The 72,089-nt window shown below is 39.5% G+C and overlaps 1 protein-coding gene across 1 annotated transcript; it reads left to right on the top strand.

The window, feature by feature from the left end:
• Positions 1 to 5,853: 5,853 nt before the first annotated feature.
• Positions 5,854 to 50,337, top strand: LOC139446427 (sacsin-like). Its single transcript, XM_071227750.1, has 8 exons — positions 5,854 to 5,863; positions 12,126 to 12,232; positions 12,365 to 12,418; positions 13,800 to 13,919; positions 16,435 to 16,582; positions 17,382 to 18,896; positions 22,385 to 30,120; positions 43,266 to 50,337. The coding sequence occupies exons 1-8, from the start codon at positions 5,854 to 5,856 to the stop codon at positions 43,581 to 43,583; spliced, it is 10,008 nt and encodes a 3,335-aa protein (XP_071083851.1). The 3' UTR covers positions 43,584 to 50,337.
• The last annotated feature ends 21,752 nt before the right edge of the window (positions 50,338 to 72,089 follow it).

Below are 72,089 nucleotides of genomic sequence, written 5' to 3' on the forward strand. Positions count from 1 at the left end.
GCGCTTCGAGTGCAGCGTCAAACGCGGGCCTGTAATCTAACACGCGGGGACTGACCAATGAAAACTGAGAAGTAGAAATACCGGTAGACGCTGTTGCTTGATTGACAGTGTCAATCAAGAAAGGGAGGAGCTTAACGCTATCGTTCTCTCCCAGTAAATTCCGATGTCAAATAACGACGTTATTTGGACGGAAAAACGATGGTTTGAAAACGTCCAAATAACGTCGTTTTTCCGTCCAATGACCATATACGGAAAAAAACGACGTTTTCGTGTTTGCAGTGTGGGTCGATTTGATATGGCACTTCGCTTGATTGACACTCATTTCTGTACCGTCCAGCACCATCAACAAAATAAACATTAACATTGATATTCAGTACTGCATCAATGGGTCGTTTATGAAAATCCAATGAATGACTTGTTTTCAGTCTTGACATTCTTCACAAGAGGATTTTCAGATAAATAAATATGTGCAATAGTGCACGATTAAATTCAATCATGAAAGGCCTCCTTGTTAATCACACCATAGACGTTAAAATATGGTGATGATCCTCATCATAAACAACTATCATCATCATTATCATTATAATGTTTATGTTCCCGTCACAGTACATCGTATTTAAAGAAAACAAGGTATAGATATAAACACATTTGAAGATACATCTGTGTGTTTAAAGTTGATTTTGACGGCCCGGGCCAAGTCGGACCCAACACAAGCAAAATACTTCTGATAGAGACTATGTTGAGAATGTAGAGGGAAAAGGGCTTCACTTTGAGCCCCTTGTTTTCTTTAAATACAGCGAACTGAGACACTATAAAGTGGTATTTAGGTAGATATAATACTAATCGAAAGATGTGGATCCATTTGATGATACATCTGTGAGGTTTAAGTTGATTGTGACAGCCCGGGCCAAGTCGGACCGAACACTTCTGACTTGGATTTTCTTAAGAAAATACAGTAAAAATGCTTCACTTTGAGCCCCTTGTTTTCTATAAATACGATGTACCGTGACATTATAAAGTGGTATATAGGTAGATATAACACTAATCTATAAATGTAAACACATTTGAAGAAACATGTGTATGTTTAAAGTTGATTTTGACGGCCCGGGCCAAGTCGGACCCAACACAAGTAAAACACTTCTGATAGAGACTATGTTGAGAATGTAGAGGGAAAAGGGCTTCACTTGGAGCCCCTTGTTTTCTTTAAATACAGCGAACTGAGACACTATACAGTGGTATATAGGTAGATATAATGCTAGTCTATAGATTTAAAGACGTTTGATGATACATTTGTTTGTTTAAAGTTGATTTTGACGGCCCGGGCCAAGTCGGACCCAACACAAGTAAAACACTTCTGATAGAGACTATGTTGAGAATGTAGAGGGAAAAGGGCTTCACTTGGAGCCCCTTGTTTTCTTTAAATACAGCGAACTGAGACACTATAAGGTGGTATATAGGTAGATATAATGCTAGTCTATAGATTTAAAGACATTTGATGATACATTTGTTTGTTTAAAGTTGATTTTGACAGCCCGGGCCAAGTCGGACCCAACACAAGTAAAACATGTACACTTCTGATAAAGACTATGTTGAGAATGTGGAGTGAAAAAGGCTTCACTTTGATCTCTGTGTTTTCTTAAACTACTGAAATATGAAAGAAGAAAGTGGTATATAATTAAATGTAATACTAGTCTTTAGATATAAAGAATGTTAGGAACTTTAGAAGTGCTTGGACAGTTATTAACACGAGTCGTGTCAGTCCTTTAACATTCGCGAATATCCACTTCCAGGAAACATCCTGTTTTGGTTTTACACGAATTAGTAAAGGTTAATTACCGTAACACGTTAATTAATGAAAGAAGAGTAGTCAAAACACTGTCGTTTCCTGCCCAGGACATCATACCCCTACACGCTAAGGTCGGTGAGAAGCATTCTAATCAAAGAATACACACAACCAAAACACTGACTTTTCTACGAGACTCACGGTATGTAGTCATAATCATCAGTTTATTACATTGTTGAAGGTGCATTTTTATTCAAACTCAATTAAATGAGCAAAACTATACGTTTGTGGACATTTGAGATCTGCCTAGACATGCGCGTTTCGTTTTATTATTCTGCAATCCATTTTTACCATTTTTAGTATTACCCGCTGGCCCGGCCCGGCCCGACTTTTCTTGGCCCGACTTTTAGGCAACCCCTTCTTTAAGTCTATCTGCCAACTTGATTTGGGATAGGTTTTCTTGTTCTCGTAGTTTTGGGGAGTTCCACTGCACTATCGCATTGTTCGCACGAAACGTGAACGTCAAATAAGACATTGATTTTCTCTTTGTCTCTCTGACAACTGGGAACATAGAACAATGGACAGATTCGAAAATAGCGGCAGATTTTCGATGATCAATGTTGTGATTTCTGTGGATTAGTTTTGTCTTTCCTCTTTGGAACAGCATCGTCGGTGCAGGGATTGCATATCGGAACTTTCCTTAAAAACGTTTGTTGTGCCCTTATACCATTTTCCCCGAAGTTTCGTCATGGAAATAATGTATATACATATACATTGTCAGGGCGGCGTATCAATGTTAAACTGTGGCATGATAACCTCAGTGCGCCTGCACTATTTTATGTGTATATTTGCTTGTTTGCTGCACTGACGCATATGAGTGCGGCTCGACTTACTCAGTTACTCCGTCGCTAAATACCTACTGAATCAATACACCTCACCTTTACACATATACTCGGACCCCATGGTACCGCGGCATTCATCGTATCGCGGCATTTGTGATTTCCAATAGTTCACGCGGGACACGCCTCTTATTGGCTGTCTATTAATGCAAATCGGTAACCAGGAAGTGCTCACTTCGTAAACAGTTTCAATTTCCTCGGAATGTTCCGTCTGCTGTAAGTAAGGAGTTATTAATCCGTTGATACATATTTCTGGCATCTGTTGTAATATTGCCTTACCCCCATCTATCAATGGCCAACGATATAACCCGCAGTTCCCCAAGTAAACTTTCTCTATCGACCTGAACTAGATCATCTGCATATTCATGGCGACTAATGAGGTAAAGGAAGTTACGTAGTCCGCACATTTTTTCCCGCTCTGTGCCCAGAATCTATTGGGAGATCATAAGGGCCATCATGCCAAACTTAGAAATACGTTCTTCACTAGTAACCAAAAGATAAATACATACTTTGGGCATACTAGGAGTGCTTTTTATATATTTATTGTTGACTTTTAACATTTTTCCATTTTGTGACAAATTATTGTCATCCAATTTTTTTTAGACATCTTAAAATATCATTTCTGATATGTTGTTATTGACTTATACAAATATTTTTCTCTTACTTTTCGGTAAAAATGCATTGAATACCTATTGCTGATAACACATTTATAATTTTACTTGTGATGTCTTTGCACTTGTCTGTACAAATCACTGATGTCTGGCATGATCATACCAAGTGGTTGGTAGAATTATGTCCTCTTTTTGTCCAATTCGGACCTCCATACACAACTTTTCTCTGTACTCGAAATCTGCCCTTCGTGTGTGCATAACCTGATTCAACTTGGGATGCACGGGTGCATCTACACCTACCCTCTTTGCAACACACATTTATACAAGTGGCAGTTTTATATATTATATATACAATGTATTATCAGCGTGAAGTATAACAACACTAACACAACATCACTTGAATAGGTTTCAACAAAAGTAACACGACTTGAAATAAATAATAAAAATAATTTGTTGAAAGATAAACCCCTCCTTTGAACAAAGGTGTCAACGGCGCTTGGTGCGCATTGCAGCGCAAACAATTGTAGCACGCAAGTATTGTCCCCGACCAAAGAAATCTTTCTATGCCATTGAGTACATTGCACTGAAATAGATTTCCCAACAGCCTGCACATAAACTGATGTGTATTGCGCATGTATGGTTACTGTGAAGAACAGCCGTATGTGGACTTGCTGTTGTTTCGTGGAAGTGCCATTCGTTTTCCCGGAATTACGACTTTTGAGCTTGTCATGTGATATGTGGTGTTGATTCAGGATTGGTTGTGATTACGCTGTGAGTGCCAGCTGCGTAGAAGCACTTACCCATGTACGTGGCACCGAAGTGAATTACATTGATGCACCTTTGATGCGGTAGACAGGTAAGATATCATGTTGGGGGCACTTGGACATTGTAACGTTACCCTTTTGTTCATAAGGTGTTGTTTATGATAAGAAACAAATTGTCCCTTGGACTGGAATCTGTCCTTCAGACATGGCAAGGAACAGCATGTACCATTAACAATTCAAGGTTTTTAAAAATTCAAGATGGTTGAACTAGAATTATCCATAGGTAGAACAAACTGACATATGGGCTCTTGTACCGCGAAGAGCGATTTTCATGTTTTATTCAAGGATTCCAGTGTCAAGGAATGTGTTCCGATTGTCTTGTAATCAGATAAATAAATCCAAGATGGCATCCAGACTACTGCTGATAATTGGAGGTTATTATCATGAATATATGGCAGTTTTCATATCATACTTTAGACCCTTGAAGATCCGGGGTAGAATAGGTCTTTTGCAAACCATGCTTGCCGTAAGAGGAGACTAACGTGATTGGGTGGTCAGGCTCGCTGATACATGTCATCGTATCCCAATTGCGTGGATCGATGAGCATGATGGTAATCACTGGATTGTCTGGTCCAGATTTGATTATGTACAGACCACAGTCACATAGCTGGAATGTTGCTGAGTGCGTTAAACAAAAAACAAAACAAAAAAAGCAACAAAAAACAACAACAAAGATATGGAGTATGACATGATTTGTTTGTTTGTTTGTTGTTTAACGCCGCATTCGGCAATATTTCAGCTCTATGACGACAGTCTGAAAGTAATCGGGTCTGGAACAGACAATCCAGTGAGTGACATCATGAACATCGATCCACGCAATTGGGATTCGATGACATGCATCAACCAAGTCAGCGAGCCTGACCAACCAATCGACAAGCATAGTCGCCTTTTACTGCAAGCATGAGTTGCTGAAGACCTATTCTACTCTGGATCCCCATATCAACCCGAGACTCCCATATCAGCCTTGAGGGACGAAGCTCTAAATAAATATATTGCAAAGTTCAGTAACATCAACACAGATTTCTATCTGGTGGAACTCTATCACATATGGGCATATGTACCATGTCACACTGAGATATGTACCATGTCACACTGACATATCTACCATGTTACACTCAGATGTGTACCATGTCACACTGACATATCTACCATGTCACACTGACATATCTACCATGTCACAATGCCCAAATCATCAATGCCTCAGGAATTATAGTATGACTCTATATCATCGCAGGCTCTATATTATAGTGGTATCATAACACACACATCTACACACACTTTCGACCATCTTCCTGAGGCAAGGGAGTTAACTGCCTTTAAAAATCCAGTTTCCACCCTCGCCGTACTAGACAGCACTTATTGAGTTATGTTTTGGCTGGACTAACAAGTCCAATAAAAAATCTGTGAAGATCCGAGGTAGAATAGGCTTGCCATAAAAGGTGACTATGCTTGTTGTAAGAGGCGACTAACATGACTAACGGGATCGGGTAGTCAGACTCGCTGACAAGGTTGATGCTTATCATCGTATCCCAATTGCATGGATCGATGCTCATGATGTTAATCATTGGATTGTCTGGTCCAGACTCGATTTATTTACAGACTGCCGTCATATAGCTGGAATAGTGCTGAGTGTGGCGTTAAACAACAAACAAATCTTATTTACCTGCTTTAATTTCAGATACAAGGAGTGAAGTTTTTGATGTAGCACAGTGGTGAGCCATCCAGGGAGGCTAGCCATGAGTCAAGGTAGGTGGGAGTCTAGTCAAAATGACAGCAGTTTTAGACAGGTTATGTGCCAAACATTTATTGTGAAGTGTATATTTCAAAAAGCATCCTATGTATCAACAGTAAGATACATTGTTTAGCTGACTCATAGTAAGGGACCCGCTATTTGATATTCTGCTTCAAAACACGCAGTATTTTTCTGTGAAAGGCGGAGTTGATCTATATAATGTTTTTAGGATACAGTGCATGTCAGGTTCACAATATATTTTGTGTCTGAAATCTATAAAGAAAATTAACCTTTATCTGGACCATCATTTTTTTATAAATATTGTGTGTGCGTGCATTCGTGCATGTAAATACCAGTGAAAACTAAGCTAAATCTTTTGAGTACATTCAGGGCATTGTGCTGAATTTGGAGAAAAAAATTAAAATACTCATTCATACAATTTTATATTTTGTTGGATGTTGCTATGGCCACAGATGAAGTGATAGTCACATTATATTTAGGAAACTGTTCGTGAAAGTTTCACTTTTTCGATGACAGTTGCTAATTTCATAATTTCAATTCGACTTGTCCATTGTTGTAGATATGCATCATTTGAAAAAAGAAACATTCCATTTTTCACCAAACGTATTGCGATACGTTTTCTTTGGTATTTCATATCATGTTATAATATTGTGCACATCTGCAAGTGACAGACCTGGCAGAATCAGACATTCATGATTCCTTCTGCTATCTAAATGGTTTAGTCCAGTCAAGTGAATTCCTACGACAGTGAGCTTTCGATACAATGCCCCTCCATGTACGGCCACCTTGGATGCAGTACAGGGCATCCCTTGACGCTAGGTCTTCAGCAACCCATGCTTGCCGTAAAAGGCGACTAACCGTATCGGGTGGTCATGCTGGCTGACTTGGTTGGTGCTTGTCATCGATCCCAAATTGCGTGGATCGATGCTCATTATATCAATCACTGGAATTATTTAAAGACTGCCATCATATAGCTGTAATGTTGCTGAGTGTGGCATTAATTAACAAAAAAAAAAATCATATTTCATGATACTTCCCTGTGTTTGAGTTTGATGCAGTGTATGTTCTTTACAGTGCTACTGACTCTAATCTAGGAATGATAGAACTTTGCTGGTCAGATGTTTTATGTCCTCCAAATTTAACTCTCCTTCACATCGTGTGTCCGTCAGATTGAAAACTAACATCTCTTTGCATAAATTTACTACTGAACCTATCACAGTTCATGTTCTACATATCTTTGGCTACTTAATTAGAAGACATTTCATTTGGAAAAATACTAGTATAATATGGCTAACAGAGCAGCTATTTTTTTTAAAAATACAGCCTTCACACCAGCCCCTTGTGCTCAGAAGCCATGAGACATATTGTCAGCTAAACTGGTCCTCAGGACCAAAGTGAGCTTATGCCATAACATGACGTCAGTCGGCCGTCCGTATGTCAACATTTTTTTCAAACGACTTCTTCTTCTGAACCACTAATTGGAAATAAATGAAATTTGAGGTCAAATAGGGGTAATTTGGCTATATTGCTTTAAGCGTCTTCTCTGGAACAAAGAGAAAGATATGAACCATATTTGGTTGGGAGCATTCTCCGTTGGTGAGGATTCAAATTTGTATAAATAGAGGGACTGACCCCCCAAGGGACTGAGGGGCGGGTCCAAATAGTGGTAATTTGGCTATATTGCTTTGAGCGACTTCTCCTCTGGAACTAAGAGAAAGATTTCAACAATATTTGGTTGGGAGCATTCTCCGTTGGTGAGGATTCAAATTTGTATAAATAGAGGGACTGACCCCCCAAGGGACTGAGGGGCGGGTCCAAATAGTGGTAATTTGGCTATGTTGCTTTAAGCGACTTCTCCTCTGGAACTAAGAGATAGATATCAACCACATTTGGGTGGAAGCATTCTCCAGTGGTGAGGATTCAAATTGGAGAAATGGAGGGTCTGAACCCATAGTATGCAAACATAGCAATAACATATTATCCCCACCCTATAATAAACAGATTCATTATATACATGTGTTTGTTATGAAGAGAATAATACATTTATGTCAATAGGATTCGCTTTAGGCTCCAGACTTGCCTCTGGAAACTTAGATCCTGGATCATAATATGCAAACGGTTCAGATCTTTATAAATATTATAAGAAGTACGTTTTCATGCTGTCTGATTTGCCATCCACTCCTTTTAAAAGCTGACAGAGTCAACATTACGAAATATTTGCAGTATTGTATACATGTACAATGTACATGTATATTTTGTCATGATTGCGTAAATATCCAGGTGAGCTATGGGCCTCGTGTTTTCAAGTGTTTACGATGTTCCATTATATAAATCACAGGTTAAAGTTGAGAACATGACCGCAAAAAATATAGAGAGATTATGGTATTTCCATACCATAAATACCCTATATTAGCAATCACAATGGTATTATACTAGCCTTTGGGGAGCAAAATACATATTTTTTTATGATTATGATATTTATGGTATGGAGGCACATTGGGGTATTATTAATCTCTTTAGCAGTTAATGTGATTCTTAAAATACAATGTAATTTTGTTTAAGATGTAATTTTGCTCAGTGAATTAACCTTAGAAATCACATATGAATAGAGCGGTGCCAAATGGTTTGCATCCATGTTTGTCTGCAGGAACACCCACACAAGGGGAAACTCCTATCAACACTTACTGGGAATGAACTTAGCCAATAGTTTATTGAGCAAGCAGACATTGCATCTCTGTGTGGAGTTTAAAAGTTGTTACATGCAAGGTGACCTCAGTTGCATGTCTATCGAATCGTGCTACCAAGTATATATGCATCACTTTCCATTACATGCTAAAAGCAATTATTGTTTGGCAAGTGTTGCACAATGGTTGGTAATATTGATTGTCAATTACTGTGGCTGTGAAATAATCACGAGTTGTGAATAAATAGCGATAAATTGCATAATCAACTGCAACCTGTCAGCTTTATGACGATCACTAGCATTGTTCATGAGAGGTTATTTTTACCTTTGCATCGATAAGCCTGACTTGTATGTTCGGTGCTGTACAGTTTTGTTGGCCTTAGCAGTAGTTCCAATGACAACAAGCATAATGGCTGGCATGAAAACAAGGGACAACATGTCAACAAAAGACAAATCTGATGAAAATGAAAAGATGAAGATGAAATCTGCCCAGCAATGAAACTAATGTGCAAAGATGTGCATACCTTTGGAGATATGTGGCTGACAGATTTTAACTGGCTGTGCTGTGATTAGTGCAGACATTTCATGACAGATTGAGGGTCAATTGTGCACTATGTGATAAAGGAAGAAACTTGGCACAGTTGTAAGTAATGACATTAGTGCAGCCGTTTCATGAAAGATTGAGGGTCAATTGTGCACTTTGTGATAAAAGAATGAAACTTGGCAAAGTTGTAAGTAATGACATTCCAAATATTTTTAGTTATTGGGCCACCCCCAAAAATCCAATATGGCTACCATGATGGAATGAAATTCTAGTATAGGTTACGCACAACCAAATGTTTTCCCATAGGCTTCTATAGTAACGTTATATACTCAAGAACAAAAGTTCCTGTGACACCAATATTTTAGTGTATTTTTCAAACAAGTAAAGTTTGGTTTTCATTATTGTAGTACATGTATGGAATCTAGTCACAAAAACGCAACTGCTACAGAAAAGCATGCATTCCATGCAAAAGTTGACTTTTATGCAAGCCCCATGCATTTCACTACCCAAGAATGGGTATAAAAACATGTGCGTTAACGGGTTTCCATATGCATTGTTTAGCATTGTGCTGACAACAACCACTCAGAAAAACAACAAAGTAACGCATTTATTCAACATTACGAAATGCCACGCCTGTCCGAAAATGAGCGTCTGCGAGCCATTGGTATGCTTGAAGCAGGATCGAGTCAACGAGATGTTGCAAGACAATTTAACGTCCACAGAAACACCATTTGGTGTTTATGGCAACGTTGGCAACAGACGAATGCAGTCAGAGACCATCCTCGAAGTGGCAGGCCGCGCGTAACCAATAATCGACAAGACAACTGGATTCGAACAACACACCTACGAAATCGATTCCAGCCAGCAACAGTGACTGCAAGAAGCATCCCTGGCCTTCGACGAATATCTTCACAAACCGTATGTCGTCGCCTCAGATGTGCAGGGATTGTCGCCAGAAGACCCGCCAGACGTCCCATTTTGACAGGAAACCACCGTCAAGCACGTCTACAGTGGTGCAGACAGCGTCTACGCTGAACGGCCATGCAATGGGGACAAGTTCTATACAATGACAAAACACGTTTTCACCTCAGCCACAGTGATGGACGGATTCGAGTGTACCAACGTCGAGGTGAACTTATATCAATCATTGTGTCATGGAAGAAGATCGGTTCGGGGGCGGCAGCGTTATGGTATGGGGTGGGACTACAGCAAGACAGAGGACCCGTTTGATAGTGGTAGTGGGAAATCTCAATGGACAGCGCTACCGCGACGAGATCATCGGCCTTGTTGTTTCAACATGACAACGCCTGGCCTCATATTGCTCGACTTGTTCAGGAATCTCTTCAACAAAATGACGTGAATGTCATCCCCTGGCCGGCTCGCTCCCGTGATCGCTCACCAATCGAGCACATGTGGGATGAGATGGACCGGCGCCTTCGACGTCAACCACGTGTTCCACAGACACTCCAGGAACTTCGAAACATGCTCCAGCAGATATAGACATACGCCTGGTCCATTCCATGAGACGAAGATGTGTTGCCTGCATCGCAACCAGAGCCGGACACACATACTATTGATTTATAAATTGACATTGTGGCATGTTCATGTTGTTTTTTATGAAATCACGCATTTGACTATATTGCTTTAAGCGACTTCTCGCTTTACACAAGCACTTTCAGAATTTAAAGAACAAAATTTTATATTTATTGAAATATGCTGTAAATGGCTAATTGTTTGTTTGGCAAGGGTCAACTAAATGTGATCACAGTCGCCACTACATTTGCAAAGTGGCATACTAATCAACACAGATCCTTCCACCTTGCTCTGCATCCCCTCTCAGATTTACAACTGCATCTCAGAAGCTAGCCTTGCTCCAACGCTGTACTGAAAGAAAAGTCGATGAATGCATAGTAATTCTATCCTCCACAAATAGGCAAGTCTAGATATGGGGACAGTACTCCAGTCTCCCATAGGAACAACTTATGATTTAAATTAATAATTATTGCCTTAAAGACTTGTGCAAGTGTACCCAGAAGCTCTTGGCATGGCTAATAAGCTTGTGGTAGTGTAGTCAATATTTGCTCGCAGCCATGTGTTATTGATATTCCCTTGCTCACGTGTATCGTCATGCACAGGACAATTAGCGACTTTCATGCATATTCATTGACCAAATTACCCTTTGAAACCGAAGGCCGAGAATGAATGAAACAGCAAGCGTGCAGGCTGGCTCGCCTGTTTTTTCCCCGCTCGCCTCGGTTCAACTTTCATGTCTTTAGGTTTCATTTCTAACTAGCATTTTTCAACTGTGCTTTACCATTATCAGGGAAGTAATGTTAGAATTTGGTGGTAACTGACCATGTTATTTGAAACAGCCGTCTTCTCCCTGACATATTTCTTCCGGTTCGTTACAGTCTGACTGTTGCAGTTCTTTTCGCCTCTTGCCGTAATTGACAGGTCCAATGAATATTGTTTTGATTCTACTCTCCGTTGATTGGCTACTTACTGTGTAGGCGTGTCAAGTTATGTACATAAATTAAACAATCACCTGATTCATGTCACACCAAGTATGTATTCCTACACCTGGAATGTTCTCGTCATTTTTGTCTGTTTGATATATGCAACTGTTTTTGGTTAAACTATATTGTAGATAAAACATGTTTTATGGTGTCGAATTTAATTATAAGCAATGACTGTGGGTTTTTTCCTATTCATTGAGGTATGAATCGAAAAGCCGATGTGCAAACTTTTGTAAGAATCCGCTACACGGATTCATACAGTTTGCACATCGGTTTTTCGATTCATACCTTAATGAACCGAAAAAAATACACAGTCAATCTTTAATTGGATGCAAAAGAGTTTAGGGGTTGGGATGATTAAAACTATTTAATTAAAAACATGATGATGCTTGATATTTCTAACATTTCTCTTGTGACAAATAGTGTTGGGAATATGTTGTAAAAACATGACTTATGACTGGAAATAAAGCACAACAGTGTCAATATGTTATTCTAACTTGTATATATTTCAGACTCCGAGTCTGATGATGATGGGTATATGTGCATTGAGCTGCCCACCCTCATCAAGCAGCTCAAGTCCGTGCTGGAGCAGTACCCTGATGATGGGCAGATACTCAAGGTGAGTCCGTGCTGGACCAGTACCCTGATGATGGACAGATACTCAAGGTGAGTCTGTGCTAGACCAGTACACTGATGATGGAGAGATACTCAAGGTGAGTCCTTGCTAGACCAGTTCCCTGATGACGGGCAGATACTCAAGGTGTCTGTGATAGACCAGTACCCTGATGATGGACAGATACTCAAGGTGAGTCTGTGCTGGACCAGTACCCTGATAATGGACAGATACTGAAGGTGAGTCTGTGCTGGACCAGTACCCTGATGGTGGACAGATACTGAAGGTGAGTCAGTGCTGGACCAGTACCCTGATGATGGGCAGAAACTCAAGGTGAGACCGTGCTCGACCAGTACACTGATGATGGGCAGAAACTCAAGGTGAGACCGTGCTGGACCAGTACCCTGATGACGGGCAGAAACTCAAGGTGAGACCGTGCTGAAACAGTACCCTGATGATGGGCAGAAACTCAAGGTGAGACCGTGCTGGACCAGTACCCTGATGATGGGCAGAAACACAAGGTGAGTCAGTGCTGGACCAGTACACTGATGATGGACAGATACTCAAGGTGAGACCGTGCTGGACCAGTACCCTGATGACGGGCAGATACTCAATGTGAGTCCTTGCTTGACCAGTACCCTGATGGTGGACAGATACTCTAGGTGAGACCGTGCTGGACCAGTACCCTGATGATGGACAGATACTGAAGGTGAGTCAGTGCTGGACCAGTACCCTGATGATGGACAGATACTCAAGGTGAGTCCGTGCTGGACCAGTACCCTGATGGTGGACAGATACTCTAGGTGAGACTGTGCTGGACCAGTACCCTGATGGTGGACAGATACTGTAGGTGAGACCGTGCTGGACCAGTACACTGATGATGGACAGATACTCAAGGTGAGACCGTGCTGGACCAGTACCCTGATGATGGACAGATACTCAAGGTGAGACCGTGCTGGACCAGTACCCTGATGATGGACAGATGCTCAAGGTGAGACTGTGCTGGACCAGTACCCTGATGATGGACAGATACTCAAGGTGAGACCGTGCTGGACCTGTACACTGATGATGGGCAGATACTCAAGGTGATTCTGTGCTGGACCAGTACACTGATGATGGGCAGATACTCAAGGTGATTCTGTGCTGGACCAGTACCCTGAAGACGGGCAGATACTCAAGGTGAGTCCTTGCTAGACCAGTACCCTGATGGTGGGCAGATACTCAAGGTGAGTCCTTGCTAGACTAGTCAGTGATGGACCAGTACCCAGATGATTGACAGATACTGAAGGTGAAGCGGTGTTGGACCAGTACCCTGATGATTGACAGATATTCAAGGTGAGTCAGTGATGGACCAGTACCCTGATGATGGACAGATACTGAAGGTGAGTCTGTGTTGGACCAGTACCCTCATGATGGACAGATATTCAAGGTGAGTTAACACTTTAAGATGACATGTCATCTTTATGTGACTAAAATCAAATCTTGTCACACCTGAAACTTTAAAACACATTTATCCTTAAAGATGTCTGTCTCTACAACATCAATATCGAGTGTGAACTTTTATTTTTACCAGGAGTTGATCCAGAATGCTGAAGATGCCGATGCCAGTGAGATGAGAATACTGTATGATGTCAGACATATTGACCCTGATCCCAGACTACTGAAGAAGAAGCGTTACCTAGCCTCATTACAGGTGAACTTACTTGACAGAATGTCAATGCAGTATCAGACTAAATCCATAAGGTAGCTCTTACCAGCTTTTGAGCATACGCCTATTGGCCATTAAAAACCAAATGGATGGAAATTTAACTACAGGATTAGAAGAATAAATGTTTTCAGTTTCAAAAGCAAACATCCCTATTAAATTATACGTAGATGTGAAATGAAAAGCTTTAAAATATGGCAGATACTAATAATTGCTCTGAAATAGATATTTAGTGCTCATGGTTGAATTGGACAAACTGGCGTCAATGCCTTGTTCACAAGTAATGTACTCAGCTATGTTTTGAATCCCAACCCTGTGTGTGTATAATGACTTGTTCACAAGTAATGTACTGAGTTATGTTTCAGGCCCCTCCCTGTGTGTGTACAATGATGCCTTGTTTACAAGTAATGTACTGAGTTATGTTTCAGGCCCCAGCCCTGTGTGTGTACAATGATGCCTTGTTCACAAGTAATGTACTGAGTTATGTTTCAGGCCCCAGCCCAGCGTGTGTACAATGATGCCTTGTTTACAAGTAATGTACTGAGTTATGTTTCAGGCCCCAGCCCTGTGTGTGTACAACAATGCCTTGTTCACTAGTAATGTACTGAGCTATGTTTCAGATCCCAGCCCTGTGTGTGTACAATGATGCCTTGTTCACAAGTAATGTACTGAGTTGTGTTTACAGCCCCAGCCCTGTGTGTGTACAATGATGCCTTGTTCACAAGTAATGTACTGAGCTATGTTTCAGGCCCCAGCCCTGTGTGTGTACAATGATGCCTTGTTCACTAGTAATGTACTGAGCTATGTTTCAGGCCCCAGCCCTGTGTGTGTACAATGATGCCTTGTTCACTAGTAATGTGCTGAGCTATGTTTCAGGCCCCAGCCCTGTGTGTGTACAATGATGCCTTGTTCACTTGTAATATACTGAGCTATGTTTCAGGCCCCAGCCCTGTGTGTGTACAATGATGCCTTGTTCACTAGTAATGTACTGAGCTATGTTTCAGGCCCCAGCCCTGTGTGTGTACAATGATGCCTTGTTCACAAATAATGTACTGAGCTATGTTTCAGGCCCCAGCCCTGTGTGTGTACAATGATGCCTTGTTCACTAGTTATGTACTGAGCTATGTTTCAGGCCCCAGCCCTGTGTGTGTACAATGATGCCTTGTTCACAAGTAATGTACTGAGTTATGTTTCAGGCCCCAGCCCCGTGTGTGTACAATGATGCCTTGTTCACAAGTAATGTACTGAGCTATGTTTCAGGCCCCAGCCCTGTGTGTGTACAATGATTCCTTGATCACAAGTAATGTACTGAGCTATGTTTCAGGCCCCTCCCTGTGTGTGTACAATGATGCCTTGTTTACAAGTAATGTACTGAGTTATGTTTCAGGCCCCAGCCCTGTGTGTGTACAATGATGCCTTGTTTACAAGTAATGTACAGAGCTATGTTTCAGGCCCCTCCCTGTGTGTGTACAATGATGCCTTGTTTACAAGTAATGTACTGAGTTATGTTTCAGGCCCCAGCCCTGTGTGTGTAAATGATGCCTTGTTCACAAGTAATGTACTGAGCTATGTTTCAGGCCCCTCCCTGTGTGTGTGCAATGATGCCTTGTTTACAAGTAATGTACTGAGTTATGTTTCAGGCCCCAGCCCTGTGTGTGTACAATGATGCCTTGTTTACAAGTAATGTACTGAGTTATGTTTCAGGCCCCAGCCCTGTGTGTGTACAATGATGCCTCGTTCACTAGTAATGTACTGAGTTATGTTTCAGGCCCCATCCCTGTGTGTGTACAATGATGCCTTGTTTACAAGTAATGTACTGAGTTATGTTTCAGGCCCCAGCCCTGTGTGTGCACAATGATGCCTTGTTCACTAGTAATGTACTGAGTTAATGTTTCAGGCCCCAGCCCTGTGTGTACAATGATGCCTTGTTCACTAGTAATGTACTGAGTTATGTTTCAGGCCCCAGCCCTGTGTGTGTACAATGATGCCTTGTTCACAAGTAATATACTGAGCTATGTTTCAGGCCCCAGCCCTGTGTGTGTACAATGATGCCTTGTTCACAAGTAATGTACTGAGCTATGTTTACAATCCCAACCCTGTGTACTGAGTTGTGTTTACAGCCCCAGCTCTGTGTGTGTACAATAACGCCTTGTTCACAAGTAATGTACTGACCTATGTTTCAGGCCCCAGCCCTGTGTGTGTACAATGATGCCTTGTTCACAAGTAATGTACTGAGTTATGTTTCAGGCCCCAGTCTTGTGTGTGTACAATGATGCCTTGTTCACAAGTAATGTACTGAGCTATGTTTCAGGCCCCAGCCCTGTGTGTGTACAATGATGCCTTGTTCACAAGTAATGTACTGAGCTATGTTTCAGGCCCCAGCCCTGTGTGTGTACAATGATGCCTTGTTCACAAGTAATGTACTGAGCTATGTTTCAGGCCCCAGTCCTCTGTGTGTACAATGCTGCCTTGTTCACTAGTAATGTACTGAGTTATGTTTCAGGCCCCAGCCCTGTGTGTGTACAATGATGCCTTGTTCACGGAGAAGGACTGGCGGGGAATCAAGATGCTACATGACAGCGTCAAAGAGGAGGAACCTCTCAAAGTTGGACGGTTTGGGCTCGGATTTAAATCTGTGTTCCATGTCACTGGTAAGACCTTGGTGATTGTTTTCTTTGATCAGATGTTGGAATCAGAAAGAAAACATAAACAAATGTTAGGATTTAGATTTTGGAAGGATCTTTGCATGAAATGAGTGTCACTTGCTAAGTCATTGGCTTCTTGACAAGTAAATGAACATGAACACTATGTCCTGATTAAACTTGTTCGCTTTCACAAAATTTAATGTTTCCTTTTTAGATTTCAGTTGTCTGTTAGTCCTGCGCAACCTCATTCTTGTCCGTTTATTGAAACATAAACACAAACTTATATGGCTGGCCATTCAGTCAAAAAATACAAAGTTGCAAAAAAGGACAAAAATACGCAATTAAGGTCAAATATAACAAATAAAGAACTAATTGTAACTACTAAAGGTCAAAATACAATATTAATAGTCAAATGTTATGAAAAGACGTCATAACAAGAAAAGAAAGAACAATGTGTACGAAAGAACATCAGTGATCACGAAAGGACGTTTTCAATGAAGAACATCAGTGAGCCCGAAAGGACGTTTTCAATAAAGAACGTCAGTGAGCACGAAAGGACAATGTGTACATTTATTTTTTGACCGAATGGCCGCCCATAAACTTATAGCTTCGTTAGCCAATCAAATGCCACAGAATCACTTGTAATATATTTTTGAAGATATTACCACAACTGTTGCAATTTATATTTTGGAAGATTCCTCACAGATATTTGAATTTTCAGTTGTTATGTTGTGGAACATTTGACATGCAAGTGATATCGCAAACATTATTTCATCATTAAACTTGCTTTCACATAACTTTTCAGATTTCCCATGTGTCATAAGCGGGGACACAGTGTTGTTCATCAACCCTCAGGAGAAGAATAGTGACCGAGTCTGCTACATGAAGAAGTTGAGAGAACTTCCCAATGAGATCAAGAAGATGATCCTTAATGTCTTCAGTGGCATCTTCACATCAGACACGGTACACAAGGGCTATTACAGTGGAACCATCTTCTGGTTCCCCCTCAGAACCAACATCTCAAAGCTGTCGGACAACCTTTACACAGAGGAGAAAGTCAAGGATCTTTTCCAAGCGTTTAAGTCTGAGGCGTCCATCACTCTCTTATTTCTGAAGTCAATAGAGAAGATACAATTGTACCAGAGACTGAGCGGAAAGATACAAGTCCAGTTCTCACTGCAGCTGTCTCAAGACTGTCTCCAGCATGTGAGGACAGAGAAGCAAGATTTCATGAGAAAAGTGAGGCAGGCACAGGGAGGAATACCAGCAGCATCTGTAGAGAGTCAGTTGACTTTAACTGTGGAAACAGTGGATGTTGCAGGGCCTAAGTCCTCACAGCAATGGATTGTCATCAACTTCTACAAAGGAGGAACTATGAGTCCAAGGTTCAGAGATCTTTGCAGTGACAAAGCTCTTTCCTACGCCCCCTATGTGGGTTTGGCTGTTCCTCTGGGTCAGCAGTGTAAAGGTCATGTGTTTTGTTTCCTCCCACTCCCCCTGGAGAGTCGCAGTCCCACAGGGCTGCAGGTTCATGTGAATGGTTTCTTTGCTTTGAATCAGAACAGGAGACACGTCAAGTGGCCAACAGCAGATCAGCTTCAAAATCAGGCTCACACTGACAAGGCTATGGAGTGGAACAAGTGTCTTGTGAGTGAAGTTCTGCCCGAGGTGTATTATAGCATTGTAAATGCTCTTGTTCAATGTTGCAAGGTGCATACTAATTCAATTATCATCATTCAGCAAATCTACAGAATGATACCAGACATTGATGATGTTGATGTGAATTGGAAGCCGCTTGTTTCAACATTGCTGAAGCAGCTACACAACATACCTTTACTGTTCACACCGAGTGACCAGAGGATGGGAATCAAGATGAAGGATGCCTTTCTTGTGGATGTGGCCAGTGACGCTTATTCGTTAATCATTGAAATATTTACTCTTTACAAGAGATACATCGTCCCAGTACCTTCAAAACTCATGAGAACTTTAGAAAACCATTTCAGCTCCCACATTCACAAAGTGACACCTAAAGATGTCTGTGACACACTGAGATTGAACAGCCATTTTACAAGATTACCAAGACAGAAGAAACTCATGCTGTTGAAATATCTCCTGGAATCTGATCAGTACAAGCACCTGAGGGGTCTGTGTCTTCTTCCAGTGGCTGATGGCAACTTTGTGGCGTTCGGAGCACCTGCTGCTGTGTTCATCTGTGACCAGCCAGGGGATGTCAAACTCTTCCCAGGGCTGGAAAGTCAGTTGGTTTCACTGGACCTTCCTGAAGATTTACAACAAGCTCTGATGAAACGGGCAGGTGGCGGTAGGTTGCTTTTATCTTGATACAACCAATAACAGCCGTAGATATTTGCAGTTCTCCTGAAACAAAGATTCATGGAGCTTATATCCTGTCAGGGGCACGGGTGGCCCAGTCGTCTAAGGCGACGCGATACGCTGTGCAGAGTTGCGTCCCTTAGACACGCCAGAAACCTATGATTGTGGGTTCTAATCCCGGTTCTCCCCGATTATGTTTCTAGGTTTTGGGGTTTCACCGAAGTGGTAAACGTCTGAGACCTGCATCACTTGGGGCTTTCCTCCCACATTAAGCTGACACGCCGTGATATGACTGGAATACTGTTAAAAGTGGTGTTAAACCCAACTCACTCACTATATCCTGTCATGTTTTCCTTTGTATACTCTAGGTTTTGGTTTTTCTGAATGAAGGCTGGTGTGTGTTTTTGCCACTTCGCATTATTTGATGTCCATTAATCCATCATTTCATCGCACATTAACTGTTTCATCATCTCGAATATGGCATGACATGTAGCATAATGGTACAACTATTTGTAAATCCCAATAATAAAAAATTATTTGAAAAGAATAGGCGAACATTTAAGCATAACTCATAACACGACTAATGCATATGACTACAATAGTGACCAGGATATAGATACATATTCATGAGGTCCAAGTCCAAATGATACATGGATACATGTTTCAAGTGGAAATTTTTTGGTCATTACAGGAAAGGTAGGGGTGGGGCTACTGTCGTTTTTGCATGTAATGCAAAAGTCTTTCTACAGTAAAAACACCTATCAGTAAAAATAACCATATGAAAAAATGGCACCCTGAATCACATTGGTAGGCTATTTGACAGCTGACACATGTCCCCAGCTTGTAGACACTAATTAGCTGCTAACAAACAGTAGTTAAAAACATAACTGACAATGACATGAAGCATTTGAGCAATGCAAAGACTCATCATGGTGTATTAGTGACTGAAATGAAAGCTGATGAAATAAGGCCGTTTGTTAACTCAAGGAGCCCCAAGTAAGCCCTACACCTACATTTAGCAAACCTTACCATTGACATTTGGAATGAGGGACGCTCTTTTTGGCAATGTGCTAAACTTCGATTTGAATTTCATACTGTAAACATTATTTCCTCAGAAATCACTGGATCAATGAAGCTGAAACGTTATCCTATACATAAACATAATGTGAACCCTTCTATTCAAATTTGGTACATGTAATGTTGGTAGAGGGACTCAAAATGTATTTTCCGTATTTCTCAATATTTTATGGGGCGACAAAAGATTATATAGATAGGATGGGAACCTGGAAGCAACAGCCTTGGTGATGTGCACCACATAAGCAGGTCAAGTAAACTGACAGCACATGTGAACGACCCACGAATACCAGACAGAGATGAATACCACAGATAAATCGACATCTAGGACGACAGTCTACCAGTGTCCACTATGAGCGAAGCAGTATTAATTTTGTCCGTGTCAGGGTTCAGGGGTCCAAACACAACGATTCGCTTTAAAAGGCGAGTGCAAATGCATGTTTTTAGTATATATATTCTGTTATGCTTAACGTCCTCTAAATGTATGTGATAGTGTGATGTAGGATGCTTACAACCGATTACCTTTCTCTCGCAGGCCGAGGAGTACGGGGCATCTAAGAGGCAATAGTCATATACAATTAATTAATTTATAGGTGAATTTTAATAAATGATAACATATAGATCAACTAAACTTCCATAACAATTTCTTCGTTTTAGTTTGATATATCTCGACCTTTACAATTTATATTTTTAGCAAAATATGTGCTATCTTGATAACAATGCGAAAATGTTATGAGCTCCTACAACAACCTATATATTTAGGATAGTATAAAAAAATGCAATGCACATATAGATCTATATCTTTAATTATATTCAGAACTTTCATCATATTTTATTATATTATATTGACTATCTAAGGATCTAGATGTTACTAATTTTTATGAAAATATGACAAATATTATCTTGAGAAAAAATTGTGAACATGGAGGTTCGGTGAACAGTAAGCATTAGAAACTAAGATAAAAATGGATGTTTTTATTTGTACGTTTTGACGGCAAGTTTGGCATTTAAAAAACAAACCTTCAGTCAATTCAACAAACATTTTGCCAAAATCAAAATTATCAAAATCATTATTTCTCAAAAGAATTAGTTCAGTAGATTTTCTTGAAATTGTGATTAAAACCCATGAAGATTATGGAAGACCTCAATAATATTTCCATGTAACCAAAAATGTCATGATATACGTAAGTGAAAATCTAAAAAAAAAGTATATTTCATATGATACAAATTTGCATAAACTTTAAACACACATAGTTCTTTAATCGGACCAATGTAACTAAGGACTTGCCTAATCCTCCACTTCATAAATTGATGCATAAATTTACAATTTTGCTGCTACTATACTTTGAAAGGACAATAGTTTAATCACGAAAACAAGACATTGGTAGCTTTCTTACACATTCTAAGTAATGACAACTCTTACTTTTAGTTCATAAAATGCTACGTAAGGGCTGCAATCTGTAAAAATCAAAACACAATGTCTTCAGATAGTGAATTACCTACGATTCTTAGTGTGCCATAGCCGACCGATGAAACCCTGCTCTGGCAATTAACGCATCTCAGACCAGTGAAGACAATCAGAACAGACTGGTTATCCTACCTATATACATCTTTGGTTTGACCTTTGAACTTAAGCATGTGACCTATGAAAATCCGGGATAGAATAGGTCTTCAGCAACCCATGGTTGCCGTAATAAGCGACTACGTTTGTCGTAAGAGGCGACTAACGGGATCGGGTGGTCAGGCTTGCTGACTTGGTTTACACATGACATTGTATTCCAGTTGCATGGATCGATGCTCATCAAACAACAAACAAACAAACAAAACTAACGCAAGTTCCTTTCCCTCACGAAGAAGATGAAACTTGATCCCACCAATTGTTCAAGGGTTTCAAATACAGTTTTCAATTTGGCAACCACAACAGCCATTTTTAAAAACCTATTTATTATTCAGTCGTTTTCACCTTTTGGTTGAGATACATTTTACGAGTTTTAGCTGACCTGAACTGAATTATGTCCGTCATGTTTCGGTTCCATTCCAACCTACCTATTGTGTAATGCCACCTAATAAGTTGTTTAGAAAATGAAATGGAATTTAGTTTTAAGGCAATATGTCGTTGAGCTATATGGATTTGTATGCCATATTTTAACATAAAGTCCTCTCAAAATGCATTCTGTATGCTGTGCAGGAACTAGTCCAAGGAAGATTACATTTTGCAAACATTACTAGTACTGATGACAACATTTATCCAAATTGTTCTGGTTCATTAGTTAATATTTTGATATATTATCTTGTGTTCTGATCTTCCAGAAATTCCAGAAGAAATCTGTTTAACTACACTCAGCTTAGAGGCTGTATGACTACACTTATCTGATTTGACTGATTATAATGCTTTCCTTTTAGGATGGAAAGGCCTTTCCGTGATGTCATCTGCTGCCTTCCCTGGCATGCTCCAGAAATGTCTGTTGAGGCATTTCCCAGAAGGTAATGCTGAACTCCCTTCCCGATCCTTGGATGTCAGCTGGCTCAGGCAAGTGTGGATCTATATTACAGCCCATGGATTTGATGTTGAATCTGTGTTCAGTGGTTTTCTTATTGTGCCGGATATTGATGCCTCTGGAAGAGGAAGACTCCACAGCATCGATGATGTCTTCATTGCTCAGTCAGTGAGGCACTCTGAATCTTTACCTCCAAATGTAGGTGCAGCGCTGAAGAAACTAGGCATTGTCCATTTAATATATGTTCCTGACTTTGTGCTGAAAAATTCACATGTTCTTGGGACAATCATTCAGTACTCAAATCCAGTTGGTCTTGTAAGAGCATTAGAGAAAGTATACAGAAGGAAACTTATCACAGCTGTACAACTGTTCAACTCCGAATCCTCCAAACAGGAAAGGTCTGCTTTGGTGGCCTACATGAGAACCTGCCAGCGCCAGTTGTCCAAGGGAAGTAAAGCAGTGTTGAGGAAGTTACAGCTATTTACTGTGACAGACAACAGTGATTGTTCAGTGGAAACCTTATGTACTCTGGCTCCTGATGAACAAATACCTGTACCCTACCCAGAGAGGTATATTCAGTGTTCATCTGCTGCAGTGAGACACCTGGCCCTGACACTTGGTGCAACAGAAAGACCATTTCTTGATGTCAGTCGACGAATCCTTCAAATGATGCTTCACAACAAAAGAAAATATACAGAAAGTCATATGGTAGATTTTATGGAGTTTCTCATGGAGAATCACCTTCATATTGTGAATAAGACCAGGCAAATTGCTTCAGAGGTACCGTTCCTTTCATCCAGTGGAGGGTCATCTGGACTGAGAGCTTGTGATCTGTTTAGCCAAGATGACCCATTCCTGAAAGACTTATTCCTGGGAGAAGACAAATTCCCAGCAGATAGGCACACACGAACAGACAGACTCAGAGGAGGATTACTTCTTCTTGGTCTGAAAACAGAGAAAGACATCTCAAAAAGGGACATTGTATCAACAGCAGAGACTATTAAAAAGCTTTTTCAAACAAAAAGGGAAGCAGAAGCAAAGTGTAAAGTGACAGCCTTGATTCTCTTCCTGAATAATAATATTGAATGCCATGAGGACATTAAGACTGCATTACATGATATATCCTTTCTACCTGTTCTCAAGTGCCCCCCTTCCTGGCCTTTACCATGGAAAGGTGAAGAAGAAAAAAGAAAAATAGTGGCATGTCCAAAGGAATTGTATGATAAGAATCTCTCGAGTTTGGTAGCATGTTCTCAGCTAATTCTTGATGACCATGTTGACAGTAACTCAGGATTTGACATTGAACTCCTCTCCAGGCTTGGCGTTAACAGAAGGGAAGATGTTGATGTGAGTGTTGTAGCAAATCAACTGGTATATGTTTCACAGGAAATGAATTCATTGACCAGTGATGAGAAATTCATTGAATTGGAGAGAATATGCAAAGACATATACAAATTCATGAACAACATAGTTGAAAATGATCAGAAAAATCATGAACAGACTCTACAGTTTTTAAGAGAGAAAGAAGCAGTGCTAACTGGAAAACAGATGATAAAACCCTGTCGGGTAGCTTTCAATCTTCCATGTGATTTATCTCCATTTCTATATGAAGCTGACAAAAGTTTAAGTGTGTACAAATCATTTTTAGTGACCATTGGTGTGAGAGATAGCTTTGAAGTGAATGGAATACTGAATTGTATAGAAAAAATCACCAGAGAAGCAGATGCTAAAACTGTTTCTGAGGAAAGACTGACATTGTTAGGGCGAGCTACACTCTATCTTTCAGAACTGGTTACATCTGTGAGTTTACCAGAGGGCATTATCATTTCATTACCAGATGAATATAGAATAATGTCTCAAGTAGATTCACTTTGCCTAGATGATTGCAGATTTGTTTGTAAAAATGAAAAGATGCGATTTGTGCATCCGTGTATTCATCAGTCTGCAGCCAAATTGTTAGGTGTCAAAGGGAAGCGAGAAGTTGATCTGAAAGAAAACATTCAAAGCTTCTCACCATGTTTCTCTGAATTTGGAGCTGGTGAAGATCTTACAACGCGACTGAAAGGACTTCTTAGTGGATACCCATGTGATTCTTCAATCCTGAAAGAACTGCTACAGAATGCAGATGATGCTGAAGCAACAAAACTGATGTTTCTAAAGGATTTCAGACATCTGCCAACAGAAAAACTCCTCAATGATCGACTGAGCTCTGTTCAAGGCCCTGCACTCTGTGTTTATAACAATGCCTACTTTACAGAAGATGACCTTGAAGGTATTCAGAAATTAGGTGTAGGAAGTAAGAATGATGACCCTTTAAAGACTGGACAATATGGAGTTGGATTCAATGTTGTTTATCACCTGACTGATGTCCCCTCATTCATCACTGCAGGACCAGGAACGGACAAAACTATATGTTTCCTTGACCCACATGTGAAGTATGTACCTCGTGCCACATCTGAAAAACCTGGAGTTCGAATATCACAGTTGAATGAATTGAGAGAGAAATATACAGACACATTTTCAGGTTATCTTGAAGATCGTGTTGTAATTGACATCTCGAAAGAAAATAAAGGGACACTTTTTCGATTTCCTTTAAGGACACGAGAAATGGCTGCTGAATCAAAGATAAAAGTCAAAGAAGTCAGTCCACAAGATGTTAGTGAACTTTTAGATGAATTCAGGGCTGACATGCCCGAATTTCTTCTATTTCTTCAATATGTGAAACAAATATCTATTGCCAGCATTACAGAAGATGGTAGACTTGATGTAGAATATTGTGTTGAAGCAACAATGAGTGAAAATGATATGTCTGTACATGAGGGGTACATGTCTCATTTGAAAAATCAGACTCAAAAGATAAGAAATCCTTCCGTTGGTTTTGGTCTTGAAGATGTATCGCCTTTGGAAGTTGAGTTGTCTCTCAGTATTAAAGAATCTGAAGGTAGACAGCAACATTGGGTGGTATTTCTCCATTCTGGATTTTCTAAGGCAACACCTATTCCAGAAGCCCTCATATCAGCTTGGGAGGATGGAGAAATTCGTCTATTACCAAGAGGTGGTGTTGCCATGCTACTGTGTACTGAGGAGAAAAAAGAGGTAGAATTCCAAGGTAAAGCATTTTGTACCCTGCCTTTGCCGATCCACACTGGGTTGCCTGTTCATGTCAATGGCAACTTTGCCTTTGATCATGAATCAAGAAGAAACCTATGGTATGACAATAAGGACTATAGGTCATGTTGGAATGAACATGTTGTAAATGCCATCATAGTTCCTGCGTATATCGCAGCTATGCAGTCAATGAAGACAAGAACTGGATCGACCAAGGTCAAGTCACACAACTGTGTTCATGAACATCTCGACTGCTTTTATAGCTTCTTTCCTGATAGAAGCCACACAAAAAGTCAACTATGGAATGATCTTGTTGTTTCATTTTACACAGATGTTGTGTCAAAAGAGAGAAAGCTTTTCGCTGTCGTAAATCCATCAGGAGGAATATTTGCTGATTTCAAAAAAGAAGATAAAGAACATTTAAAATGCAAAGTTTTGTGGGTACCAGCTTCATGCAAGAAAGGTTTCCCTGGATATTTCAATAACCTTGAAATATATTTCCCTCTAAAGAAATCACAGAGTGATTCAACAAATGATTGGATCCAACAACTTCAACCACAGGAAGTTGCTTGCAGGCTTACTGAGATACTCAAAGACTTGCAGATGAAAGTTATATATTCTCCAGGCAGAATTCTGAAGATTATTGCTGACACATGCATGGAAAGTAAAATGAATTGTGTGACACCAAAATCTGTCATAGATTTTCTTAAATCTCACAGTTCTGGCTCTCAAGATAGATGTAGCCTTGGGTCAGTGGCTTTGCAGTTAGAACTCACAGTTTTGAAACATCTTAAATCACTTGAGTTGCTGACACGCTTCTGTCAGCTTCATGAAGATTTTTCTTCTGAGTTACAATCTTTACCCCTGGCAGTTACTGAATCTATGAAACTGTGCACGTTTGATGCATCAAACCCTTTTTTTGTCACAAGGTTTACAGATCTGCTTGCAGGAACACCTGATCTGCTACTGCACAAAGATATTGTTGGACTGTATGAAAACTATATAGAAACAACACCTGTTTTCAAGGAGCTTGACATTATTGCTTTTTCAAAGTTGATAGAACAAACACTTTCTAAGAATATATTTTGCACTGGAAGGCCTGTTCCTTGGCAAAACTCAGATTTTCCATCACAACATTGGATTCGAGACTTCTGGAAGTTCTTGTTCACACAGACGAACAATAGTACATCTCCTTTAGGTCTGGCATATGTAAAAGATTGGTCCTTGTTTCCATCTACAAAAGACAATGGTAAAAATCTTATTCTCTACCCTATCAAAAAGAGTGGAAGTGTAATCGATAGTAAGTCAGTTTCCCCAAAGAAATTTGAAACAGCTTTACGTAACATGGATGTTCCACAACTTGACAGTTCTTTGCTTTGTGGCAGTGATGATGCCACTACAATCACTTCATCCATTGCAGCCAGCTTGACTATGCCAGTCACAATATTGAAGTTGTTATCAAACTTTGATTTCAGCACTTGTCAGGATATCACTGCAGTAGACTGTCGAGCATTTTTACAATACTTTAGTGAAAATGTTGACAAGATAAATGATGAAATAGGTGAACAAAGAACAAAACAGCTGCTTACACAGATTCCCATTTTCGAATCAATGTCTGAAGAACAGGTTGCTCTGCATACTCACCAGAGACACTTTGTAGTAAAGGATTACTCTAAAGGGCCTAGTGATGGTGTCAGTGATTGGACCCGTGGTACAAGTATGGTATTACTTAAAGGATTTAATTCATGCACAGAACTTTACAGCTTCATGGGTATACATGTGCATACACAGGAGCAACTTTATACAGATCTTATTCTTCCCAATTTTCAGTATCTGCCAACGTCTGTTCTACCAGTACATTTGAAGTATATACGTGATGAGCTGTTGAAAAAGTCTGCGGAATTTAGTGATGAGCAAAAACAACTCATTGAGAAGCTGAAAAGTGTAAAATTTATTGAAGCATCAAATGGAACACTCCAGTGCGCTAGTCAGTTCTACAGTCGGGATGTTGATGTTTACACATTGATGTGTGACCAATCTCAATTTGCACCTCCACCCTATGATGAAGGGGTGTGGCAAACGTTTTTGAAATATTTAGGTTTACAAGACCATGTTACTTCTGAGCATTTTTTGGCATATGCTAAGCAAGTTGAAAAACTTGGGCGACAGAGAATGACTACAGATGTTGAAAAGAAGTCAAAGGCTTTGATGGCATGTCTCGGAATGATGCATGAAGAATATATTGAGGATGGATATGCACTTTCACAGATTAAGAGTATCAGATTCTTATTACCACACAGTATCACTGATGAATACCTGGGAAAAGAACTGACAGTCATATACCCTCAGTTTGGTGAGGGAAAACATCTAGTTTCCTACTCAGAATCACTTGCCCCACATCACTGTCATTATGTCTGGACAAGCTGCCTGATGTTCCACCATGATGCAGATCCATCCTCATGGAGTTTTGCAAGGAGAAATCACAAACAACTGCAGTTTTTTCTTGGATTTCAAGATGATCCTCACCCGGAAAAGGTTTTAAGTCATATCCAAAACATTTGCACTTCTCTTGCGAATATCCAAAATCAGAATTCTGAGAGAAAATTGTTGTCACTTGACAACACTGTTCGTCATGTCATGATGTCAATCTACAGACATTTACTCAATCCTCGTGTCCGCAATATGATCAAGCATTGCCTGAAAGATCTTTCCATCATGTACGTTCCAACTGTACTGTGTATGGTTTCAGCTGATAAAATTGTTAAAAACATACACCCAGATGAAATTGTAAAAGGATACATGTATGCACTGCCAGATCAGTTTACACAATTCCTTGATGTATTCATTGACCTTGGTTCTTCAAGGGATGTACATGCAAACCTGTATGCCTGTGTGCTGAAGACACTCTACTGCAAGACAAAAGGAAGACCATTGAATTCTAATGACCTAGGAAGTGTTAAAAAAGCAGTTGAGTCAATGTTTAATTGCCTAAAAAGGGAAAAGAAAACTGAAGAATGCACATTACAGGTGTCCTCTCTGTATCTTCCTGACAACAAGTTCCAGTTAACAGACTCTAGACACCTGGTGTTTAACAACAACACTGTACTGTCTGAAAGAGTGAGATCCCTTGATTTACAGTATTTCCTAGGATTCCAAACACTGAATTTATCCGAAATGAATATGGATCCTCTGGGTTTCTTAGCTATGCTACCAGAATGTTATCGACTGCAGACGTTGACATCTCTGGTTGAAGAAAATGTTGATCAAGACAGTAAGCTAAGAGCATATGCTGGTGATTTAGTCAAGAAATACAAGAATAGTGTACAGGGGTCTGAATTTGTTGAAGCAATTGTGAGACTTGTCAATCATGAAAAATATCAGCAAAATGAACAAAGTCTGGAACCATTTGAAGCAAAGAGCATTGAGGAAAGCCTTGCACATTTAAAAATTCTTCAGGTCAAAAACTTGCAGACTGAACTTAGACGGAATGGAAATCTGGTGCATCAGAGTAAGGGAAAAAAGAGGTTTTGTTTGGAACGTGAAAAAGAAGGCTCTATTTCCAAAATATGTCTATACATCGACTGCGAGATACACCAGGTGACATTACTTGGTGCTTTAGAAACAATGATTGATGAACTGACCTTATTCAAACTGGGAAGGTCGATACGTTATGTGCATCACATTTTTGACTCAGTTCCAGAAATGATCAGAAGTCATTTAGATGACTTCGAAATTAGGACATATAATTATTTTGCAGGACAAAGAGAGCAAACAATTGTTTCTTCTACTGGGGCGTTTATACCAGAAGAAATGCACTGGCTTCTGGACAACAGTTTTGATGTGTTTAATGAAGGGGAATATGTTGGACTGGAGGTTTACGATCCCATCACTGACCCTGGTGTACAAGATGAAGTTCCTGAAAATGCCAACCCAGTATATATCTATGCTGTTGTGAAGAATGTACTGAGGAAGGAGATCTTGCCAATCAGAAGAATGTATCTGGTTGAAGTTGGGGAAGGTCGATTAGAGGAAATGCCTGGACTAAAGCTTTACAACGTTTTGAGGAAAAACGTAAATCAGCGTGGAGACTCCGCATCACATATTGATCAAAGGTGTAAGGAAAATAGACAGAGTTTTACACCCTTGTGGAGGAACTGTTCAGATGAGAAGGAGAGAAACACAGTAAAGAAAAGACTTTACTTGGCCCAGCATCCTGACAGGAATCCTGATAGGGAAGCTTTCTTTACCAAAATATGTTTGGACATTAAGAGAACTGCGATGGAACTTGAAAATGAGCATGCTGGGGCAACAAATCCGTTCTTCTTTGAACATTTGGACAAGAGAAGTTCTGAACAACAGACCCGTTTTCAGAACTATGAATGTAGACATCCAGATCAGGATCCATCAAAAATTAACCCACAACCACATGAGGCAAAACGATGGCTGAGACAGGCAATTGATGACTTGGCTGCAGCAAAGGATACTTGTCCTTCCTGTAGAGGTTTTAATTGGATCTGTAACAAGGCTTATCAGGTATGCTTTATGAAATACACCATTCCTAACAACCACAATGAATTCCAGCTAAACAAATAAAAGTGACAAAAACATTTCCATAATCATAAGAAATCTCTACTGAAAGCATTGTCTATTGAAAGATTGCGACAACGTCAGTATGTCAGTAATAGTGATTATATCAGGTGTTCGCGAAAAGGTGAGCATATCCTGCCTCAAATGTTTTAAACCCTTTCCTAAAGTTTCCCTGCTAAACCCAGCATGAGGTGTGGTGACATGGGGTTTAAAGTTCTGTTCAGGAGTGTTTAACTTGTATAGTGACATGCACGCACTAGTGTGTGTGGATGCTTGTACTACGTGGGACGTATCCATTCCTACACCATGTACTGCTCCCATCAATACCTACACCATCTACTCCTCGCTACAACACCATTTATTACTAATCTCCTACACCATGTATTCCTTCCTCTTACACCATGTACCTGTCCCTCCTACACCATCTACCCCTCCCTACCACACCATGTACACCTCCCTACCACACCATCTGCCCCTCCCTACCTAACCATGTACCCCTCCCTACCACACCATGTACCCCTCTCTCCTACACCATGTACTCCTCCCTACCACACCATGTACCCCTCTCTCCTACACCATGTACTCCTCCCTACCACACCATTTACTCCTCCCTACCACACCATGTACCCCTCTCTCCTACACCATTTACTCCTCCCTACCACTCCATTTATTCCTCCCTACCACACCATTTATTCCTCCCTACCACTCCATTTACTCCTCCCTACCACACCATGTACTCCTCCCTACCACACCATTTACTCCTCCCTACCACTCCATTAACTCCTCCCTACCACACCATGTACTCCTCCCTACCACACCATGTACTCCTCCCTACCACTCCATTTATTCCTCCCTACCACTCCATTTATTCCTCCCTACCACACCATTTACTCCTCCCTACCACACCATTTACTCCTCCCTACCACACCATGTACCCCTCTCTCCTACACCATGTACTCCTCCCTACCACACCATTTACTCCTCACTACCACACCATGTACTCTTCCCTACCATACCATGTACCCCTCCCTACCACACCATTTACTCCTCCCTACCACACCATGTACCCCTCTCTCCCACACCATTTACTCCTCCCTACCACACCATGTACCCCTCTCTCCTACACCATGTACTCCTCCCTACCACACCATGTACTCCTCCCTACCATACCATGTACTCCTCCCTACCACACCATTTACTCCTCCCTACCACACCATGTACCCCTCTCTCCCACACCATTTACTCCTCCCTACCACTCCATTTACTCCTCCCTACCACACCATGTACCCCTCTCTCCTACACCATTTACTCCTCCCTACCACTCCATTTACTCCTCCCTACCACACCATGTACCCCTCTCTCCTACACCATGTACTCCTCCCTACCATACCATGTACTCCTCCCTACCACAACATTTACTCCTCCCTACCACACCATGTACTCCTCCCTACCATACCATGTACTCCTCCCTACCACTCCATTTACTCCTCCCTACCACACCATTTACTCCTCCCTACCACACCATTTACTCCTCCCTATCACACCATTTACTCCTCCCTACCATACCATGTACTCCTCCCTACCACACCATTTACTCCTCCCTACCACACCATGTACTCCTCCCTACCATACCATGTACCCCTCCCTACCACACCATTTACTCCTCCCTACCACACCATTTATTCCTAATCTACTACACCATGGACTCCTCCCTACCACTCCATTTCCTCCTCCCTACCACACCATTTATTCCTCATCTCCTACACCATCTACCCCTCCCTACCACACCATTTATTCCTTATCTCCTACACCATCTACCCCTCCCTACCACACCATTTATTCCTCATCTCCTACACCATTTATTCCTCATTTCCTACACCATTTACTCCTCCCTATCACACCATTTATTCCTAATCTCCTACACCATCTACTCCTTCCTACCACACCATTTATTCCTCATCTCCTACACCATCTACCCCTCCCTACCACACCATGTACCCCTCTCTCCTACACCATTTACCCCTCCCTACCACACCATGTACTCCTCTCTCCTACACCATGTACCCCTCTCTCCTACACCATGTACTCCTCCCTACCACTCCATTGACTCCTCCCTTCCACACCATTTATTCCTCTCTACCACACCATTTATTCCTAATCTCCTACCCCATTTCCTCCTCCCTACCACACCATTTATTCCTAATCTCCTGCACAATTTCCTCCTCCCTATCACATCATTTATTCCTCATCTCCTACACCATTTACCCCTCCCTACCACACCATTTATTCCTCATCTCTAACACCATGTACCCCTCCCAACCACACCATGTACCCCTCCCAACCACACCATGTACTCCTCCCTACCACACCATGTACCCCTCCCTACCACACCATCTACCCCTCCCTACCACACCATTTACTCCTCCCTACCACACCATGTACCCCTCCCTACCACACCATGTACTCCTCCCTACCACACCATGTACCCCTCCCTACCACACCATTTACTCCTCCCTACCACACCATTTATTCCTAATCTCCTACACCATTTACTCCTCTCTACCACACCATTTATTCCTAATCTCCTGCACCATCTACCCCTCCCTACCACACCATTTATTCCTCATCTCCTACACCATTTATTCCTAATCTCCTACACCATTTACTCCTCCCTACCACACCATTTATTCCTCATCTCCTACACCATTTACCCCTCCCTATCACACCATTTATTCCTAATCTCCTAGACCATCTACCCCTCCCTACCACACCATTTATTCCTCCCTACCACACCATTTATTCCTCCCTACCACACCATTTATTCCTAATCTCCTACACCATTTACTCCTCCCTACCACACCATTTATTCCTTCCTCCAACACCATGTACTCCTTCCCTTCATACCATCATTTATCATGCCTCCCACCATTACGCGTAATCCACCTCTGATCCTTCTACAATCAATGTAAGTAGATAATAAGTAAGAAGTATCCATCCTCAAATCCTCATTTGATGACGTCACAAGTGCACCTAGTAACCTCACGTGACTGATGACGTCACATAACCTTGACCTTGGGGGTGGGGGGTGGGGGGTGGGGTGTTGTCAATGTCATTGCCTCATTAATATGCAGAATAACTCATTAATATGCAAATGTATGCATGACGTCACAGGTCAATTAGGTTAATAAAGGGTCAACTGACCAAATGCAATCATGCAATTAATGACTTGACCATTCGTTAACCGTAGAACACGGGATAGTAATGAATGTTCCTATATGGACATGTTACTACGACCGGGGTTGGGTTGGGTCTTGACTCACGCGGAATGGAATGTCATTGTGAGACCATTTTGGCGAGAGAACATGTGGTGAACATTTGAACCTTTCGCATTGAAGACATTTCTCTGTGCGCATTCTGGGCTATGTGTGGTAATATTAAAAAGCCCAGGAACAAGTTCACATAGAAAGATCTCCCGATATTCAATTACATTCATTAAGGGTCAACTGATTGGATGCAATCATGCAATTAATTACTTGACCATTCGTTAAATGTAGAACAACAAGTGTCTAAAAACAACATGGCCGACGTTGCCATGAACGCTCATGGGTGTCACGTGTCCTCGGTTTGAATCTCGCGCCTGACCTACAAGTCAGTTCTATGGGGCCCCCGTTCCACAAAGCGATATGAGACTAAGTTGAGCTGCAAGTGCATTAACTCATTTATAGTCAAATATAATCATGACGTCACAGGTCAGAAAGGCTAATGAGAGGTCTGTTGTTCCAATGCACGAATGCAGTGTGTTAATGAGTCCTTCATTAAGTGAGAACAAAGCGTAGTAATGAGTGTCCCTATATGGAAGTGGCTACTACGAGGTTCAAATATGATTCACGGGGAAAGGAATGTCATTGTTAGACATATTCCATTGATGCATGGATTTCGCGTAGTAATGACTGTCACATGTGGCAAAGAGGGGTGTGAGTTGAATTTCCATAGAAACCACATGTCCAGTTCTTAACTCTTCTAGTGTTACCTCTTATAAGTTCCTTGTAACAAACAGTTGCCATGACAACTATAAAAAAAAAATAAGGGTTAACAGTCTTGACTCCTAGCTATAGGTCAGCTCGGAGAAATATAGAGTCGGTATCGCGAAACCCGTGTGTTGAAGACTGTAATGTATGCCAGTCTGGTATATGACGTTTTAATACTGTAAAATTCTATTCTTTTTTCTCAAAGATGTTTGAGTTCAAAATGTCGGTTCAGTTTCCTATTTCAATGGAAAAAATACTCGTTTAACCCATACCCAGAATCATTTTCATGAGAAAAAATAGAGTAAAATAACGTAGTTTAGTGGATAACTTCTAAGAGATAAGATTACTTGAGCGTTCATTAACAAAGAACAATGGATAATAATGAATATCCTTATATGGAAACTTAGGTCACCAATCCCTCATTAATATGCAAGATAACTCATTAATATGTAAATGTATAAGTGATGTATCAGGTGAATTAGATGAATACAGGGTCAACTGACCAGATGCAATTTACTTACATTAACAAAGAACAATGGATAGTAATGAATATCCTCATATGGAAACTTGACATCGCACGCGAAATGGAATGTTATTGTGACTGAATTTTGCCGCCTTTTTGCCCCCTCTCTACATGCTCATTCGGGGGGGCTGCGTCTGCTGAGATTATCAGCCCAGGAATAAGAGTGTGATCTATGTCAATATGTGTTATAAAACTCAACGGTCGTGTTGAGTGACTGACATTTACACTCTAACCTTGCTGACAGTATTGAAGACGGAATGAATGAGGAGAATGGAGGTCACGTGCTGCTGTGTCAGAGTCGTCTTAGGTGAGTAATAATTTTAATCAAAATATTTTTACAAATTATTTACCGATATGTAATTAGTTACAATGAAATCTGTTTTCTTTCTTTCTCATCTGTCTACCTCTAATGCATATTTGTGTAAAGCATTTTTGTAATGTTATGTATGCATTTGTACACCATGCTTTTGGCAAAATAATTCAGATTATTTAACAGTTAAACTTAAAACAGATTCTTATTTAACTAATCCATTTGTAGAGTTTAATACCCAACAGAAATTAGATATAATTCTTCTTCTTTTTTTTTGTTGTTGTTGATAAAACATCACTCGTTAAACATTTTACAAAGCAAGAAATAGAACACTCATAGTGATTTTATGAAAATTTACTTTTTATGAAATGTAACAAAGTGATTTCTGATACAGACTATACTTTGGTGTGCGAGCGGCGCACAGCTTTTGGGTACATGCTATGGCATTGCGATTCCTGGCTGTAGATGTTATAGTCTGTTTCTACATGATGTATGATGTGTATGAAAAAAAACCTTGATTGAGTTTATTATGTTATCATGAGTCCAACGAATTCTCATTTAGGAAAAAAAAAGTACATGTTCAAATTCAATGTTCCCTTTGTTCAAGGATGTGTGCACCACAAATGGCGTCCCATTGAAGAACCATCATAATTAAGAGACATAGTGATGTAGTTACCTTTACCTATGTGCTCTTTAATATAGTCAGACATGATCGATCAATGTATTCTTATATTGTCTTTTTTTTATCTCTTTTTACAAAACAGTTACGATTAATCTTAAGGTTTTAAAAAGGTGATCTTAGCATAGTGTTAGTTAACCATTGTCATGATACATTTCTATGACTCGAGATAAAGTTAGAATATTCTGAATTTAGCATGATTAGTTTTTTAAAACCTTAAGATTAATCGTTTGGTGTATTGTGTCCTCTGTCAGTGGTCAGGAAGATAACCCGATGATCAATTCAACGCAAGCTTCACCAAGTACATATTCGCTGGGGAGTCACGTGATCACCTTCTTTACAGCGCTCAATGGGCATAGTAATATTACCATATTTAGTTAGTGTACTATGTACACAGTTGTCGACGCATCTAACAGTAGATCACATTGCTTATATTGTTACAAGTGAGGTTTATTTTACAACACTCCGAATGAGTTCGTATATGCTATACACATAACACCTTGTTTTGTCCGTGTTCTATGAGGCACCATTCCACATCTCAGGCTACGTTGATCCATAAGTGCAATAACTCATTCATTCTGAAATATAATCATGACGTCACAGGTCAGAAAGAGTAATGAGAGGTCTGTTGTTCCAATGCAAGAAGGAAATGTGTTAATGAGTCCTTCATTAAGTGAGAACAAAGCATAGTAATGAGTGTCCCTATATGGAAGTGGCTACTACGAGGTTCAAATGTGATTCACAGGGAAAGGAATGTCATTGTTAGACATATTCCATTGATGCATGTATTTCGTGTAGTTATGACTGTCACATGTGGCAAAGACGGGTGTGAGTTGAATTTCCATAGAAACCACATGTCCAGTTCTTAACTCTTCTAGTGTTACCTCTTATAAGTTCCTTTTAACATTCAGTTGTCATGACAACTAAATAAAAAAATAAGGGTTAACAGTCTTGACTCTAAGAGGTCAGCTCGGAGAAATATAGAGTCGGTATCGCGAAACCCGTGTGTTGAAGACTGCAAAGTATGCCAGTCTGGTCTGAGACGTTTTAATACTGTAAAATTACATTCTTTTTCTAAAAGATGTTTGGAGTTCAAAATGTCGATTCAGTTTCCTTTTTTCAATGGAAAAATACTCGTTTAACCCATACCCAGAATCATTTTTTATGAGAAAAAATAGAGTGAAATAACGTAGTTTAGTGGATAACTTCTAAGAGATAAGATTACTTGAGCATTCATTAACAAAGAACAATGGATAGTAATGAATATCCTTATATGGAAACTTAGGTCACCAATCCCTCATTAATATGCAAGATAACTCATAATGAAAAGATAATCTACAGAGACATCAGAAGCAGGTGCACAGGTCAACTCAAGACTCGCCTTCTCTTCTTCCTCCTCTGGATAAACACCCTCCTCCTCCTCCTCCTCCTCCTCTGGATAAACACCCTCCTCCTCCTCCTCCTCAGGATAAACACCCTCCTCCTCCTCCTCCTCTGGATAAACACCCTCCTCCTCCTCCTCCTCCTCCTCCTCCTCCTCTGGATAAACACCCTCCTCCTCCTCTGGATAAACACCCTCCTCCTCCTCCTCCTCCTCTGGATAAACACCCTCCTCCTCCTCCTCCTCCTCCTCTGGATAAACACCAGATGAGGAGGAGGAGGAGGAGGAGGGTGTTTATCCAGAGGAGGAGGAGGGTGTTTATCCAGAGGAGGAGGAGGAGGAGGAGGAGGAGGAGGAGGGTGTTTATCCAGAGGAGGAGGAGGAGGAGGAGGAGGGTGTTTATCCAGAGGAGGAGGAGGAGGAGGAGGAGGAGGAGGGTGTTTATCCAGAGGAGGAGGAGGAGGGTGTTTATCCAGAGGAGGAGGAGGGTGTTTATCCAGAGGAGGAGGAGGAGGAGGAGGGTGTTTATCCAGAGGAGGAGGAGGAGGAGGGTGTTTATCCTGAGGAGGAGGAGGAGGAGGGTGTTTATCCAGAGGAGGAGGAGGAGGAGGAGGAGGAGGAGGGTGTTTATCCAGAGGAGGAAGAAGAGAAGGCGAGTCTTGAGTTGACCTGTGCACCTGCTTCTGATGTCTCTGTAGATTATCTTTTCATTATGAGTTATCTTGCATATTAATGAGGGATTGGTGACCTAAGTTTCCATATAAGGATATTCATTACTATCCATTGTTCTTTGTTAATGAATGCTCAAGTAATCTTATCTCTTAGAAGTTATCCACTAAACTACGTTATTTCACTCTATTTTTTCTCATAAAAAATGATTCTGGGTATGGGTTAAACGAGTATTTTTCCATTGAAAAAAGGAAACTGAATCGACATTTTGAACTCCAAACATCTTTTAGAAAAAGAGTCTTGACTCTAAGAGGTCAGCTCTGAGAAATATAGAGTCGGTATCGCGAAACCCGTGTGTTGAAGACTGCAAAGTATGCCAGTCTGGTCTGAGACGTTTTAATACTGTAAAATTACATTCTTTTTCTAAAAGATGTTTGGAGTTCAAAATGTCGATTCAGTTTCCTTTTTTCAATGGAAAAATACTCGTTTAACCCATACCCAGAATCATTTTTTATGAGAAAAAATAGAGTGAAATAACGTAGTTTAGTGGATAACTTCTAAGAGATAAGATTACTTGAGCATTCATTAACAAAGAACAATGGATAGTAATGAATATCCTTATATGGAAACTTAGGTCACCAATCCCTCATTAATATGCAAGATAACTCATAATGAAAAGATAATCTACAGAGACATCAGAAGCAGGTGCACAGGTCAACTCAAGACTCGCCTTCTCTTCTTCCTCCTCTGGATAAACACCCTCCTCCTCCTCCTCCTCCTCCTCTGGATAAACACCCTCCTCCTCCTCCTCCTCAGGATAAACACCCTCCTCCTCCTCCTCCTCTGGATAAACACCCTCCTCCTCCTCCTCCTCCTCCTCCTCCTCCTCTGGATAAACACCCTCCTCCTCCTCTGGATAAACACCCTCCTCCTCCTCCTCCTCCTCTGGATAAACACCCTCCTCCTCCTCCTCCTCCTCCTCCTCCTCTGGATAAACACCCTCCTCCTCCTCCTCCTCCTCCTCTGGATAAACACCCTCCTCCTCCTCCTCCTCCTCCTCTGGATAAACACCCTCCTCCTCCTCCTCCTCCTCCTCCTCCTCCTCCTCCTCTGGATAAACACCCTCCTCCTCCTCTGGATAAACACCCTCCTCCTCCTCCTCCTCCTCATCTGGTGTTTATCCAGAGGAGGAGGAGGAGGAGGAGGAGGGTGTTTATCCAGAGGAGGAGGAGGAGGAGGAGGGTGTTTATCCAGAGGAGGAGGAGGGTGTTTATCCAGAGGAGGAGGAGGAGGAGGAGGAGGAGGGTGTTTATCCAGAGGAGGAGGAGGAGGAGGGTGTTTATCCTGAGGAGGAGGAGGAGGAGGGTGTTTATCCAGAGGAGGAGGAGGAGGAGGAGGAGGGTGTTTATCCAGAGGAGGAAGAAGAGAAGGCGAGTCTTGAGTTGACCTGTGCACCTGCTTCTGATGTCTCTGTAGATTATCTTTTCATTATGAGTTATCTTGCATATTAATGAGGGATTGGTGACCTAAGTTTCCATATAAGGATATTCATTACTATCCATTGTTCTTTGTTAATGAATGCTCAAGTAATCTTATCTCTTAGAAGTTATCCACTAAACTACGTTATTTCACTCTATTTTTTCTCATAAAAAATGATTCTGGGTATGGGTTAAACGAGTATTTTTCCATTGAAAAAAGGAAACTGAATCGACATTTTGAACTCCAAACATCTTTTAGAAAAAGAATGTAATTTTACAGTATTAAAACGTCTCAGACCAGACTGGCATACTTTGCAGTCTTCAACACACGGGTTTCGCGATACCGACTCTATATTTCTCCGAGCTGACCTCTTAGAGTCAAGACTGTTAACCCTTATTTTTTTATTTAGTTGTCATGACAACTGAATGTTAAAAGGAACTTATAAGAGGTAACACTAGAAGAGTTAAGAACTGGACATGTGGTTTCTATGGAAATTCAACTCACACCCGTCTTTGCCACATGTGACAGTCATAACTACACGAAATACATGCATCAATGGAATATGTCTAACAATGACATTCCTTTCCCTGTGAATCACATTTGAACCTCGTAGTAGCCACTTCCATATAGGGACACTCATTACTATGCTTTGTTCTCACTTAATGAAGGACTCATTAACACATTTCCTTCTTGCATTGGAACAACAGACCTCTCATTACTCTTTCTGACCTGTGACGTCATGATTATATTTCAGAATGAATGAGTTATTGCACTTATGGATCAACGTAGCCTGAGATGTGGAATGGTGCCTCATAGAACACGGACAAAACAAGGTGTTATGTGTATAGCATATACGAACTCATTCGGAGTGTTGTAAAATAAACCTCACTTGTAACAATATAAGCAATGTGATCTACTGTTAGATGCGTCGACAACTGTGTACATAGTACACTAACTAAATATGGAAATATTACTATGCCCATTGAGCGCTGTAAAGAAGGTGATCACGTGACTCCCCAGCGAATATGTACTTGGTGAAGCTTGCGTTGAATTGATCATCGGGTTATCTTCCTGACCACTGACAGAGGACACAATACACCAAACGATTAATCTTAAGGTTTTAAAAAACTAATCATGCTAAATTCAGAATATTCTAACTTTATCTCGAGTCATAGAAATGTATCATGACAATGGTTAACTAACACTATGCTAAGATCACCTTTTTAAAACCTTAAGATTAATCGTAACTGTTTTGTAAAAAGAGATAAAAAAAAAGACAATATAAGAATACATTGATCGATCATGTCTGACTATATTAAAGAGCACATAGGTAAAGGTAACTACATCACTATGTCTCTTAATTATGATGGTTCTTCAATGGGACGCCATTTGTGGTGCACACATCCTTGAACAAAGGGAACATTGAATTTGAACATGTACTTTTTTTTTCCTAAATGAGAATTCGTTGGACTCATGATAACATAATAAACTCAATCAAGGTTTTTTTTCATACACATCATACATCATGTAGAAACAGACTATAACATCTACAGCCAGGAATCGCAATGCCATAGCATGTACCCAAAAGCTGTGCGCCGCTCGCACACCAAAGTATAGTCTGTATCAGAAATCACTTTGTTACATTTCATAAAAAGTAAATTTTCATAAAATCACTATGAGTGTTCTATTTCTTGCTTTGTAAAATGTTTAACGAGTGATGTTTTATCAACAACAACAACAAAAAAAAAAGAAGAATTATATCTAATTTCTGTTGGGTATTAAACTCTACAAATGGATTAGTTAAATAAGAATCTGTTTTAAGTTTAACTGTTAAATAATCTGAATTATTTTGCCAAAAGCATGGTGTACAAATGCATACATAACATTACAAAAATGCTTTACACAAATATGCATTAGAGGTAGACAGATGAGAAAGAAAGAAAACAGATTTCATTGTAACTAATTACATATCGGTAAATAATTTGTAAAAATATTTTGATTAAAATTATTACTCACCTAAGACGACTCTGACACAGCAGCACGTGACCTCCATTCTCCTCATTCATTCCGTCTTCAATACTGTCAGCAAGGTTAGAGTGTAAATGTCAGTCACTCAACACGACCGTTGAGTTTTATAACACATATTGACATAGATCACACTCTTATTCCTGGGCTGATAATCTCAGCAGACGCAGCCCCCCCGAATGAGCATGTAGAGAGGGGGCAAAAAGGCGGCAAAATTCAGTCACAATAACATTCCATTTCGCGTGCGATGTCAAGTTTCCATATGAGGATATTCATTACTATCCATTGTTCTTTGTTAATGTAAGTAAATTGCATCTGGTCAGTTGACCCTGTATTCATCTAATTCACCTGATACATCACTTATACATTTACATATTAATGAGTTATCTTGCATATTAATGAGGGATTGGTGACCTAAGTTTCCATATAAGGATATTCATTATTATCCATTGTTCTTTGTTAATGAACGCTCAAGTAATCTTATCTCTTAGAAGTTATCCACTAAACTACGTTATTTTACTCTATTTTTTCTCATGAAAATGATTCTGGGTATGGGTTAAACGAGTATTTTTTCCATTGAAATAGGAAACTGAACCGACATTTTGAACTCAAACATCTTTGAGAAAAAAGAATAGAATTTTACAGTATTAAAACGTCATATACCAGACTGGCATACATTACAGTCTTCAACACACGGGTTTCGCGATACCGACTCTATATTTCTCCGAGCTGACCTATAGCTAGGAGTCAAGACTGTTAACCCTTATTTTTTTTTTATAGTTGTCATGGCAACTGTTTGTTACAAGGAACTTATAAGAGGTAACACTAGAAGAGTTAAGAACTGGACATGTGGTTTCTATGGAAATTCAACTCACACCCCTCTTTGCCACATGTGACAGTCATTACTACGCGAAATCCATGCATCAATGGAATATGTCTAACAATGACATTCCTTTCCCCGTGAATCACATTTGAACCTCGTAGTAGCCACTTCCATATAGGGACACTCATTACTACGCTTTGTTCTCACTTAATGAAGGACTCATTAACACACTGCATTCGTGCATTGGAACAACAGACCTCTCATTAGCCTTTCTGACCTGTGACGTCATGATTATATTTGACTATAAATGAGTTAATGCACTTGCAGCTCAACTTAGTCTCATATCGCTTTGCGGAACGGGGGCCCCATAGAACTGACTTGTAGGTCAGGCGCGAGATTCAAACCGAGGACACGTGACACCCATGAGCGTTCATGGCAACGTCGGCCATGTTGTTTTTAGACACTTGTTGTTCTACATTTAACGAATGGTCAAGTAATTAATTGCATGATTGCATCCAATCAGTTGACCCTTAATGAATGTAATTGAATATCGGGAGATCTTTCTATGTGAACTTGTTCCTGGGCTTTTTAATATTACCACACATAGCCCAGAATGCGCACAGAGAAATGTCTTCAATGCGAAAGGTTCAAATGTTCACCACATGTTCTCTCGCCAAAATGGTCTCACAATGACATTCCATTCCGCGTGAGTCAAGACCCAACCCAACCCCGGTCGTAGTAACATGTCCATATAGGAACATTCATTACTATCCCGTGTTCTACGGTTAACGAATGGTCAAGTCATTAATTGCATGATTGCATTTGGTCAGTTGACCCTTTATTAACCTAATTGACCTGTGACGTCATGCATACATTTGCATATTAATGAGTTATTCTGCATATTAATGAGGCAATGACATTGACAACACCCCACCCCCACCCCCCACCCCCAAGGTCAAGGTTATGTGACGTCATCAGTCACGTGAGGTTACTAGGTGCACTTGTGACGTCATCAAATGAGGATTTGAGGATGGATACTTCTTACTTATTATCTACTAATGTATATTGCTGTCTGCGCATCATTATATACTTGTCACCATGCCCCTCTCCATTCTGCTATTGATCCTAACAATATTCAAGTATATGTATGTATGTCCGTGTTTGTGGTTCCCAGGCTGCTGAGAAGGCGGTCCTAGCAGTATGGTACAGCAGAAGCTCAACCACAGCAGACACACTAAGAAGCAGCAATGCACTGACAGAAATCACTTCAGGATTGGAAAATTTACAATTGTCGGATTTGGCATCGCAGCTTCAATCTTTAGTTGGCGACTACAGCAGAATGTGCTACCCAGACAGGTTGTCCTTTCCAAGTATTCCTGCTGCTGTATACACAGAGAGTCATGCAAGGCAGGCATGTGTACTTGCAGAGAGTATTCTGGAATTGGTGAAGGAGTTGTTTGATGTATCAGGCGACACCCCTTTGCGTTTTTAGGATGTCAAGAATATTGATGCAGGTGTCAGGTACATTGTACACGTCTGTGTGCTTTATATTGAACTTACTTAAAAAGTAATAAAATGTGCCTACACCATTAGGGTGAGTTTTCCCGTGATTCAGCAGAGTTGTTTTTCCATGTCACACACATGTATATGCACATTCCGATTTTAACGATTCAGTACAGATAAATCATGTTAAGAATCTTTTAAACAGTCCAAGTATTTTATTTATTTTGTATTATTATGTCATACAAATGAGCTTGTAAAAATGTTGTGTCATTTTAGGCCAAACCAGAAGACCAGAAAAATAACAGTTTTTTGCCCATACTGACAGCGACATATGCATACCTTCACGACTGGAACTAACTGCATTCTTGTGTGCAGATTTCATAAATTTTACCGGATAAAACAAATTTCAACATAATTATGAAACTGTCATCATGTGTACGGTTTTCATCTTTTGATCTAGATTAATACTATTGTATGTAATAAGTATTTAAATTAATGAAACCTTAACATTTGCATACTTTTTGCGAGTGGAAATTAATGAAACAAATGTCATGTGTGGATGTTTCATGAGTTGGACTGTATTTATGTACATAGTATTTTGCTATAACTTATTTTTAAATTTCAAGAAACGAACTGTAGATCAATCTTTATTGTATGTGTATATTCCACAAATTGATCTGGATGAATTGCTTATATTTACATCAAACTGAAAGCTACATGTACATACTATGAGGGGATCTCAGGTGTATGTATTTCATGTTTCAACATACTGAAAGCTACATGTACATACTATGAGGGGATCTCAGGTGTATGTATTTCATGTTTCAACATACTGAAAGCTACATGTACATACTATGAGGGGATCTTAGGTGTATGTATTTCATGTTTCAACATACTGAAAGCTACATGTACATACTATGAGGGGATCTTAGGTGTATGTATTTCATGTTTCAACATACTGAAAGCTACATGTACATACTATGAGGGGATCTCAGGTGTATGTATTTCATGTTTCAACATACTGAAAGCTACATGTACATACTATGAGGGGATCTCAGGTGTATGTATTTCATGTTTCAACATACTGAAAGCTACATGTACATACTATGAGGGGATCTTAGGTGTATGTATTTCATGTTTCAACATACTGAAAGCTACATGTACATACTATGAGGGGATCTCAGGTGTATGTATTTCATGTTTCAACATACTGAAAGCTACATGTACATACTATGAGGGGATCTCAGGTGTATGTATTTCATGTTTCAACATACTGAAAGCTACATGTACATACTATGAGGGGATCTTAGGTGTATGTATGGAACTTAATTCATTCTTTGTCAGATGTACATATTTCATGATTTGAAGAAAAATAATACTCTTCTTTGTAATTAGTATTGAACTTACTGACAACCATAACATTTACATACTTTTCACAACTGGACATTAATGAAACCTTTGTCATGTGTATATATATCATGATTTGGACTGTTTCTTCTCATTGTATATCAGCTTGATATTCAACATACTGAAAGCCATGACATGTTCATTCATTTCAAGGAAGCAACTTATTAAAAAAAAAATTGTATTGTATATTGCATAAATTGAACTTGATAAATTGCAAACATTTACATAAAACTGAACTTAGTGATAGCTGCAACATGTGCATACCTTGAGTGGAACTTAATTCTATCTTTGTCATATGTATATATTTCATGATTTGGACTGTTTCTATCCATTGTTGATCAACTTAATATTCAACATACTGAAAGCCATAACATGTTCATACATTTCAAGGAAGCAACTTATGATAAACCTTTTTTGTATTGTATATTGCATAAATTGAACTTGATAAATTGCAAACATTTACATAAAACTGAACTTAGTGATAGCTGCAACATGTGCATACCTTGAGTGGAACTTAATTCTATCTTTGTCATGTGTATATATTTCATGATTTGGACTGTTTCTATCCATTGTTGATCAACTTAATATTCAACATACTGAAAGCCATAACATGTTCATGCATTTCAAGGAAGCAACTTATGATAAACCTTTTTTGTATTGTATATTGCATAAATTGAACTTGATAAATTGCAAACATTTACATAAAACTGAACTTAGTGATAGCTGCAACATGTGCATACCTTGAGTGGAACTTAATTCTATCTTTGTCATGTGTATATATTTCATGATTTGGACTGTTTCTTCTCATTGTTTATCAACTTAATATTCAACATACTGAAAGACATGACATGTTCATACATTTCAAGGAAGGAACTTATAATAAACCTTTTTTGTATTGTATATTGCATAAATTGAACTTGATAAATTCAAAACATTTACATAAAACTGAACTTAGTAATAGCTGCAACATGCACATACCTTGAGTGGAACATAATTCTATCTTTGTCATGTGTATATATTACATGATTTGAAGTAAATTAATACTCGTCTATGTAATTAGTATTGAACTTACTGACAACCATAACATTAACATACTTATCACGACTGGACATTCATGAAACCTTTGTCTTGTGTATATATTTCATGATTTGGACTGCTTGTTGCCATTGTTTATCAACTTAATATTCAACATACTGAAAGTCATAACTTGTTCACAAACTTAAGGAAGGAACTGATAAGAAACCTTAATTGTATGTGTATAGTACATAAATTGAACTGGATGAATTGCAAAACATTTACAAAAAAATGAACTTAGTTATAGTTGTGACATGTGCAATCTTTGTCATGTGTATATATTTCATGATTTGGACTGTTTCTATCATTTGTTTATCAGCTTAATATTCAACGTACTGAAAGCCTGACATGTTCACACATTTCAAGGAAGCAACTTATGATAAACCTTTTTTGTATTGTATATTGCATAAATTGAACTTGATAAATTGCAAACATTTACATAAAACTGAACTTAGTGATAGCTGCAACATGTGCATACCTTGAGTGGAACTTAATTCTATCTTTGTCATGTGTATATATTTCATGATTTGGACTGTTTCTATCATTTGTTTATCAACTTAATATTCAACATACTGAAAGCCATGACATGTTCATTCATTTCAAGGAAGCAACTTATTATAAACCTTTTTTGTATTGTATATTGCATAAATTGAACTTGATAAATTGCAAACATTTACATAAAACTGAACTTAGTGATAGCTGCAACATGTGCATATCTTGAGTGGAACTTAATTCTATCTTTGTCATGTGTATATATTTCATGATTTGGACTGTTTCTATCCATTGTTTATCAACTTAATATTCAACATACTGAAAGCTATAACATGTTCATCCATTTCAAGGAAGGAACTTATAATAAACCTTTTTTGTATGTGTATATTACATAAATTGAACTTGCATACCTTGAGTAGAACTTAATTCAATCTTTGTCAGACATATATATTTCGTGATTTGAAGTAAATCAATACTCTTCTATGTAATTAGTATTGAACTTACTGACAAACATAACATTTACATACTTTTCACGACAGTAAATTAATGAAACCTTTGTCATGTGTATATATTTCATATTTTAAACTGTATAAAGAACATATGAACTTGATATTGAACTAACTGAAAGCTTTAACATTTGCATTATTTAACGACTGGAAATTAATTAAAGCTTTGTCATGTGTATATGTGTCATGATTTACACTGTATTTATATACATTATTTATCCACTTACTATTTCAAATAGAACTTTAAATAAGCCCATATTGTATGTTTATAGTACATGATGTGAACTGAATGAAACAAACAAAACTTGACATACAGATTAACTTCCTGAAAGCCAAAACGTGAATGCATTACACCAGTGGAGATTAATTAAACCCATGGCATGTGTACAGTATATATTTTATTATTTGATCTGTATTTGTGTACATTTGTATAAACTTAATATTCATTATACAGAAAGCCATGACATGTTTTGGTCAAAAGTCAACCTTCATTGTATGTGTATTTTACATAAACTGACCTGAATGAACTTAATATAATCATGATTTGAACTACATTAATACTATTATATTTAATTAGCATTGAACTGAGGGAGTTTGTGTGGTTGTGTGTTATTTTGTTGTTTATGGGTTTTAACTTGGTGAGAGCACGATTTTCGAGCTTATAAAATGCGGCATAGTGGGCCTGTTTTAAGTAAGAAAATGCCCAATTCTTTAAAGTTTTGTAGGTCGTTTAGTGGGTTTAGAAGTGTTGCCAGAGACATTTGGTTGTTACAGTTTATTGTGGTTGTTCTGTGTTGTTGTTAGTGTGTGCAGTGTAATAGTGCGTGTTCAGGTGTTTCTATAAGGTTACAGTGGGGACATTTACCTGTTTGGTGTTTTCTGATTTTGCGTAGGTGAGAGTTTAGTTTAGTGTGTCCTGTCTCTAATTTGATTATTGCCCTGTCAATTCTTTTTTATTTATGTAGGATTTTTTTTGAGTGGCTTTTTGAGTACGTTTTAGTTTACAGATTGATTTCTTATGTTAGTTTTGCCACTTTTGGAAGATTTTACTCTTAGTGATACTTTTAATCTGGTTTTCAGATATTGGTAGGCTGATGCTTATTTCTTCTAATTTTGGTGATGCTTTGGCTGCTTCATCGGCTTGTTAGTTACCAAACGCTCCGACGTCGGCAAGGATCCATACGAATTCTTTACCTAGACTTAGTGAGTCAGTGAGGATTAGGTTTTTTTTAATTTGGGGGTTATGTAGAGCTGTGGCCATCCCCATTAATTCGGCCGTGAAAATTGATTGATTATTTGAGAGTCTGTAGCATTTTGTTTCTTTTGTGGGTTGGTATATACAGATGCCGAATCCTGTGTGTTTTGAGCACAGGTCGGAGGATCCGTCAATATAGATGTGACACCAATTTGGCCATTTTTCGTGTATGTATGATAGTGTGATAGCTTTAGCGGTATTGGGGTCGGTTTCTTTATTTAGTTTGAAGGAGATTGTTGTGTCTATATTGGGGATTTTATAGTTTGGGTGTGAAAATGTTGTTTGGTTTTGTGCTTAGTCTTAAATCGTTTAGGTTGTGTATGTTTAAGTAGTTGAGTGTGCGTTGAGAGATTGGTGTTAATAATGGGGTTTTCCGTGCTAGTATTTGGTGTTTTAGGCTTATATTGTTTTTAAGGATGTGTTGGATTGGGGTGTTATGTTGGGTTGAGACCCAGAAATTTATTGCTAACTGTTCTCGGCGTTAATTCAAGGGAATTTCGGCCATTAGGGCCTTCAGTGAGGTAAGCGAGGTGCCTTGTTGTGTGCGAGTGATCATCTTCAGTGCTTGGTATTGGATTGAGTTTAGTTTATCGTTTAGTGTTGTGTTTAAGCTATTGTATATTGGGTATCCATAGTCTATTTTGGATCTAATTAATGATGTGTATAATGATAGTAGGGTCTCCTTGGACGCCCCCCAGTTGGAACCTGTCAGGCAGCGTAGTGTATTTTGGTCTTTACTGCATCTATTTAGTAGGTTTTTAATGTGAGCACCCCAGGTTAGATGTTCATCAAAGATTAGTTCTAGAAATTTGGTCTGTTTTGTGTAATGTATAGGATTATTGTTTAGTTGTACTTTTAGGGGGTTTGCAAGCATGTTTTTGTGTTTGAAAACTCTCCCTGTTTTTTTTTCGGTATGTAGTGAGAATCCCTATTTATTTGCCAATAATTGTATTCTGTTTAATGGCTTCTGCAATAATTTTTGTGCCATATTTATGCTTCTAGTGCGGATCCAGAGGGCCCCGTCATCTGCATATTTAGATGTTTGATCTTTATTTGATATTCCCTCAAATATTTCATTTTTCATAATGTTGAAAAGAGTTGGGCTTAGAATGCTGACTTGGGGTGTGCCATTTTCTAGGGGACACTGGTCTGACAGCGTTTGGTCGATTCCGACGGTTGTTTTTCGATTTGTTAGGAAGTCTTAACTATAGAATATTATTCGGCCCTTGAGTCCTGCTTTTTGGAGTTTTTGTGTTAGTCTGTTATGCCATACCTTATCGAAAGAGAAATCTATGAATATGCCTGTATATTGTTTGTTCAATTGACCCGTTTTAATGTCTTGTTCTAATCGGGCGAGGTTGTCCGAGGTTGAGCGGCCTGGGGTGAATCCACCATATCATACTGAACATGATAACAGTACTGAATGTGATAACAGTACCGAATATAACAGTACTGAATATGATAACTGTACTGAATATGATAACAGTACCGAATATAACAGTACTGAATATGATAACTGTACTGAATATGATAACAGTACTGAATATGATTATGTTTACCGCAAAAGATAACGATGACTGAATATTATTACAACAACTGAATATTCCCACGTAAGATTCGGGTTAGAATTGGCCTTCAGCATCTCATGCTTGTCATAAAGGGCGACTAACAGGATCAGGTGGTCAGGCTTAGTGACTTGTACAGAATTATTGTCGTGATGTCGATCACTGGATTGTCTGGTCCAGACTCGATTATTTACCGGCTGACGTCATTAAGCTGGAGTATTGCGGAGTGCGACGTTAAACAACATACAAACTACTACTACTACTACTACTACTACCACTACTACTACTACTACTATTGTTGTAATGAACCTGATCACTGTTTTTGTTTGTTGTTTAACCTCGACACTTGGCAATTTTCCAGCTATACGACAGCGAGGAAATGATTAATAGTACTGATCATGAATATAATGACTTGTACTGAATATGTATGTGCTTCTGCTTTCTGTCCCATTACCAAATCATTTATTAAAATATTCTAACTTTTTAAAAGTCGTTGTTTTATATCTCAACAGCAATAATGTTATGAATATACAACAAGAGTGAGTAAGTTACACTTAGGCACGCCAGAAACCTATGATGGTGGGTTCGAATCCCTGTTCGCCCCGATTAATGATTCTAGGTTTGTCAGCACCATACCCGTGCTCGTGGGTTTCACCAAAGAGGTAAACGTCTACGACCTGCATCACTTCGGGCTTTCCTCCCACATTAAGCTGACACGCAACAGCATAACTGGAATACTGTTAAAAGCGGCGTTAAGCCCAACTCACTCCTGTCCTTGTACAGCCAAAGAATATGTCTGCATGGTTTTATTCTCAAAAGATATTTTCATTTAAAAGTTAAAAACATAATACGATAAAATTTGCATTTGGTGGGTATCTTAGACATATTATCTTTGAAAATCTTTAAAATTACTTCAAACATGGTAGTTGCCATGTGGTTTTAATTCATTGCTCGTTTATTTTTACACAAAATTACCAAGCCACAGATTACTTTTTACAAGCTGATGCAGGATTGACTGATGGTTATATCGACATAACGGATATCGATTTTAACAGCAGTTCTTTCAATTTTCAATTCCATAAAAAAGCTTGGTATATTTTCTTTTGCTCCACTGTTTGGTTACTTGGCAATTATATTTCCCTTCTAGGCTGGTTCTGTCAAACAAATCTGTAAACTAGGCAAGAATATACGGACTGTCACGTAAATTGTCAGCCTTAATGGGGTGGCTTATAAAGATTACCTAGTAGACACACTGACATAGAAGATGGTCAGGGCGCGCTTGTAGGTGCATAGCGCTTTATACAACGAACACGTTATGAATGAAACACAGGGAAACAAGGGAGATCACCCTGAAATCCTTGTCTACACGTATTACTTTGTGAAGTAGTCGTAATATATCAGAGGTTCGGACACCCCGCACTGGAAGCAAAATAAACTCTTTCACTTTGGCGTGGTGTTACCATGCGATTGACGATGGAATGCTACAAGATACAGTTAACCTATAGCTTCGTACATTGGAATAAATACATTTTTCGTACATATGTCTTATTTCAGGCAAATAAATTCATTAAAATTGTTTACCGAGCCTGTTATAAGCGCTAGCCTTTAATCGCACAATCAACTGCTTTTGGCAGATATTTCTTAAGAATGTAAAAAGGGTTTTGTCGGTTTTATTTAATAAGCTCCAAATCACGTTTGAAATTTACTGATTTCACCCTGGTATGAACAGAAGAACTAGCAATTGCTTCCGTGGTATCGTTCTTTTTCAAACTCATTGAAATCATGGCGAGCCTTCCCCCAGAGAGGTATCGTACGGAGTAAACTATCTGATTTTAATGAGATTGCGTGTTCTTGGCGCTCTCCAGGCGCTCTTTCGAGGATATACCGTACGAAGGTTACCCGAAGCGCACAACAATTCACCGTTAAACCGCGTGTAGCACATGTCTAGTTAACATGTTCAAAGGTAGCTATGTAAAAAAAAAACATTACGTTCAATTTGCAGAATGCAAATTTTTTTCAACTAACGTGTCATAACAAATGCCACATGGTATGATCGTGGATGTTCTACGAAATAGAAAAGGCAGTGAGTAGAGGTACCCATGTCAGCTGTTTGTTATTTTATGAATATAAAATTGCTAAAAATCGGTCACACGTCCGTTGGGCCAGTCATCATTTATGAAAGGACGTTCGATTTCAAGATAGCTTAACATTACCGTTACCATGACCTAGTCTTTATCAGATCCAATTAAGAAGATACGCAGATGTATTGAGGAGTGACAGAAACGTTTACTATTAATCAATATTTGTACAGATAATTGGGACATGGTATGCCATGTGCTTACACAATGTCCGAATTTAACAGAAGGATTTAATCGGGATTCGACAAATTATAAACACAGAAGATGTGTCCAAACTAGCCTAAAACGGGCTTTGAGCAATCTCCTTAAGATCAGATATTTTGCACCCATATCCTACCTCTCTGCCTGGAGATCTGACAAATCATCCATAGAAGATCGGGTGGGTGAACTTTCTCAACTGCTGTGCCATGCATTCAGCGTCGAAGTTTCTAAATTGTCGGAACGGACGGACGAAGCATTCAGAGTAGCACATATAAATATTTCTGTATTTCGAGAAACAATTAGAATTCATCTTCAGCAAGCCATACTTGTCTTAAGATCCGACTAACGGGATCGGATGGTCAGGCTCGGTGACTTGGTAGATGCAAGCCATCGTAACTCAATTACATAGATTGATGTTCATGATGTCAATCACTGGATTATCTGGTCCAGAGTCGATTATTTACAAACCGCTGTCATAATTTTAGCTGGAATATTGCTCAGTGCGGCGTTAAACAACAAACAAAAACAAACTCGATAGCGAACGTATACGGGCAGTTCCGGGTGGAAATAAAAGTTGTCACGTTATTAGATTTGTCTTCATACAGAGGGGTACCGTACACATTCCTATTCTGATTAGACTAATTATTTAGCAACAACCAAATTGGAAAAATGTACAAGTTTGTTTGCAAGAAAATAAGACCGTATTATATCACGAAAACACATTGTCGGTTAGTAATAAAAGAAATAATGTGCACATGCGATAGAGAATATCCTGAGGCAAATCTCACAGTCAGTGAAAGGGCATGATGTTACACCAAAGTCCGGCATTATCCTGGCAGATGGACTGGAACATCGAGAATGGACTTCACATATTGTATACCCATGAGGGGAATCGAACTTTGGTCCGAGACGACCCAAAGTTTTAACCAGTGGACAAACGCATATGCGTGTACTATTTAATCCCTATTCTTAGATATTAGTAATACATGTTATGATATCGATAAAATAATCCAACCCATGCTCGCCCATGGGATCGGGACCATGGGACCATGCTCACCCATGGGATCGGGTGGTCAGGCTCGCTCACTTGGTTGATGCATGTCATCGTATCTCAATTGCGTAGATCGATGCTCATGACATCAATCACTGGATTGTCTGGTCCAGACTCGATTATTTACAGACCGCCGTCATATAGCTGGAATATTGCTGAGTGCGGCGTTAAACAACAAACCAACAAACCAACAAACCAACCAATAAATTAATCATTGATATCACACAAAAATTGAAAATATCATTGAATAGTTACGAAATTGTGTTTTCTGAAACCCATTAATGATATATAAAAGAAGAATTACTGTTGTCAATAAATATGTGATATTACAAGTTTTAGTTTAAGATATTGCTAATGAGAATTCTTGATATCAATAAATGAATTTTTGATATCACATTATTATAGAATAATAAAACGGCGCCTCGTAGAATTTTTAAGGCATCCGACTCCAATGTGGGCATCTTGACTCCATCCGACTCCAAGGTGGGCATCTTGACTCCAAGGCACCTGTGAAGATCCGGGTTAGAATAGGTCTTCAGCAACCGATGCCTGCCGCAAGAGGAGACTATGCTTGTCGTAAAAGGCGACTAACGGGATCGGGTGGTCAGGCTTGCTGACTTGGTTGATGCATGTCATCGATCCCAATTGTCAATCACTGGATTGCCTGGTCCAGACTCGATTATTTACAGACCGCCGTCATATAGCTGGAATATTGCTGAGTGCGGCGTAAAACAACAAACAAACTTCAAGGCGGGCATTTAGGATTAGAATTGGACCCCAGAACCTATGCTTGTCTTAATCGTAATGAATCCGATGGTCAGGCTCGGTGACTTGGTTAACTGTCTGTCATCGTACCCACGATGCTCACAGTATCAATCACTGGTTTAGACCCGTAAAGATCCGGGGCAGAATAGGTCTTCAGCAACCCGTAACAGGCGACTATGCTTGTCGTTAGAGGCGACTAACGGATCGGGTGGTCAGGCTCGCTGACTCGAATAGTTGACAGGCCGCCGTCATACATGTGGAATATTGCTTGATGCGGCGTTAAACAACAACCTAGCAAACAAACGAAGATGGTGTCGAGTGAAGGTGAAATCTATAATACAGGTTCTGATTGATGCCGGTTCACTTCAGCAGAGGTGACACGACATTGACAGAGTAGTGTGCCAGCTGTAAAGATACATTTATAAGTTACATGTCAGTGTAACCGTGGTCTTCGTTAGGGTCACATGAGCAGGAAAGGCATCCATTGCCCCATGCTTGTCGTAAAAGTTGAACTTAATGGAGATCAAGTTGTCACAATGGTTAACTAACTGACTGTGGGGCATCGAAACCCAGCGGAGATCGTTTGTCATGCATCAACCACACGCTGTGCTTGGCCAAGCTCTCGTTAACAGGCCACCGCACTATTGGTGGAATACTGCTCTCTCTCTCTCTCTCTCTCTCTCTCTCTCTCTCTCTCTCTCTCTCTCTCTCTCTCTCTCTCTCTCTGTGTTGAGGGGCGGTCGGGTAGCCTAGCGGTTAAAGCGTTCGCTCATCACGCCGAAGACCCGGGTTCGATTCCCGACATGGGTACAATGTGTGGAGCCCATTTCTGGTGTCCCCCGCCGTGATATTGCTGAATATTGCTAAAAGCGGCGTAAAACCATACCCACTCACTCACTCACTCTGTGTGTGTGTGTGTGTGTGTGTGTGTGTGTGTGCGCGCACAGAACAACATAAACTCATGAACTCACTCTTTGTAACACAGGCATCTTGTTGGAAACAAAGATCACCTGCTGCCTTTTAAAACATACTTCTACTTATGTTACATACCCGGGAAGATCTGGGGTAGAATAGGTCTTCAGCAACCCATGCTTGCGGTAAAAGGCGACTATTGCGTGAATCGATGTTCATGGTATCAATCACTGGATTGTCTGGTCCAGACAGGATTATTTACAGACCGCCGTCATATATCTGGAACATTGCTGTGTGCGGCGTCAAACAACAAACAAACAAACTTATGTTATATATTGTCCTGCTTCGTTTTTTTCAGATTCGAACAAACTAGGAAGGTAAATTTTAAAGAAATTTTTTTTTTATTGACATATTGAAAATATTGAGGCTGACTGTATGAATGAGGGTTATTTCCCTTTGTCTAATATATGACTCTCAATATGAACAAGCTCACAGTGACTAGTATTTGATATGATCACCTACGACGGTGTGGGTTTCTATATGCACATGCTGTATAATGTATACATGTTGATAGGATGTCAAAAGATGAATATGAAGACTAGGTACTTGAATGCTAGGGTACGTCTTGTGAATATAACATTATGTAATATCTGATCGTTTGTTTAACAAATAGAAATGGACTACAAAGTTTTAATTTCTCCATATCATAATATTTCTTTTGGTCTTCAAAGCCCACAGACAATAAATAAGGTAGCTATTGATTTCTATTTAAACTGACATTTTCTACCCGCCTGATAACCTGCTGTTAAACTGGGCCTAAGTTATGTATTATTCTATTGAACGTTTGGAATTGTATACCAACAAAAGGTAATTTACTCGTTGTTGATTCTATTCCGGCACAAGAAACCATTCCATAACAATGGGTTCGTCGAAAAAAGATCACGAACTTCTTTTGGTGGAAATTAAAGCAGCTGCGTTAACAATTTTGAATGGTATGCACTGTAACAAAGTAAATAATGGCATGCTATAAGAGAAATACATTAGATTTTTTGCTGTTGTGGCTCTATTTGAACGAAAACAAATTATTTTGATACTTTTTTCCCTCTTGTTGGAAAATATTTCATTTCAACGGATAAAAAAGTTTTCAATGCGCTTTCATAAATATGTATAGACATAACACTGAAAATGTCTGTCTCATCTGTATTTATAAAATATTCAAGAGAATTCAACGTTTTGATTACGCGTGATATCAACACCTGGTTTGCCGTAGCGGTTTAGCAGACGACGGTTTTCGGAACAGGTGCTTGTTACGTCATGCTTATCACGTGACCCGGGTTTCCCCAACAACACCCTATGCTACACACAAATATGGCGGACAGGCGCGGCAAGCATGAAAGACTAGCAACTATGTAAGTATGTATGCTTGAGTTTATCCTTGTAAATGAACAAGGGTAAGAGAAAAATCTATATGTTATTGATTTGTCGTAGGAACGGCGATGAGCGAGATCTCTGACAAAGAGTCATAAATCAGAAACTCTCAAGGACCTCGCGCTGTCAAGCCCCAGATTTCGACTAGGCAACGTAATCTTACTTGACGTGTGTATTTGATTCGCTGATTCAAGTAGATCTTTACCTTACCGGACGAGTTGACATCGGCATGTATATGTTAAACGGACATTGGATGTGCCACAATGGTTCTCACAGTCCTTATTTTGTATTTAGCAAAGTTATTGAAATTGAATATTACGATGCCTATTGACAGCCGTGTTACATGTAAAATTGACACCTGTTGAATCAGTTTCGATTATTTGTGTATCTGTGATATGTGCAGTATTTTCCTGTGTGATTAGAATGGTGCAACAATTAATTTGAAATTATGCTCAATTGGTATTCAAAGAATTTTTCACTGTTTTATTCATTGATGCATTCAAAGCAACTAGATCTAATTAACATTGTCATGAATGATAGCATTAGGGCTGGGATGGGTAACTCGGGTACTCGGGTCAGGTGGGTCCTGAGTAGGACCTGGTTACTGTGATATATTGTTTAATGACAAAAACTCAATGGCACAGTGGTTACACTACAAGTTGCTAATTTTTGCATTTCTTTCTGACGATTCACACATTACTTTTGACTTGTATATGTTTGAGTAAAGATAAAGCTTCACTCAACTTCAGTGAACGCATGGTCTGATTGTTTGATACATGTATCTAGATAATTTTGGCCGAGGGCTGCGAGAAAACATTAACCAATCAGACATTTTTTTTCCAACTCGTAAGACCTGCAGTGGGTACCAGGGTAGGGTCGGGTAATAGCTAGGGTGTCGGGTCCCCGGGTAGTAAATTTGGACTCGTCCCAGCCCTAGATAGCATAAAGGTTTCAGGCCAAATATCAGCTGTTTGTAAGGAGCATGTGACTAATATTCATCAGCAGCAGGTTTATGTATAGTGTATGATATTTGTTACATGATCCTGTGGTTTCCTGTATTTATATTTATACACTGAATAGATATGAAGCAACAATGTAACTCTTGGACTTAATTATCCTTCAACCTCTTTGTTATGTGAGAAACAATGTGCAACATTGTAGATATGTAATATTGACAAATATAATGACAACACAAACACATTCAGGATTGAATAAATCAACTTCATATTATTTGTCATAAAGTTCTGTACACATTACAGAAATACATATGAACAATCCCTGATTATTATCAGCCATGAACAGTCCCCTGCTGTATGTTCGAAGACAATGTGTTCAATATATGATAGCAACATGAATTCTGTTATAATTCACACACACACACACACACACACACACACACACACACACACACACACACACACACACACACACACACACACAAACTTTTTAACACAAAAAATTAAAGCTTTTAAAAAAATGTTATGTTCCATGACTTTAATAGGTACATGAGTGAGTTAAAATTTATAGTCACACAGGCAGTATTTCAGCCATATCATGATGAAAGCAATTTATACATTATTAATACACCAGTTTAGATGATATAAAACTAGATACATGAAATACTGTGGGCTGTTTGTCATTTTCACACAGCTGCAAAATTGCACTTTTGGAAAATACAATCTCTCTTCAAGAGGTACATGTGTACTCTGGACAAGAATATATATGGAATTTGAAGAGGACTTCACATGATTGGTTTCTGAGTGATGTGTCAGCATCATGAAATGATTTCTGTACCAGTATTTCAAACCTATGTTACCATTCAGTGTCTATTACTTATCAAACTAATTGGTAGACAGTGATTGATAAACATACATCAAGAATTATTAAAGTAGCGTAGGATATCAGCAAAATATTTCTTAATTACAACTTCAGTTATTTGATTTTGAAGCCCCAAGATTTTATCTGTATAAACCTGATGACAAGTGTTGCAAGTTTATTAATGTAGTTTTAATCAAGCTCCAGAATGGTAAATCACAGCCAGTACCTTGTAGGTCTCTGTTGGTAAGAAGTACATTCATTTCTTATCATGCAGAGGCTAGACCTTGGCATATGGGAGTGTTAAACGTAGTCGGACTGTTTACTTATGTTCTAGCCTATGTAGACAAATTGTAACTGTACACGATTAAGGAGCATGGTAGAGGTTGGTGTAATTCAAAGATAGACAAGTCTAAACCCCTTTTGTGGCAAACTTGTTATCACAAGTCTAAAATATCTACTTTGTCAACCTTCCCATTCTTTATGCTTTAAATCTAAAAATATATTTTGTTTTGTTTTATTTATTTATTTATCTTGCTAACAATGTTATTGTTGGTAAATATGTGTAAATGTACAATTAATGTTCTTTCAATGTATATTTTTCTTATTAGTTTCAAATATAAGGTAAACTTTTGCTGTATTTTCTGACAGTGTTGTCATGGCGACTGATTTACGACAACAATTGTCTGAAGAACATTTAATTGCAAAGGCTCATTACCCTGGAGCCATGACATCTGTATGCCTTGAAACATTTAATTGCTGTTATTTATAAGATGCTAATCCTAATTGTTAATCCCCATCTTTGTGTACATCGACTGTCTGCCATCCTGCTGATGAATTACTGTTTCTATTTATATTTATTACTTACTAAATGTCAGGTGACCATGGCTATATATAAGCCTTGGTCCAGAGAGGAAAGGAAGGAGAAAAGAAAGGTCTTACCCTTAGCCTAGCTAGGGTTAGGCTGGGTGCTCAGGGGCACCTAGACAACAACCACTACCACCATGTGCTGACCTGGCACATAGTGTCTTCTGTATGTATATATCTACATGTATAAAGTAAAACTGTATATACCGCAAGCCATCATCTCCAAGTTGTCACTTCCTACTGAGAACCCTTGCATTTACAAATATGCAAATTATTCATTAATCAACGTCAGACCACGCACGTTGTTAGTGTCATGAGATATTATTTTAAGCATACACTTGATAAAACATTGCAAAATAAAGTCTGTTAGAAATATATAACACTGAGCTGATGTAAAGAAGTTTTCTATATTAGAAAGGCCACAAATTATGGTTGATTGGGTAATATGATATTGTCTATGTGCCTTTGTTGACATTTTGACACAACATTTATGAGATTATTTTTGAGTTCATAAACAAGTGGCTTGATAAGAGCCAGCTATGGGAAAAGACTGAGGGGTCACATAACACATGGCTTGTTGACTACAGCACTAGCCTTGGTAACTAAGGACCCTTATTGATGAGTGCCAATGTATATGGATGTTAATTAGTGGCTCAGTGACTCTCGCTTGTGACTGTTCTGTACACTGGTGATACGTACCAGCAGTATAGGAACGGTGCCAGTGATTTACAGTGGAACAAACATATGATGTACTGTAAACCAGAGCTCCAGATAAGCTTTTGGTGTTTTGGGTATTTTACCCATGCATTCTAAAATCATTGGGTATCAGTAATTCTATCTGCGTATTCAAATTTCTGTTGCCCACTAGTTTTTACACATGTGGGTATTTAAGTTAAATATTTGAAAACACTATTCATCTAGTGCCTGCAAACTGGTGTTGTGTGGGTTCATGAGCTTTATAGGACTCGAAAATACCACGATACTTCCACAAGAAAGTGTGATGCCCGTTTATAATTTCAAAATAAGTTGCTGATTTGCTAATTGAATATGCAGGGTTACTTCACAATAATTTGATGATATGCATAAGTTTTATTTTAGTAGCATATCTGTAATGTTCGTTGCGTATTGATACGCTTGGATTTTATTTTACTGCTTATTTCTGCATTTCTGATGCGTATTTTACGTAGATACGCAGCTTATCTGGAGCTCTGGTAAACTACAGTTATGACAAACTCAAAGGGACCACAGATTTTAGTTTCTTATAACGGTAGTTTGTTATAAGAATACACAGCACATATGCAGCAAATGGCCGGGACCAAAAAACATTTTCTTATATCCATCAGTTCGTTATAAGCATGTTCGTTATAAATGTAGCTTACTGTATATCAAATGTAGCCACGTGTAATGCTCCTGCAAATAGTCTTTGACATGGAGGATTTGTTACCTGGTGATTGCAGGAACAAATCACTTACTTTCGTGTTGGATTCGGGTGGAATGTGAGACTTGGTGCACTGGTTTGCTATATATTCGTTTCTGATAAATCACAAGATGTGTTTATTCATTCGTCACCACTCACCCCTTTCTGTAACCTGCAAGAAGACTCTTAACCTATCAACGAATGTTATGTGCGAAAATACGAAAAACCAGTCAGAATACACGAATGACATCAGGTACTTCGATCAAAGAATCCATCAGGAATAATTTTTGATTTTACAAATGTCTTGCATCTAAAAATATACCCTAGCTATAGTTAGATATGTTCAGTCGTAATGTATAAATACCGTAAGTCAAGATGTGTTTTAAATAACATCTTGAATATATATGACATGGGGGAAATATATGTGAATCATTCCGCAACGAGTTGACAATTCTTTTAACTACCGGTATGCCCATTTGCGCTCAGATGGAACCCAGTCGCAAAAATGGCCACGAGAGGGGCACAAGTCGCTTTTCAGATTGTCCCGGAATAACACGAGTTGGTCACGAATGATATCTATTATCTCTTGTCACAGACTAAGCTACATGCCTTCATTTCACTGGCAACAAAGATGCCGACTTCAATCTTCTCCAAACATAATGGTCTTGTTTTATGGCATGGCCTAAACAATGATGTGTTTACTCGGGCTGGGATGATACACCAACTGAGCGATCCGATACATATCAAGATACTTAACTCACGATACTTGTATGTGCTCTTATCTGTGGTGCCTAAGCCATCTTTTTCATAGACAGGATAGTCAAATATACCTGGCACACTGATGATTTACATTTGGCAGTGTCAAGTATGGCGCAATGGATGAACATATTTATGTTTTCACAGTTAACTTGCACCATTGTTTACTGTTTAGTGGAACAGTTATTAAAGCAAACTTTTAAGGTCAGAATCGATATGTTTTACTTAATGTGCACTGCGATCCACAGATGCATCGGTGTATCGTCCCACCACTAGTGTTTACCATGCTAAGTTAGTCATGATAAGAGACCAACTCTACATAATACAGTGTCTATTGTTTAGTAATTAAGTAAATACAGGCTGGCTTTGGATGTGGGTCCAAATTAATTATTACACTGCTTTAAACTGGAGAAAAACAAATTATTTTACAGAAGCCATACCTAAGAAGGGATCAAGGGCTGGCTCTATAGTAGAGGACATGCATGGTTAACTAACTGAGGGAGCAGTTCAAACGTTCCATGTTGGATAAAGACCGCTTTCGTGGTCTAGTGCTAGAGCGTCCACCCAGATAGCGGAAGGTCCAGGGTTCGATGACCGGCCGTGTCATACCAAAAGACGTTAAAAAATGGTATTTGTTGTTACCCTGTCTGGCACTCGGCATAAAGGGGCTAAAACAAGGACTGGTCGGCTCAGAGTCAGTATACTGTGTCTGAGTGGGGTATTCATGTTAAACTGCAGCATGGTATCTCAGTGAGCTAGCACTAGAAATCGGCATAAGTCCAGGCTAGTACAAACAGCCACACACACACACGTGCATGCACGTCGCTATATAAGTGCAATAATCTTGAACGCGACGTTAAACCCAATTTCACCTCACCTCACCTCCATGTTGGACAAAGAAAACTTAGCTTGCTAAGTTTTGAGACATACCCTGACCCTTTGTACACATGAGAGTGCTATGTTTCATACTTATATATATATATTTCCAAGGTATGAGAAGACAAAGAACAATATACAAAATACATGATGCTTTCACACAGTCCAAGAAATAATGATCATATAGATACACAGTCCAAGAAATAATTATCCTATAGATACACAGTCCAAGAAATAATTACTCATAGATACACAGTCCAAGAAATAATGATCATATAGATACACAGTCCAAGAAATAATTATCATATTATAATGATTATCCCCCGCCCAACAAAGTTGGCGGGGATATAGAAACGGGCCCTGCCCGTCTGTCCGTCCGTCTGTCCATCACGTTTCGTTTCCGTAGCATAACTCAGAAACCGTTTAATATTTCTTCATGAAACTTTGCAGGTCTGTCAAGTACATGCTGAACTGGTGCCTTTTGCTATTAAGAAATTTTAGAAATTTTTATTTTTTACGTTTCCATGGCAACAAGATGGACTTAAGGTCCAAACTCTTCTTTTTTTTACAATTTCCATGACAAGTTCCACCTCAGTTAAAAAAGGTTAGGGTTTGTTTAGATTTAATTGTCATAAATTCTGCAACAGGGGCGGGGGATATAGCCACGTTAGTGGCAAACTCTTGTTTTTTCTTGGACTATGTGAAAGCATCCAGTATTAGGCAAGGTCAAGGCCAATATAAGTGCAATCTCAGCATGTGTTTTTAACAAATCATTTTGAAGTCAAGATTCTGGAATCTGTTTGAAATAAAAATCAGTATGCCATAGACCTTAGAAAGTCAAATGCATCCTTTCCAGCAAATCAGTGATCTTGCATCTGTAACTAAGAAAAATTAGATTAGGACTATATAAAAGTTTGACCTTCAAAGAGAAAGTATTTCTTATGCTTGTATCAAAAGCCTTTGTACTTACTATCCTGATGAACAGTGTTAACTGAGTACAGATTGCATGAAGGTTCCATTACAGGGATAATTAGGAGTTGTTTCCCTTTGTTTGTTCTCTGCTTTAGTGACTGTGGTGTTGACTTTCAGACACCCTGTTGTCCCACTCAGGTATGGCAACTAGCCCACAACTGATATTGATAAGTTATTGATAAAGACTTCGTAATATGAATCCATTGTTGAGAAATAATAATATATCTTAAAGAGAAGTAATTTCTGGCAGCTATTTTTTACACAATGTAAAATTTGAAATAAATAATTTGTCAATAAAACTGGAAGAAAAAATGAAGCTGACATTTGTTTTCCATCTTCAGTTCTTACTGTTATTCAGTTTACTGTTTATATAAATTATCTAAGAGTAATAAAAATTAACCTATTGATAGGGCAGTATTTGATCATTTTTATATCATCCTTATATCATCCTTCAATTGAAGAATCTCTGAAGCATTCACTTTAATATGTAAGGGGGTGTCTTTAATGGCTTGAGTTGTGAAGAGAAAAACAAAGCTTTGTGTCTGTATCTCTGAAACTTAAAGGTACCTTTACCGTATTTCAGAAGTCCAATGTTTCACATTAATGTTCTTGGTAAAAAGGTGACTAAATTATTCAAGTTGTTATTCATTTTATGACCATCTTGATAAGGACAGCGGTTACACATGGGCTGAGGTAGGAACAACACTCTAATTAACACCCAACCTCTTGGGGCTGCGGTGGCCGAACCCACCAATTTCATTACCTGAGAAAAGGATCCAGCTGTTTAAAAATTAACAAGTCTCTTGATTAAACTCATGAAGATAGCATGTAATTGACTTCTGTGAAGCACTATAGGGCAAAGATTGATTAATTGATTGTTTCACTGCCCCAGTACTGGCACTCATATGCAAGGCCAGGAATCTTTATAATTTCTGGTGTCTGGTCGTGGTGATGGGAGATGTGCAGTGATGGGCGATGTGCATTTCGCTATGGACATGCTATGAACACTGATATAGTGGAACGGGGCTGAGGGGGAGGCTGTATACAAGCAGTAGGTTCTGGGTATGTGGATACATATGTGGATTACAATCTCTGATGTCGATGTTGTCAAGGAATGGAGACATGGATGCAGTCATTCAAGGATGTTAGTATATTTTGATTTTGTGAAGTGATGTTTTGAGGGTAAGTGTTTATCTCTACTGAACACTTTGGTTTCTGTTTTTGCCTTTTTTTCATTAAATTGTGTTGACTAGTCTAGTTTAGAATGAAGGACTTGTAAAGATATTTTCCAAATTTGGAAATTATTCAACAGGTGGATAATGATATAAATTAGTCATAGTTCTTGGACAATAGTTATTGTGGTTTAACTTTTGTCCCTTTTAAAAAATAATATACCTATAAACATGAACAATGGGAACATACCATAGTATTCACATGGTTTTTACTTCAGTAAGGAAGTAAAACCTATAAATATGTCCATATGTGCCATAAGCCATTTATTTATATATACATGAACAAATACCACTTGTAAATCCACTTTCACCATGATTAAATCTGGTTTCTGATGTGGCAGTGTCTGCCTGTCCTTGCTCTGTTTTAGGCACCATATCACCCCTCTCTCACACACTGACACATGCGCACACACTTCATCCCTAACACACACATACCACCACTCCCACATACAAACATACACACACAAATCACCCCTCACATGCATTTCTCATAACCCTTATCAACCTTCCCATACCACCCCTCACCCACTTTCATATCAACCTTCCATACCACCCCTCACCCACACTTTCATATCGACCTTCCACATCACCCCTCTGCCACACTTTCAGATCCAACCTTCTCATATCACCCCTCAACCACACTCTCATATCGACCTTCCATACCACCCCTCACCCACACTTTCATATCGACCTTCCATATCACCCCTGACCAACACTTTTATATCGACCTTCCATATCACCCCTCACCCACACTTTCATATCAAACTTCCAATATAACCCCTCACCCACACTTTCATATCGACCTTCCACATCACCCCTCTGCCACATTTTCAGATCCAACCTTCTCATATCACCCCTCAACCACACTCTCATATCGACCTTCCAATATCACCCCTCACCCACACTTTCATATTGACCTTCCCATATCACCCCTCACCCACACTCTTATATTGACCATCCCATATCACCCCTCACCCACACTTTCATATCAACCTTCCCATATCACCCCTCACCCACACTCTCATATCAACCTTCCCATATCACCCCTCACCCACACTCTCATATTGATCTTCCCATATCACCCCTCACCCACACTCTCAATATTGATCTTCCCATATCACCCCTCACCCACATATTGCCCCTCACACTCCCTCCCATATCACCCCTGATCTGCCTCCCATTACAACCCTCGCACAAACCTTGGTCAACTATATCACCCCTTACGCCTACATTTATCAGCCTCGCACACACACATCACCTTGCACCCAACCAACCATCTATATCACCTTAACATCCCCTGATATCACTCCTCACACCCACCCATATCTTCCTTGACAAAATAACCCCACATGCCACTGGAGTCCAAGCACAACCATATCACCTGTCATACACTGACCAATATCAACATGCAAATACATGTGACAAATTGGAGTGTCAGGGACATTAAGCCTTTAGTATCTGGGAGAATTTCAATATAGCAACCACTAAATCATTTTCAGTCAAATATCCTCTCAGATAAATGCAAACAGATATTGAAAACGAATGATGGCTTGACAATTTGACGACGTGTTCAATCCGACCAATCATCAGGGTCCCTCAGGATGCAGTTTTGGCAAGATTTTGGTTAATCCAAGAATATCCAGTGCATTTATCCTGACACAACTTGATCGTCCCTAATTTCATTAAAATAGATTATTGTTTCTGTCTGTTGATAGTCTGACTACTTCGCTTCATACATTTCCTTGAAATGTATGCCGTATTTGGAAGTGCTATTACGTTTACTATGATATAGGAAATTATGCAGGAATAAACATGCAAAGAACAGGAAGTGATATGTACTCGGCTAATTAATTATTTCTGGTACAACACTTCAGCCACCTTTTTGGACTATATCTGAGTTTTCTTAACAGTTTACATTGTTAAATCATTCAATATATGGATTTAATTACCCTATACCAGTTGGTTACTAGACAAAGGACCATTCGGATCATTTGGGCCAAGGGGACCCTTGGCAGGACCCTGATGAGGGTAGCTAATCCGGTAACCTTGTATCTAAATAAAAGAGTTCTCCATCGGACATTTTGTACCCAACTTGGAGACCTAAAGCGGGGACTCGGGTTGGGTCAGGTAATAGGGGTCAGGTACCTGAGTTGGGTCTGGTAATAGGGGGTCAGGTACCTGGGTTCGGTCTGGTAATAGGGGGTCAGGTACCTGGGTTTGGTCTGGTAGTAGGGGGTCAGGTACCTGGGTTGGGTCAGGTAATAGGAGGCCAGGTACCTGGGTTCGGTCTGGTAATAGGGGGTCAGGTACCTTGGTTGGGTGAGGTAATAGGGGGTCGGGTACCTGGGTTGGGTCTGGTAATAAGGGGTCAGGTACCTGGGTTCGGTCTGGTAATAGGGGGTCAGGTACCTGGGTTGGGTCAGGTAATAGGGGGTCGGGTACCTGGGTTGGGTCAGATAGTAGGGGGTCAGGTATTGGGTCAGGTAATAGGGGGCCGGGTACCTGGGTTGGGTCAGACAATAGGGGGTCAGGTATTGGGTCAGGTAATATGGGGCCGGGTACCTGGGTTGGGTCAGATGATAGGGTGTCGAGTTCCTGGGTTGGGTCAGATAGTTGGGGGTCAGGTATTGGGTCAGGTAATAGGGTGTCGAGTTCCTTGGTTTGGTCAGATAGTAGGGGGTCAGGTACCCGGGTTGGGTCAGGTAATAGGGGGCCGGGTACCTGGGTTGGGTCAGATAGTAGGGGGTCAGGTATTGGGTCAGGTAATAGGTCCCAGCCCTACGTGTAGGAGTCTACACAGTTAGATCAGCACCAACAGTAATGACAATGAGGCCCATCAAGCTGGGGATCTCTTGTTTACACAAGGGGAATCTCCCAGAAGGAATTAATTTGAAATCCATGTCTCATCGGCTGTGCTATTACAATTAAGTGTAATTTCCAGCATTGTTAGCATGTTGTATGAATGAGCTTTACTGATTAGCACCACACTGGCTTCCTGACACTGATCTGGTTGTCACCATGCCATGGTGGACTTCCAGCATCAGTCTTTGTTAGCGCTGATGTTGTCATTATCGCCATGGTTACACCATGCTGTACTCTGTATCAAGTCCCCAAAAGGACTCAAATTGAATTAATCATTGTGGTATCGGGAACCCACATTTGATATGTGAAATCTTTCTGAATTGAATTGATATTGTTTAAAACAGCTTTGAACAGTTATTGATCATAGAAAATAGTCCCAAGTTGAAATCATGAATTATTTTAATTGTGCCATATCGGTTTAATGTTATCCCTTTTTTTGTCTGACAGTTACCTTGCCTTAGAAATTGACTCCTTTTATCCCCCACAACCCGTTTTACGGGGGTATTTTAAAGGATGTCTGTACTTGTGTCTTTGCGGCCATGCATCCATCAGTGCAAGATGTCTTTTCCGGAGCAGATCTTGAAAAACGTACAATATTTCTGCCAAGATTCGAAGATATAACATAGTGCCTTGGTACCATGCTTGTTGCAAGAATTCATTAGTGTAATGAATTGACTGAACACAAAGACTGTTACTTTGATGGGCATGGTATAAGGTCTGTTATGAACTGAAACTTATGATGTACCGGTACCATGAAATCTAGGAAGTCCATGGCGGAGACTAGGATGTTATGAGTAACACTAAATACAGACAATTTGCATCTTGGCTCCAAACACACCTTCACACAGAAGAGAGGACTAAAATTGCTTCACATGAATAATAGATGAATGTTATTAAGCCATGAATTGTTGCTGACACACCAAAGTTTTCAATTCATATGCATATCGAATCAATAATCATCTGAATTGAAACATGTCAATAGGTGTGTAAAGGAAGAGATATGATTTCACCGGAAACAAGAGTAATTTTGTACTGATCAATTTTTAAGGCTTTACAAAATTGCCTTCTCATTAACAAAACAGAGACTTTGGCCATAAAATAACAATGATGTCTTTATTTCTGTTATACTTACATTAATGACACATAAACAAGCAAGAAGGCTTTCACATCCTAACATTATTCATTGTGTCTTGGAAATATTATCAGCAATGACAATTCTAATCTCCCCATATCACTGATCCAAATTAAATTAATTTAAAATCATGATCAGTTGATTGTATTGTCAGTTAATGATATAAGTTAAAGATTAACTTCTTTAATCCACAGGAATACGCAGCTGAACACACACAAAGTAGTTTTTATATTGACCCCTGTATCCCTAGATTTCGTAGGGTACATGGGTCTATGATAATAAATTATTCTCAATCTACTCATATCATTTTCAGTCAAATATCGTCTCAGATAAATGCAAACAGATATTGAAAACGAATGATCGCTTGACCATTTGTCGACGTGTTCAATCCGACCAATCGTCAGGGTCCCTCAGGATGCAGTTTTGGCAAGATTTTGGTTAATCCAAGAATATCCAGTGCATTTATCCTGACACAACTTGATCGTCCCTAATTTCATTAAAATAGATTATTGTTTCTGTTTCTACTTATGGTCAAGTGAGCTGTTGTATTTCTAATGATAGTCAAGTGAGCTGTTGTATTTCTACTGATAGTCAAGTGAGTTGTTGTATGCCTACTGATAGTAAAGTGAACTGTTGTATGCCTACTGATAGTAAAGTGAACTGTTGTATGCCTACTGTTAGTCTAGTGAACTGCTGTATGCCTACTGATAGCCCAGTGAACTATTGTATGCCTACTGATGGTCCAGTGAACTGTTGAATGCCTACTGATAGTCCAGTGAACTGTTGTATGCCTACTGTTAGTCTAGTGAACTGTTGTATGCCTGCTGTTTGTCTAGTGAACTGTTGTATGCCTACTGATAGTCCAGTGAACTGCAGTATGCCTACTGATAGTCTAGTAAACTGCTGTATGCCTACTGTTAGTCTAGTGAACTGTTGTATGCCTACTGATAGTCTAGTGAACTGTTGTATGCCTACTGATAGTCCAGTGAACTGCAGTATGCCTACTGATAGTCCAGTGAACTGTTGTTTGCCTACTGATCGTCAAGTGAACTGTTGTATGCCTACTGATAGTCCAGTGAACTGTTGTATGCCTACTGATAGTCAAGTGAACTGTTGTATGCCTACTGATAGTCTAGTGAACTGTTGTATGGCTACTGATAGTCCAGTGAACTGTTGTTTGCCTACTGATAGTCTAGTGAACTGTTGTATGGCTACTGTTAGTCTAGTGAACTGTTGTATTCCTACTGATAGTCCAGTGAACTGTTGTATGCCTACTGATAGTCTAGTGAACTGTTGTATTTCTACTGATAGTCCAGTGAACTGTTGTATGGCTACTGATAGTCCAGTGAACTGCAGTATGCCTACTGATAGTCCAGTGAACTGTTGTATGGCTACTGATAGTCCAGTGAACTGTTGTATTTCTACTGATAGTCCAGTGAATTGTTGTATGCCTACTGATAGTCCAGTGAACTGTTGTATGGCTACTGTTAGTCTAGTGAACTGTTGTATGGCTACTGATGGTCCAGTGAACTGTTGTATGCCTACTGATAGTCAAGTGAACTGTTGTATGGCTACTGATAGTCCAGTGAACTGTTGTATTCCTACTGATGGTCCAGTGAACTGTTGTATGCCTACTGATAGTCCAGTGAACTGTTGAATGGCTACTGTTAGTCTAGTGAACTGTTGTATGGCTACTGATAGCCCAGTGAACTGTTGTATGCCTACTGATAGTTTAGTGAACTGTTGTATTTCTACTGATAGTCCAGTGAACTGTTGTATGGCTACTGATAGTCCAGTGAACTGTTGAATGCCTACTGTTAGTCTAGTGAACTATTGTATGCCTGCTGTTTGTCTAGTGAACTGTTGTTTGCCTACTGATAGTCCAGTGAACTGTTGAATGCCTACTGCTAGTCCAGTGAATTGTTGTATTTCTACTGATAGTCCAGTGAACTGTTGTATTCCTACTGATAGTCCAGCGAACTGTTGAATGCCTACTGATAGTCTAGTGAACTGTTGTATTTCTACTGATAGTCTAGTGAACTGTTGTATGCCTGCTGTTTGTCTAGTGAACTGTTGTTTGCCTACTGATAGTCCAGTGAACTGTTGAATGCCTACTGATAGTCCAGTGAATTGTTGTATTTCTACTGATAGTCCAGTGAACTGTTGTGTTCCTACTGATAGTCCAGCGAACTGTTGAATGCCTACTGATAGTCTAGTGAACTGTTGTATTCCTACTGATCGTCAAGTGAACTGTTGTATGCCTACTGATAGTCCAGTGAACTGTTGTATGCCTACTGATAGTCAAGTGAACTGTTGTATGCCTACTGATAGTCTAGTGAACTGTTGTATGGCTACTGATAGTCCAGTGAACTGTTGTTTGCCTACTGATAGTCTAGTGAACTGTTGTATGGCTACTGATAGTCTAGTGAACTGTTGTATTCCTACTGATAGTCCAGTGAACTGTTGTATGCCTACTGATAGTCTAGTGAACTGTTGTATTTCTACTGATAGTCCAGTGAACTGTTGTATGGCTACTGATAGTCCAGTGAACTGCAGTATGCCTACTGATAGTCCAGTGAACTGTTGTATGGCTACTGATAGTCCAGTGAACTGTTGTATTCCTACTGATAGTCCAGTGAATTGTTGTATGCCTACTGATAGTCCAGTGAACTGTTGTATGGCTACTGTTAGTCTAGTGAACTGTTGTATGGCTACTGATGGTCCAGTGAACTGTTGTATGCCTACTGATAGTCAAGTGAACTGTTGTATGGCTACTGATAGTCCAGTGAACTGTTGTATTCCTACTGATGGTCCAGTGAACTGTTGTATGCCTACTGATAGTCCAGTGAACTGTTGAATGGCTACTGTTAGTCTAGTGAACTGTTGTATGGCTACTGATAGCCCAGTGAACTGTTGTATGCCTACTGATAGTTTAGTGAACTGTTGTATTTCTACTGATAGTCCAGTGAACTGTTGTATGGCTACTGATAGTCCAGTGAACTGTTGAATGCCTACTGTTAGTCTAGTGAACTATTGTATGCCTGCTGTTTGTCTAGTGAACTGTTGTTTGCCTACTGATAGTCCAGTGAACTGTTGAATGCCTACTGCTAGTCCAGTGAATTGTTGTATTTCTACTGATAGTCCAGTGAACTGTTGTATTCCTACTGATAGTCCAGCGAACTGTTGAATGCCTACTGATAGTCTAGTGAACTGTTGTATTTCTACTGATAGTCCAGTGAACTGTTGTATGCCTACTGTTAGTCTAGTGAACTGTTGTATGCCTGCTGTTTGTCTAGTGAACTGTTGTTTGCCTACTGATAGTCCAGTGAACTGTTGAATGCCTACTGATAGTCCAGTGAATTGTTGTATTTCTACTGATAGTCCAGTGAACTGTTGTATTCCTACTGATAGTCCAGCGAACTGTTGAATGCCTACTGATAGTCTAGTGAACTGTTGTATTCCTACTGATAGTCCAGTGAATTGTTGTATGCCTACTGATAGTCTAGTGAACTGTTGTATTCCTACTGATAGTCCAGTGAATTGTTGTATTCCTACTGATAGTCTAGTGAACTGTTGTATTTCTACTGATAGTCCAATGAACTGTTGTATTCCTACTGATAGTCTAGTGAACTGTTGTATGCCTACTGATAGTCCAATGAACTGTTGTATTCCTACTGATAGTCTAGTGAACTGTTGTATTTCTACTGATAGTCCAATGAACTGTTGTATGCCTACTGATAGTCTAGTGAACTGTTGTATTTCTACTGATAGT

The sequence above is a fragment of the Haliotis cracherodii genome, unplaced genomic scaffold, assembly GCF_022045235.1.
Source record: "Haliotis cracherodii isolate W230 unplaced genomic scaffold, xgHalCrac1.p SCAF_6, whole genome shotgun sequence".
NCBI classification, from domain to species: Eukaryota; Metazoa; Mollusca; class Gastropoda; order Lepetellida; family Haliotidae; genus Haliotis; species Haliotis cracherodii.

Excerpts from the sequence above, each read along its gene's own strand:
- LOC139446427 (XM_071227750.1), top strand. Across the intron at positions 13,920-16,434 it reads GTTACCTAGCCTCATTACAG|GCCCCAGCCCTGTGTGTGTA; the intron begins GTGAACTTACTT and ends GTTATGTTTCAG. Across the intron at positions 16,583-17,381 it reads ATCTGTGTTCCATGTCACTG|ATTTCCCATGTGTCATAAGC; the intron begins GTAAGACCTTGG and ends ATAACTTTTCAG.